General features: G+C 37.6%; 2 long non-coding RNA genes and 1 other non-coding gene across 20 annotated transcripts; all 3 read left to right on the plus strand.

Annotated features, from left to right (window-relative positions):
* Positions 1–2,815: 2,815 nt before the first annotated feature.
* Trnaa-agc lies at positions 2,816–2,888 on the plus strand. The gene has a single exon. It is a non-coding gene; the product is annotated as a tRNA-Ala (tRNA).
* A 30,251-nt stretch (positions 2,889–33,139) lies between these two features.
* On the plus strand, positions 33,140–56,031 carry LOC113503708. 18 transcript variants are annotated; one of them, XR_003401494.1, is made up of 19 exons: positions 38,398–38,412; positions 38,624–38,873; positions 43,166–43,298; positions 43,479–43,596; positions 43,876–44,324; positions 44,629–44,885; positions 45,404–46,166; positions 46,361–46,428; positions 46,523–46,573; positions 46,836–46,987; positions 47,786–47,885; positions 47,978–48,019; positions 48,846–48,884; positions 49,347–49,429; positions 50,093–50,176; positions 51,379–51,435; positions 52,104–54,263; positions 54,907–54,968; positions 55,369–56,031. It is a non-coding gene; the product is annotated as an uncharacterized LOC113503708 (long non-coding RNA). The 18 variants fall into 18 exon arrangements; XR_003401477.1 differs by having other exon boundaries at positions 43,166–43,264; positions 46,523–46,987; XR_003401479.1 differs by lacking the exons at positions 38,398–38,412; positions 38,624–38,873 and adding an exon at positions 33,140–33,258 and having other exon boundaries at positions 46,523–46,987.
* A 6,446-nt stretch (positions 56,032–62,477) lies between these two features.
* LOC113503786 lies at positions 62,478–69,144 on the plus strand. The gene is made up of 3 exons (XR_003401508.1): positions 62,478–62,760; positions 67,309–67,377; positions 67,896–69,144. It is a non-coding gene; the product is annotated as an uncharacterized LOC113503786 (long non-coding RNA).
* Positions 69,145–69,644: the final 500 nt, after the last annotated feature.

Below are 69,644 nucleotides of genomic sequence, written 5' to 3' on the forward strand. Positions count from 1 at the left end.
TCTTTTTAAAAGCGCAGAAATAAACAGTTTTTCCTAGCCGGAATTCATTTTGTTCATGATAATACCGAAATGACTGCGAAATGCTCCAACTGCAGAGGAAACGTTGCGACAACGCGACGCATACGTTCATCGAATGCCTGCGTTGGAAAAACGCTAGTGTGAAGGCAGCCTAATGTAACAAAAATCAAGACAAAACGAAACGTCACATTTCATTTTGACAGTTCGGAATAAGAAGGATTTTAGCGCCCAATCTCAAAATAAGATTTCATCGCTGTACTTCGTTAAATAGTATTTACAAATAAATAAAACAACATTTGCACAACAACAATTTGTTAATTCAACATAAAATAATTATTTTGTCTCGCAATGTAACCTCCTAGCATAAAATAAAATGGCAGATCCGGAAAAACAAAAATCAGTTAATGTAATTTAATTAATTTTAAAACTGGCCTTATTAAATACCTGATCTTATCACCAAAAAAAAACATAAAGAAATATTTTAAATTTTTTGAATGCTATGACATTATGGGTCACTTTTAAAACAATCGACCTAAAAATTGGCCATAGCTATTTGAATTGAGAGCCAAGTTCAATATTATGACAAGTTTAGGCTATATACCATCATGCTGCGACTAATGGGAGCGAAGGTACAATGGAAAATGTGGAAAAAATAGGGCATTTATAAGTCATAACTTATTCCTTCTAACCACGCGGACGAAGTCGCGGGCAACAGCTAGTTCACTAATAAACCAATAGGTACCTAACTTAACGGAAACTAAAGTAAATTAAGAATCTACTGCTAAAAAGTAAGGAACAAAAATTAAAAACAAAAAATTAAAACAAAACAGAAAGACTATATTATAATTTGTTACGTAAAATAGGAACCGCCTTCAAAAATCAAACTGAGAAGAATAAAATAAATTTTAGTATATAAAATAAAACCGCGATAAAATCCGTGAGTCTCACCCAGCTTAACCAGAACCGCTCCATTAACTACGTCTTATTTGATTTGATCTTGTTGTGTAGCTCGCCACTGCTGTGTAAGTAGCCCTAATTTTCATGAATAGACAAGTGGTTGAGGTCACCACGCCAAAACCACACAGCGCGACGTGTCTGATTCCCGTGCAAGAGAAGCGATGCTGCAACCTACAAATGCTTGTTCTGATTCTGGGTGTCTTTGTGTATGCGACTTGAATGCTTGTGAAAGCCCCCGTGTTTTATTAAATCAGTTTAGATATTCATGACTCTATATCTTCTGTGGAATACAACGGACTGTAGTAATTTAAGTCAAATTCTAGACAAGTTAAGTCCCAGATCTAGAACTAGTAAGCACCGTGTATGATCACACCACAAACCATTTGAAGTCAGTCTTTAACTCAAAAATTGGCTCAAATATTATTATTATTATGAGTTGCGAGATACATACGAAAAAGTGCATTTCTGAACACATCCCAGACGGTTGTTTAGAAATTAACGTACAAAAATAGTGTTTTTTTATGCCTATGGATCAAAACTAACCGGGTTCCAGATCACCTAGAAAGTTGAAGTTTAGTTTTCTAATTCAGTGTGGGACTTGGAAAAAAAACCGGCCAAGTGCGAGTCGGACTCGCGCACCGAGGGTTCCGTACAAACCTGCAAGGTTTACAAAGTTCGTTCATTACGACAATCGAGTCATATAAATATATATGACTCGATTGTAAAACGTTGCTTCATGCCAAATTTCAATATTCTAGGTCGACTGGAAGTACCCTTTAGGTTTTGATTCCCTTGCGAGTACTCGCGCGTTTCAAAATATGCAGCTTAAATTGCTGTTTCTTTTGATTGCGTTGACATAGAAGTTTGATTTTTACAGCTTAAAGGTATTATAGACCTGAGTATTTGGTATGAATTTCAATTTAATACCTCTACGCGTTTATGAGGAAATAGGTAGTAAGTTTAAAATTATTAAAAAAAAAATATTATGTGATGTAACTAAAAATTTATGGTTTTTGTAATTTTTCCTTTATCTATGGTATAAGACGTTGCTTCGTACCAAATTTCAAGATTCTGAGTTCACGGGAAGCACCCTGTAGGTTTTGATTCCCCTGCAAGTGTCGAAAATTTGCGGCATAAACGGCTGTATCTTTTGATTGCGTTGCCTTAGAAGTTTGATTTTTTCACAGCTTCAAGGGACAGTAGACCTGAGTAATTGATATAAATTTCAGCTTCATACCTCCACGCGTTCCCGAGAAAAAGGGTCTTGACGGACGGACGGACGGACGGACGGACGGACAGACGGACGGACAGACGGACAACAAAGTGATCCTATAAGGGTTCCGTTTTTTCCTTTTGAGGTACGGAACCCTAATTATCATTGTTTTTTTTTTGTTAATTATATTTCAATTCTTATTGCAACCTCGGGTTTGTCGAAACTATAGATTACCATAATTCAGCGTACAATAATACAGGTCAACTAGTAGAGTTACGAGTTAAGTACGCTGACTTGGCGGTCGCTACGCATTTCTATTTGAATATTACCGAATTTTATCTAAAAGAAATCTTCGTTGAAATTAATATTTTTTTGAGGAAATTTTGGCTCTCAAACAACAAACAACCCTCAAAATGTAATAAAAAATAGCCCTTGTAACGAAAAATCGCTGTTATCCAGGTCAGTGGTAAAAAAAATTAATATATTTTTAGCTCATCCTCTCGGCCATCTAAACCTCTACATAACCCCATTAAATATATTTTTTTAAATACACGCACAATTTAAATAAACGTAAAAACGTTAACTGACTGACTCGACAAGAAGGATAATTTGAAAACTTATATCACCGGGGGCGTAGCTCAGATGGTAGAGCGCTCGCTTAGCATGCGAGAGGTACCGGGATCGATACCCGGCGCCTCCATTTATCCTTCTTCTTCTTTTCGAGATTTTTGTAACATTTTTGGTATATATTATGCATATTTTGTATTATTATTTTTAGGGCCTGTTTCACCACCGCCAAAATAAGCTCCTGTTAAATTACTTGACGGATTGTTTCATAGAAAGAATGTCATTGTTTTTCAATTCAGATAGCAGCTAATAAGTGATTTTGGAATATGCGCTTCGTTATGTAAAAGGGACTAGCTGACCCAGCAAACGTTGTTTTGCCTAATAAATTATTTCTAATTGCCACATTATAAATATATAAATTATATCAAAAAATTTCATCCAAATACAAAAATATTATTATTTAGTGAGAGCGACCCTTAACACTAAGGAGTATGAAAAATGGATGTTAGCCGATTCTCAGACCTACTGAATACGCAGATAAAATTTGGTAAAAACACTTTATCTTTTACAGAAAACCTACTAGTGGATTTAATTTATCAATATACTGCTCATCAACTAATATTATTTTGTACTAGCGGCACGCAGTCCGAATATACGTCTAGCGGAAGATACTTGTTTGATTGCGATCACCTATCCCGGTATTAATGAGATCCCGGATATTTCAGATACCCTAAGTGTTAAGGGTTGCTCACACTAAAAAAAACATATTTTATTTTTTGGACGAAATTTTTTGTTTTTATTTTTTATAATGGGGCATTAAAAATACATACTACTAGAAAAACATTTATTTGGCAAAACAACGTTTGCTGGGTCAGCTAGTCTTCTAATATATAAAAGTCCCGTGTCACAATGTTAGTTACCGTACTCCTCCGAAACGGCTTTACCGATTTTTACCAAATTTTATATGCGTATTCAGTAGGACTGAGCATCGGCTAACATCTATTTTTCATTACCCTAAGTGATAAGGGTTGTCCACCCTCAATATTTTGTCTCCACTGTGATCATCGACTGTTAGGCGGTACATACCTAGTTTGCCGGGACAGCTAGTATGATATAAAATCCCGTATTAAGGAATTTAATCCTTGGGTCGCGGGGGTTTTACAAACATTCAAGTCACAGGCACAGAAATACACCAAGACTCAGAACAAGCATTCGTGAATCACACAAACGCTTGTCCTGCGCGGGGATCGAACCCGCGACAAGTCGCGCTCTGTGGTTTCGGCGTGGTGACCTCAACCTCTCGGCTAAAGGTGCAGTACATTTATTTTGAGCGTCTTAGTGTGGTGCGTTCATGGCGACTGCAGTTTTCAATCAAGAATATTGTAACAATCATTTTCTATTGGCCTTCTCTATCTAACTAAAAATATCTTTACTCATTTCTCAAAATCATATTATATGGTATCAAAAGTAAAGATTTTCCGTGTGTCGTTGTGTCGTTGCTTCTCTTTCGACTGGCCCGCTGGTCTAGAGGTTAGTGACGCTGACTGCTATACCGGAGAACGTGGGTTCGATTCCCAGGACAACTGTTTGTCTGATGAGCACGATTATTTGTTCCGTTTCTGGTTGTAATTTATCTACATTTTGTATGTACTTAGAAATACATAAGTATGTTTATCAGTTATCAAGTACTCTTAATACAAGTTTTGCTTAGTTTGAGACTTGCGGTGTTTGATGGACGCTATGGTATTAATCTTTAATTTGACGTCCAAAAATACTGCTTATTAGCCTTTAGCCTTGAATGAATAAATGTATTTTATTTCTTTTTGACTTGATGTGTATCAAAGAGTACATTCCTGGCATCGAAATGCCCTTGAGACTCTATCTCAAACTATACTAGACACAGTAGTGTACTCCTCATAAGTAACACACTTGATACATTAAGAATACTTGAGTTCGTAGCACACGAGATATTCGTAGCACTTATACCATTCGTAGCTGTAATTTTGCTACATCCGAATTAACACATTGCTCCCGAATATAACAATTTGTTCGGGAGCAGAGTCATCAATAACTACCGTGTTTTGGTATGCACTCGGTGAGCCGTTGCGGCCCTGTTCGTCATGAATTGTATAGCTACGTGTAGGTACGTAGGTAGTCGAGTCGCGGGCACACGAACAAATTCTTCTACTCGGGGGCCGGGTGGTTTGCACCGAATGTGATATATCCTCATTCGTGGACAAAAGTCTGCAACGTCATTCATGAACTATCTATATTTTTTTTATAACCTTATTGGTGAACTGGTGGTGAGAACGAGAACAAGTGGTGCATTGCAGATCACTCCAGCTTTCTGTGAGTCGTCCCAGCAACGGTCGCCGCGGCACCACCAGCACGCGCTCTTAGCTGTCAATCAAATCAAATCACGTTTGACAGATGTTGTTTACCTTGTTGTTTTGATTCGGAAATTATAATTACGAAACGAATTCCCTAAATCTTAAATCAATATAAAAATCACGCACAATTTTCTGGAAAATTGCTGAAAAAAGAGAAAAAGATAATCGCCTATCAACGGATCAACCGCATCAAGAACATTGATATTTTCTATCGCATAGCATCGTGTAACGAATCATCACAGGTATACTACTGGTGATCCTGGTATCAGGAACTGAGCGCCGAGCCTCGGACCAGCTCTCTGCGAGTCTCCCAGCAACGGTCGCTACGGCACCGCACGCTGACGTGTGCAGGTTCCGATGCCCCGGGCGGCTTGATATTTTTTGACTTGTTGTGTTGTATTTAAGTTTCCTTTTTGTTTCAAATGTCCTGGAGAGGTGTCGTCTTTGCTCTCAGGCACGGTTTTTTTAAAGGTTAGCGGGGTCAGAGTGTTCATATTGGAAAGGCACACAAAGCACACAGACCCGGTTGCGCAATTGCAAACCACGTCGACGTCTGGATCTAACCCATTATACAGTTCACGAAAGCAAGAGGCATGGCGGTAACCGTCAACACGTACACCGTACAACATACCGTCGTATGGCAGCCAAGATTTGTTATAACTTTTATGGTGAGATTATTTCGAGTAAATTTCAGCCCCTGCAACTTGGTTACGGTTCCAGACGGGGCTGCGAAGCTGCAGTACACGCGTTATCGACCTTCCTGAATTCTGGCAGAGAAGGTTCGTCTTAAAGGTTGACATCAAAAATGCTTTTAAATCAGTAAACAGGAATACCTTGCTGGCAGAAGCTAAAAATGAATTACCCCAAATTTATAGTTTCCTTTCGCAATGCTATAGACAACCTTCAAAATTATCGGGACAACCTGTTAGAATCCGCTGTTGGCTGTCAGTAAGGTGATCCTCTTGGGCCGGCGATATTTAGATTAACTTTCACCCAATAATTCAGCAGCTAAATTCTAAATTTATAGTTTGGTATCTCGCTGATGGGACTCTAGCAGGTGATGTAGATGTAGTTCTAGATAACTTCTTTTTTTTTTTCTTAAATAAGTTCAATTCCATAAGGTATGTGATGGTACAGACAGACAACAGACAGTTTCAAAATTTAATGCCACAGCTCCCTCAATTAAAATCGTTGAAAAAATTTGTATCCACCTCCTTGGGTCTCCAATCTATGAAATCTTCGTTTTTGCTGTTTCGGTCCTAAATTGACATACTACCTCCGTGCCCCCGGCCCCCGCTATGGACGCATTCTAATCTTTTAGACAAAATGGATGAAATTATTAAATACTATTAAGCCTCACCCTTCATTTTAAATGTATCGATGGATGACCGGGCTTGGTCCCGAGCCACACTTCCCATTCGGATGGGAGGGCTCGTCATCCGCAAAATTTCACGTATTAGTTTACCAGCATAAAATATCTATTCTCGGTCCACTTCACTGATATAAGACTAGGTGCATCTTCTTGTTCTCCGCATCGCTGCCACCGTGGTGAAGTAGTCAACAGCCTCGGACACCACGGTCTGTCATGCAGCCGTAGTGCAGGTTGCATGGCTCGTCACGCGAATATTAATGACATTATCCGTCGAGCTCTTGTTGCCTTCGGCGTACCTGCTGTATTAGGACCTAATGGTTTGGTACGCGATGATGGCAAGAGACCGGACGATATGTCTTTGTTCCCTTGGAAGATGGTAGGCCTTTAGTGTGGGACGCCACTTGTGTCGATACTCTTGCGCCATCTCACCTTCCCGGCTCTTCGAGCTGCGCTGGCTCTGCTGCCGCGGCTGCTGAAAACCTCAAACGGCGCAAATATGGTAATCCAGTTGGTAGTTAATTCTTTGAGCCGTTTGGGGTCGATACTTCTGGGCCGCTGGGACCGAGTGCCAAAACGCTTATAAGCTAAGCGTCTTGTTGACCCTTCTCCTGACCCAAAGGCTGGCTTTTACCTCGCTCAGAGAATTAGACCGCCAGACTTTTGGGTCCACTCCCAGCCGGCAGCGATGTCGATGAATTTTTTGATGCCTTATTTTAATTATTGTTGTTCTTGTTTTTAGTACTTATTTTAAGTGTATGTAGATTGTCAATGTTTGAGTAATAGTCGTAAATAAAATAACTGATTATTATATAAATAATCTGCCACCAAATCTTGGATGTAGTTATATAATATTGTCAGTACATACTGTCAAGTATTTGTATTTTTTATTTTTTTTAACGTTCTTAAGATAAAAAATCCAAAATTTAAAACATACATACTTACAAATAAATATGCAATCGGCCATTACACATTTTTTTTTGCTGTTTGATCCTTTTACCGTACTCCCTCGATTCTTCTCACCTATGGAAGCACTCTAATATGTTGTTTTGGATAAAATGGATCAAATCATTAAGCACACCCTTTCTTTGGTATAAAATGTAACCAAGGACGACCGGGCTTTTCTTCAACATGGCAATGTCGCCAAGCTTGTCGACATATTCCCAGCTGTCAGTAATGCCAATGAATTTTTTGATGCCTTATTTTAATTACTAGCTGTTGCCCGCGACTTCGTCGGCGTGGTTAGAAGATATAAGTTATAATTTATACCTGCCTTCTATCTATCTTGTAGGATTCAGTCAGCGTTTGCAATGTAAGCTCAAAAAATGAGTTTTTTTATCACCTCACATTAGAAACCTCAAAAATTGTAGCCTATGTGTTATTCTGATGTATAAGCTATATTGTGGTAAAGTTTTATTCAAATCCGTTCATTAGTTTTTACGTGAAAGAGTAACAAACATCCATACTTACAAACTTTCGCCTTTATAATAGTAGTAGGATTGCTGTTAAGTGTGCATATCATTAAACTAGTTTGTCAATATTTTACTTATAGTTTTGTCAAATATTGTTGCATGTAAATATTTTGATTTTTGTTAAGTGTAATGCCTAATGTAAGCAGTGATGTGCAGGCGAGTGCCAATAAGCCTTCATTGAACGTTGCGTAGAAGGTGTCCTTAGTGATATTAAACAAGGTTTCTTTAAAGGTAAACAGGTTTTAAGTGTACTAAATAGAGACACAACAAAGCTCACTCAGACCTGGTTACACATACAACAACACATTTGTCTCGCTTTACAATACATTGTCAAAATTCAAAAATAATGTCATATATAAATTCATTGAATTACAAAACGGTCATTTTAACATTACAATAATAAAGAAACCGCAGCAAGAAACCTTAGAGCTTACGCGACTTTCTCTAGATTCCAATACTTTACTAATACTAGCTGTTGCCCGCAACTTCGTCCGCGTAGTTAGAATAAATTGCGACTATAACTTGAGATTTAAACTATCCTACCTCTCAAGTTGGATCGAACTGCACATGGTGTGCGAATTTTATTATAATTGGTTAAGTGGTGTAGGAGTCCATTGAGGAGAAACATAGTGACATGAGATTTATACAGGGTGTCCTAAAACTCAACGATAATCCGAGACCGGATGAAAAGCCAAGTGATAACAGACCAGGGAAAAAATATAAAAAAAATACCATATCACTCAGTTCAGCGATAAGAGACATTTAAAAAGTTGAAATTCGACATCCCTCGTCGCATTTTTAAGTCCTGTGATCACCAATGTGACAATTTCGCTGTGAGTATTTTAATTCCGGGATCTTCATTAACGATTCTATTATTCGAAACTATAAATTAATGCAATGAAAAAAATTTTTTTTTTTTCACAAAATAGAAACAGATTTTTTTTCCCTGATCTGTTATCACTTGGCCTTTCATCCGGTCTCAGCTTATCGTTGAGTTTTGTGACACCCTGATATATTAAGATTATAAAGAGGAATGATTTGATTGTTTGTTTGACACGAATAGGCTTCGAAACTACGGGGCCGATTCGAAAAAATATTTCACTGTGAGAAACTACATTATCCCCGCTGAACAAAGGCTATAATTTATTTTGAAAAATATTAGGGTTCCGTTAGAAAATTGCGATAATGAAACCAAAGGTGTAAAATCGAAAACCTATTTCTGCATACGCTGCTAATACTATTGACAATAGAACAAAATGATGTACTACGGTTTGTTTACCACGCGGACGAAGTCGCGGGCAACTGCTAGTTAGAGATAAAGAAGTAGCTGTATCGAGACTCGCCTTGACTTGCAGAATGTTTTTGTTGGGAACTCTATTATCTCGGTATGTTTTAGTATAGTGTAGTTAACCATTAGTAGCACTATTATTTAGCAGCAATTTAGCTTATTCAACAGGACGAATGCCAGATTTAGAAAAATATATCAGTAGATATTTGAGTGCAAAAGTGGCTCCTCAATCTAATCGTCTGAATTGAGGAGCCATCTAGAACTCGTTAAGTAATCAATGAATATTTATGAAAATTTATCATCATTTAGCAGCAATTTTGCCTATCACCTTCAAAAAATTTAACTTCTGTAGGGCTAAAAAAAGAAGATACAATACTTTTAATGTGGCTCCTCAATCTAAACTCAAGAGGTGAATTTCTATTCGACGTGGGCGTGTATTATTATGTTCGACAAAATGATCATTTAGCAGGTCTTGTGTTTCTTTTTGAAGTATAGAAATAAAATAGTAAAACAGGGTAAATATTTTATAGGAATGCATTTTCTTTCACCTGAGATCTTAACGGAATCGAACCACAACCATGTTTTTGGCTAATAATTTTATTCCAAAACTAAACTTCTTTGCGAAGCTGTTTTTGTTGAGATGGTAATCCTTATCAAAATAAATACGTCAGTTATTCAATTTTTCAAAAGTTTATTTCAAAGTTTTTTCATTACGATGCAGCGACGATGGTGTGAATCCTAATCAAAATAAAGAACGTTAAGTAAAGAAACTCTGTGGCGTGTATTATTATTAGCACTGCCCTACTTATTAATATTATAAATGCGAAAGTAAGTCTGTCTGTCTGTCTGTTACGCTTTCACGTCTAAAGCACTGAACCTATTTCAATTAATTTTCTTACAGAGATAGAATTGACCTTGAGAAAGAACATAGGATAGTTTTTATCCCGGACTTTTGAAGAGTTCTCTTGGAATCGCGATATAACCGACATCGACGCGGGCGAAGCCGCGGTAAAAGCTAGTAGTATATAATATAGTATACTTATAAATTAGCTTAGCTCGGCCTATTACTAGGTGACAAATACTTGATAGGAACAAAAATTGGCTCCAAACTGATGCTAAATACTTGCGTGTGTATACAAAATGTTGAATTATTTTTATTGAATGAAGTACTAGATTAAAAGGCCCATCTTTCTAAAGGGGCACTTTTCAAGGTTAAAGGGGTGCCGAGAATGGGTACCAACGAGTATCTTTTGACAAACAATTATATGATATCGTATTGTATTGAGAATTATCTTAATTGGAAACAGTGTTAGACAGAATCACAGTTGCAATCCTTACGAATACGACTTAAGATTTCCTCTACCTAAAAGCTGTTGATGAACTTCTGATAAAGACATAAATGATTTCTTTTGCGATAATAACAGTTATAAATTTAAAATATCAGGTAAGATATAATTTAATGTTTATATTTATAGTAACATTCCCACAATATTGATTTATGTGGAATGGTATTAAAGGGGAGGAGAGGAGGAGAGACGGTGAGAGGGGGACTCAAATTGTATTATATTATACCTCGACGCAATGCAGAATAGGACAGGTGAAAAAGAAGTACAAATTAGTCAAAATAGGTTTCAAATTAAACTTTTTCAGCCATGAAAGTGTTCTAGTTTGAATTTATGATTTTTTAATGTACATATGAGATGATGAAAGGATGATTCCTTAGGTTTATCTGACTACCTTAAATCTCGATTTATAAAAGCCTTCAAGAATTCAACAAACATATTATATGCAACATAGCCGAGTGGTTGAGGTTATCCCCGCGTTTGTCAAGCATTTGTGTGATATAAAATTTGTAGCCCCTTTCTGATGCTTAATATTTGCGTTGTTTCACAAACATTCAAGTCACATGAAACTCAGACACAGTACAAGCTTTCAAGGATCAGACAAATGCTTGTCCTATGCAGGGATCGAACTCGAGATACTCGCGCTCATTGGATATCGCGAGATGACCTCAATCAGTTGACTATCTATGCAGTATGTAACCGATTATGAAGACTTAAAGTATTTCGAACTGTAAGTGATATGAGCTCGCTAAATTCCTATAATGCAGCCGTGAAACGTCTTGAACCAAGTGACAATGATAATAATACGCCACAACTTTCGCACAACACCATGTAGTCTCAAACTAAGTAAAGCTTGTATTACGAGTACTAAAGAACAGATACCTACTTAAATATTTCTACATAATAATGCTCATCACGCAAACATTTGCGTGAGAATCGAACCCACAACCGATATGGCAATCAGGGCCACAAACCACTAGACCAACAGCCCCATACGTACAACTGGCGTTGATTTGAAAACTTATTTTGGTCTCTGTGAACACATTACATCTATACTAATATATAAAGCTGAAGAGTTTGTTTGTTTGTTTGAACGCGCTTATCTCAGGAACTACTGGCTCAAATTGAAAAATTATTTTTGTCTTGAACAGACCATTCATCGAGAAAGGCTTTAGGCTATAAACCATCACGCTGTGACTAATAAGAGCGTAGATACAATGGAAAATTTGAAAAAAACTGGGCAGGTATAAATCATAACTTATATGTTATACCTACGGGGACGCAGTCGCGGGCAACAGCTAGTCAAAGATACGAAACGATATAGCTTCTCTACTAGTCAATTTATTATTCATCCAAATAAAAAGGTCTGTTTACGATATAGTACAGCTAGCATTTGTTTGAAACAAGGTCACTTATTGTATAAGGATTCTGGACTCTAAACACTGTGACTGCTAAGTTTGTTTCGAAATTTTTTGTTCCTATCAAATAGGAAACGTCAAGTCTAGTGGGTGTTGTAATGTTTTGTAGCCTAAACGTGTTTTGTTTTTTTGATTTCGGAATTCTCTTGGACCCTCTCCTCGTCGAGAGAGGAAGTGGAAGGTATGTCACTCTTACTGATTAATCCTGAACCGCCGTGCAACGGCTGACGCATTTCGCGCGGTGTATGACAATTCAGACATCATAGGTTAGTGAGGAAAAAAGGCGAGGAAAGTCTGCTTAGAGAGGATTCAGGTGACCTGAAGACTTAGAGACATAAAAGGCTTTATATCTTTAAATTTTAGCTTAGACACAAACTATTTCTGTTAGTCAAGGCATGGAATATCTAAGAAAGATGAAATACAAAAAAAAAACTTCACTCGTGTTCAAATTACACGGTCATACGATCATTTATCTGAAACTTGTTTCTTTTAATTTAAAGTTGAAATTATTGTAATTGAACGGGTTTGACCCTCTGTCTAGACTGTGATCTGGTACAGGGGTGGATGCTGCGCCGGCCATGCGCAATATGTTAAAGGGTCGTCTCAATACTTGTAACGAATAAAATTATTGTTCGGCATGATGTGGTTCGTTCGTTATGAACGTATCTTCTTACTAATACTAAAGTTTATATCATTGTTTTTCTGACTAAAAACACGTTTGTAACTTCAAATTTGTGATTAGAAGACACATTACAGAACCTTGAATGTTTTGTAATAAATCCGGATACCTGTTCATAAGACTTTCTTTCTCCTGTGAATTGCAATTCAATAGATTTAAAAAGGATAAACAGCTGAATAAGCTACTTTCTGGACGCAATGTCACTCGGTTTGTATGTACAAAGATGATATGGAAAGGTAATATGGTTAAGATTTCTTTTGAAAAATCAATTATCATTGATGCAACAGCATTGCAACAGACCCAGGACTATAATTGTGAATAATTCAGATACGGAGATTGTTGAACCTTGAGAACGCAGGAAAGGAAGCAAATGAGTAATTTAGATTTGAGGATTCCTACGTATAGGAGGAGGTCTTGGCAAGCAAAGCCCCGATAGTCGTGAATGACTGAATAGCCACAACCCCGTCCACAACATAAGGTCGCTCTTTTAACCCAATGCTTCATGCCAAAAGCGGTTTCTCAAGACATGACAAATCGTGAGGAGTTTCCGCTCTTTGGAGTCCTTGCCAACGTCAGCTTGGTTGTCGATACTGTTACTATTTTTTACGACACTATGTTTACCCGGTTTACAAGAGGAAAGGCAATTGTTTTCTAGCATACTTCATATACAAACTCTACAGCTGGACTGGTAGAAGTCGTGATAATGTAATATTTCGGCGTAATACTTACAATTGGAAAAACATTTCTTTTCAAATTGTGTCCAATATTAACTTAAAGGTAGGCTAATGGTTGGCGTTTTTTTAACTATAACTATAGTAAACTGAGTGAGTAACCATTTCATTTTTTTTTAATATTTTCTATTACTTATACAAATATTAGTTTGTTTTCGTTTCGTTTGTTTGATAACTACAATCGCAACGTAGTATTCGTTCCTCCTATTCAGTGAATTCGGTGTTTTTTAATATAATTCAATATTTTAATTGAAAATAAGGGTAAACAAAACCATAATCTCAGTGGAACCAGTCCTTAAAAACGGGAGGCGAAAGGGGATGGGTTACCCCAACCCCGCTGCAGCTACGGCAGATGCAGTTTGCCAACGTCCCCCCAGAAAGTTCTAGAAGCAATTCATCATTGGTTTTTGAACATAAATCACGCAGTTATAGAGTCGAATTTTGATTGCAGAAAATTTGTTCTAGAACATTCGAATCTGTTCCGGCTTCGCCAAACTTAATGTGGGATGCTAGTATCGATGCAATCAACGCGCATGTCCTAGCCCGGAGCCTGGATTTATGGGGCTCTTCGATTAACATTCGGTCACCGGTCGTATTGAGATGCACACGTGCCGCGGTGCGTCCTGCTTTTAGAATTTATTTTTGGTTTTTAATTTATTTTAAAGTTATGGTTAGGCCGAAGTTTTAGTGGTTCGAGAGAAGCTGTTGGCGGTTCTGGTATAAGGTAAGATTTTCTAGCGATGCTGAGATGGGTGTGGTCTTGGCGTGGGGCTCACGCCGGCGTGCCTGCCTTTGTTTTTAGTTTAGTTTAGCTACAGAAGCAGATTTGGTAAGCTGAGGAGCTCGTGTTTGCAGACCTGGGACTGTTGCCAGATTCTGCAACTTAAAAGGTTTGTTGGGTCATTGCCATGAGAATGAAAGGGGATGAGATCTGCCCGGTTTTGCGCTTCTCAAAACCCTTTTTACGTAGACAAAGACTTAATGAGGCGCTAAAAGCCAAAAAAAAAAACATAATTTTTTTCACAAGATGGCGGATGCCGCATTGCGTCATTGTATCGCACATGAAAAGTGAGACAGGTATATCTTGTCTTCTCTTTCACACTCATGGCTTTTAAGGGAACAAAGACATCATGGCGGCTACCGCATTGCGTCGGTAGACATGCGCAGTTCGTGCTGACAGGGATGGAGCAATATATCCGGTTATGCTCTCTCTTTCGCACTTAGGGCTCTTACGGGACAAAGGAAGTCATGTTGCCTGCCGCATTGCGACGTGGCACATGCGCAGTTCGTACTGACAGAGATAGAGCAACATAATCCGGTTACGCCCTCTCTTTCGCACTTACGGCTTTTACGAGACAACATGGCGGATACTGCATTGCGTCATCACGTTGCTGTCAGTTTCTGAGACAGAAGAGTCATGCGTTCTCTTTTACACCTATACATCCAACGGTCATAATGGACTTGCGCGGTTTATACCTACTTATAAATCTTTGAAAAAGATACTTCAATTATTTAAAGGTCATTATTTAAACTTAATGGCTTATTTTCTGCCTAATGCAAAGAGTTTATACCTAGTCTAATTAAATTAAGATTAGAGAAATCTTTTCTTAACTTTTCAAATTAGTGTCACCATGTGACAGCGCATGCGCGGGGGAGTGACGCGACGCGTCATGCGACGCCATTTTGTAATGCGGTTACTTGCGTTTATGCGTATTTGAAATAAAAGGAAATAGTTCAATAATCATTCATTAACTTAATTTAAAGACTTTCGGTTTACGTTTGATAACTTAAACTTAACGGAAATTAATTCAATTCATGTTTATCCGTGCGTGTTCAAATCAGTGTCGGTGTTCGTGTGTGTGTTCTTATTCAATTATCCGTGTCAGTGTGTTACGTCATGTCAGTGTCAGTGTCCGTGTGTTTTTTTTATTTGTGTCAGCGTGTCAGTGTGACGTCACGTCAGTGTCAGTGACCGTGTGTAATCTTATGTCAGTGTCAGTGTCCGTGTGTATTCTCATGTGTGTTTGTTTATATCAGTGACAGTGCCCGTGTTTTTATGTCAGTGTCAGTGACCGAGTGTTTACGTTTCGTGTTTGTTCTTATTTGTGTCAGTGTCAGTGTATTTATGTTTTTATATCAGTGACAGTGTCAGTGTCAGTGTTCGTGTTTTCATATCAGTGACGTGTGTATTGGTTTCCGTGATCGTGTGTTTTCTTGTTTTAGTGTCTGTATCCGTGTGTGCTCATATGAGTGTCAGAGTCCGTGTGTTGACGTGTTCTAGTGTTTTTTATATCAGTGACAGTGTCAGTGTCGTGTGAAATCGTTTCCGTTTTCGTGTGTGTCTTCTTTTTTAAGTGTCTGTGTCCGTGTGTGCTCCTATGAGTGTCAGTGTCCGTATGTATTCATGTCCGTATTCGCGTGTGTGTTATAATTTTCGTGTCAGTGTCAGTGTATGACCTCACGTCAGTGTCAGCGTCCGGTTGTGATCTCATAACAGTGTCCGTTTGTGACTTCATAACAGTGAAGTACAAGTACGTCGTACTATTTTCGTGTCAGTGTCAGTATGTGACCTTACATCTGTGTCAGTGTTAGCGTGTGTTCTTATTTAAGTGTCCGTTTTCGTGTGTCTTTTCTTAATTTAGTGACCGTGTCAGTGAGTGAAATCACGTCAGTGTTTGGTGTGCTCATATCAGTGCCAGTGTCCATGCGTGATCTCAGTTTCGTACCTTGTCCGTGTGTATTCGTTTCCATGTTCGTGCGTGTGTTTTTAATTCCATGCCGGTGTCAGTGTGTGACCTTATATCAGTGTAAGTGTCAGTGTCCGTGTTTTATATTAGTGTACGAATGCTTCTTTCCGTGTTTTTGTGTGTGTTCTTATTTAGTCTCGGTGGCGATATGTGTCTTTTCATTTAATATCAGTGGAAGTGTGTGTCAGTGTTAGTGTCCGTGTCTCATATCCGTGCCCATGTTAGCGTGTGTTTATTTGTTTGTCTCTGTCAGTGTCCGTGTGTATTCGTTTACGTGTTCGTGTGTTTGTTCTTATTTTACTTTTGGTGTTCGTTTGTAATATCACGTCAGTGTCAGTGTCAGTGCCATGTGTCTCTAAGTGGTAGTGTATGTGTGTGTATTGTCACTCGACCGAGCATGCGCTGTCATATGAGCGTTCACGTACCTACTTATTTCAACAATAATAATAACTAATTAAAATAGTGTTGATTACTTGTAAAATTAAAAAATAGAATACTCCAGGTTAGGACAGCTAGTAGTGCGGAAGACTACACAAGAAATACTTTTTGTTTATTCGTTTTATTTGTTTCTTTGAGTCCGTTTGTGACTTCATGTTAGTGTCAGTGCCAGTGTGTGTATGTGTTCTCATGTCAGTGTAAATGTCTGTGTGTGTTCTCATATCAGTATCCGTGTCGGTGTCCGTGTTTTATATTAGTGTCGGAGTGTTTTTTTCCATGTTCATGATTGTGTGTGTTTTTATTTTAGTCTCGGTAGCCGAGTGTGTTTCTTAATTTAATATCCGTGTCAGTGTATGACCTTATGTCAGTGTCTCATATCCGTGTCCGCGTTAGTGAGTGTGTTTATATGAGTGTCCCTGCCAGTGTCCGTGTGTATTCGTTTACGTGTTTGTGTGTTTATTCTTGTTTTAGTTGGACCTCACATCAGTGTCAGTGCTTGTGTGTGCCCTCATAACAGTGTACGTGTTCGTGTTGCTGTGCTTAATTTAGTGTTGTGTCCGTTTGTGATATTATAATGTCAGTGTCAGTGCCATGTGTCTATTTTAGTGTCAGTGTAAGTGCGTGTTTTCATGTCAAAGTTAGTGTGTGTTGTAATATCAGTGTTGGTGTTCGTGTGTGTGTTCTTATTTTATTATCCGTGTCGGTGTGTGACGTCACATCAGCGTCAGTGTAAGTGCTTATGTCAGTGTCCATTCGTGTATTGTTATCAAACAGACAGACAGACAGAACCAGAGTAATATGATTGTTTACTATTACCATTTTTAAATAATAAATAAAGGCTGATGATATATTTAAATACTTTTATTTACTTGTTAAATTAATAAATAGAATTCTGCAAGTTTAGATAGCTAGAATCCTATACAGGTAATACTATTTACATTTTCTATATTCGTGTAAGTAATCAAGTTCGAACTGCGCATGCGGCAAATGTCGGCAGTGGTAGCCATGTTGTTTTTGTGTCCCATTAGTATTGAAGGAGATCGAGACGATTAAACATGTTTGTCTGAAACAAACCGTTTGAGGACGATCTAAAGATATTGCAAAACAAGTGCCAATCTTTTTTAATATGTACCATATTGTATCAAAGGAGCTAAATCCACTCAATTCAGCTGCAAATTCGACCCTACTTGTTAAATAAAACAGGTTTCGTCGTCTCGGGGGAATCTCTGCACGTCCAAGCGGGAGTCTGGCGAAGCTGAAGGTAAGTTTATAATAATATGTGTATCTTATTTCTCATAGTCACTTTTGTGAGGATAATACGTACTTATATAATACAACGGTGTACTCACGCGTATTTTTCGAAATTGACAGGCGAGTTTCGGATCCAACCGGAGTCCTTAATAATGCGGTTCCGTTGTTGTCATTTAAGTATGTATTCCGATATTTTTTCGGAAATAAAATGCAAAGTTTTAAACTGAAACCTCTGTTTTGCATTGAATTTTACCACATTATTGAGCTTGACAGAGGCTTGAAAACGATACGTCGCGCGTCGTTTCTGGAAGCTTGACAGAGGCCTAAAACCTTCGCGCGTTGATGTCGGTTTTGTTGTAAAACTTTAAAGAAATCACAATATTATTTTTCATTGTCTTTAATTCGATATTTTAGTTTGAGAATAAACGTTATTTTATTATTACCGGGCTGTTTTATAACGAGGGCGATGTTTTACTAACATATTATTATTATATTTCCCTTTCTGAAACCCTTAATACGTCCGCGGTAGTGTTCGATGGTCAATAATTAAGTTTTTGAAGGTGAGTACAATTTTGAATTAATTTCTTAAGATATTTTATCATTATTGCATTTCGCTTTGTAAATTATGTTTATTTTAATGTCGATATTAAGTTTAATATAGTTCAAAAAATGCTAATATTAAATTGAGTAATGTTGTAAATAAAATAATTATACTGAGCTGTTGAATTTGAAGTTGTGTTTGCTTTTTAAAAATTTTGTAGTTGTCACTAATTGTAGTTAATTATTTGTTGTTACAGAATCTCAAAGAACAAATTACCACGGCAGGTTCTTGTCAGATAAGCCGCCGATAAGCAGTTACCAAGAAACCAATTACTTAAATTCAATATTTTAAGAATTTTTATGCTTTTACTTATTGGCTTATACATAAATTAAGTATTATTTATAAGAATTTCTGTCATTACAATTTACTGTAATATTTTAAATAAATAAACGATCTAACCAATAAAATCTGTTTTATTTACGAAACTAATTAATAAAAATCAATAAATACGTCTTTGTTTTATTCTTCATTATCAAACTTTTGATGTTTTGACTTGATTATGACTTGTATGTGTGTGTGCATGCTTTAAATGTTTTTCCTGTGTTCAATTTTCAGGATAGTAAAATAATGTAGGGATCGGGAATAGGATAAATTGGATAGGATTAATAATTTTGATAGAATGATCCAGAAAATGTTTAATGATTATTTCTCTGCATAATTGAGAATAGAATGCAAAAATGGCCAAAGTTATTTGTTATCTCTAGGTTTTATTGTTGCCAAAGTATTGAAGCCTATTATATTCATAAGATAAAATAAAAAAGTATTTTAAATTCATGTATTTTTTATACATAATTTAAAATGCCTATAGTGATTTTAGCAGAACATCTCACAAAAAAGCCTTTTTCTTATAAGAAGCCACATCCAAATCGGTTCACCGGTTTCTAACGAAATCAGAATCAAAATCAAGTTTTTATTTCAAGTAGGTCGTTTTCCAGGCACTTTCAAAACGTTAAGGTGATGGCTCTAGTTGCGCGGTTCCAAAGTGTCACTCTTATGGAGAAGAACCGGCAAGAAACTCCACTCCAAACGTACTTACATAGCTGTCAAAATTATAATAACGGACCCACTTTTGCTTTGCCAAATCGACAATCTATTAACGTAAACTAGGGTTTTGATATTATTATCAAATAAGATGTATTTACTAGTGTATTTATTTTTTATAACATTTAATTAAAAATACATAGAATAATTTATCTTCACGCGGAAAAGAGAACCTAAAACCTTGCTTAAAGTTAATCTATCTTCAAAACTAAAATCCATCAAAATCGGTAAAGCTGTTTAGCCTCTTACACGGCGCATGTAGTCTGTCCAATAAATTTTAGCTGCGCAGATCGCGCATGCGCCGTATGCTCGGGGGAGGGGGGGCTTAGAGTGCCGATTAATTGCCAGTGGGTGCGCCCATCCCGTGCAGTTCAGACGTGTCCGTGGTTTTCAAAAGAATAATCAGTTTAAATCAATCAAATTGAATTAAATTATTAATTCCAGTGCTGTGATTCGTGTACTCGGGGTATGATTTTCGTTTATAACGTTTTACAATCGTATATTTATTAATTATAAAACAATAAGGCACGTATAGCCTATCTAATCAATAAAAGACGCGCACCGCGCATGCGTCGTACGCGCGGGTCACGAGGGAGGGGGGGCTGAGGTGTGGCAGTGTGGCTTGCAGGCGTCAGTTGCCGCGCTCATCCCGTGCTGTTGAGACGTGTTGTAGTTTTAAAAGAAAGAGTTGCCTTAATCAGTTTCATTATTAAATAAAAATATAGTTTATTTCATATTTCATCCAGTGCCAGTGAGGACTTAAAATAATAACACGGCGCGCATAGCTTTTCTTAGCTATACTAATATATAAAGTTGAAGAGTTTGTTTGTTTAAACGCGCTAATCTCAGGACTGGTTCAAATTAAAACATTGTTTTTGTGTTGAATAGACCATTCATCGAGGAAGGTTTTAGTTTTTATAAATCATAAGTTATATCTTCTGACCACGCGGACGAAGTCGCGGGCAGCAGCTAGTCAATACCTATATTTCGCATCGCGCATGCGCCGTACGTGCGCGGGTAGAGGGTGAAAGGAAAGCCAAGATGGTGGCAGTGGGCGCGCCTATCCTGTGCTGTTACCGAAATTCATTAAAGCTTAATCAAGTAATTATTAATGTTAAATTCAGTACAAAAAATAGTTAAAATCGGTATAGCTGTTAAGCTGCTTACACTGCGCGTATAGTCGTTCTAATCAATACATGACGAGCACTGCGCATGCTCCACGCGGGGGTAGAAGGGCGGGGGGGGCACGTGTGGTGTTGAGGGGAGGAAACCGGGACGCTGCAGTGTGCGCGCTCATCTCGGGATGTTAAGTCGTGTCGTTGTAGATTATGAAAGATATTTTTTTTATTCTCAATTAAACTAATAATCTTATATGAAGTGCGGAAAATCGTGTTCAGTTGAAGTATTTAAATTTTAAATAAAGTAGATTCAATTAACATTTTCTCATCAGTAAATGAACAAAGGGCTTCACCCACACGGCGCGTATAAACGATCAATATCTAACACTAGTACCGCGCATGCGTCGTACGCGCGGGGGTAGAGGGGGGGGGGCCGCATGGGTGTGGTATGCAGGCGTCAGTAGGCGCGCCCAGCCCGCGCTGTCAAGACGTTTAATTGTAGTTTTAGAAAGATTAATAGAGTAATTAATATTAAATTCAGTGCAATTTCTTCGAGTAATCAGGTATGACGTTATTATTACGGATTTAATAAGATGCAAAATCTTAGGGTTTAACAAATTAACTGGGACTTTGATATATTGAACTGCTCTACCGATTCTGATCTTTTTTCTTAACCTTGTTGGTTGTAAGAGCTTCTTCTTCCTTGTCGTTACACTCTTGCCAGAGTGGTCGTGGTCTTCCACGCTCGTCACGTCAGGGGTGGTGGCAAGCTTTACAATCCGCCGCCATTCCTCCCGCACTGCAGTTCGCCTTGTGCATTCATGTAGAGGGCCATTGAGAGCATCCTTTCTTAAATTTCGAATTTTTATATTTTGTTTTTTTCAAAGTCATTACACGTAGTACTTCACGGAGCCTATAGGTATTCAAATCAATACTTGTTGCGCACATGCACTTGTTGTTATTATTAAATCAGTGCAGACTTCATTCAAATCCTTATCATGCACTATTATTTTTATGATACACTAGCAGTTGCATGCGACTTCGTTTGCGCAGTTGGAAGATATAAGTTGTGACACCTTGGGCTACAATATCGCAATTTTCTTACGGAACCCTAATATTTTTGAAATAAATTATAGCCTATGTTCAGAGGGGATAATGTAGCTTCTCAACAGCGAAAGAATTTTTCAAATCGGACCAGTTTCGAAGCTTATTCGTGTCAAACAAACAAACATACAATCAAATATTTTCTCTTTATAATATTAGTATAGAAAATGTAACTTAAATCCATTCTTAAAGTTCAATCCATTCCCAAAACCAAATTACATCAAAATCGGTAGAGCCATTTAGTCGCCTACACGGCGCGTAAAGCTGATCGAATCAATAGATGACGCGCACCGCGCATGCTCCCCGCGGGGATAGAAGGCGGGGGGAGGGGGGGGGTTTGCGGCATGCAGACTGCAGTGTACTCGCTCAACCCGGGCTGTTAACACGTGTCGTGGTAGATTTTTAATCGTTTTCTCAACTTAAGTAATAATTTCGTATACAGTGAAGTGATACTAATTAAAGAATCATAAAACGCAGTGCGTATAGCCGATCAATATCTGACACTCGTACCGCGCATGCGTCTTACGCGCGGGGCTAGAGGGGGGGGCAGGGGTGAGGCTTGTATGCGTCAGTGACCGCGCCCATCCCGTGCTGTTAAGGTGTGTCACTGTAATTTTTATAAATACAAACCATACTTAGACAGTTTTGAAATTAACAGTAAATTCAGTGCAAGTTGTTCGAGTGATCAGGTACGGTTTCATAATTACGAATTTTTAGAATCTGTTAAAGGTTTAAGTGTTCTTTTCTGGTCTTCTCTGCCCATTAGTTTGAAAACTTGGCTATAAGCATTGCCATTCTCGGAGTTTTTTTTCCGGTAGAAACAGCTTTTTTTCCAATATTAGTTGAGTTGTTCTAATCAATAATTTTTGCTAGACCCTCGCATGCGCCGTAAGCGCTATTGTAGGGGGGGGGGCAGTGGGCGCTCATAGCGGGTTTAATCAATACCTGTGTGTGGGAAGTTCATCAGTGGGGGGTGAGAACTGAGGGGGGAGAGGGGACTGAGGCGGGAGTAAGGGGGGGGGGGGGGAGGAGTTGCGCGCTGCCTGCACCGCGCATTTCGCAGTTCGCGAGCCCGTCCCACTCCGATAGGACGTATTTACATTTTTTTTTTACTAATTCGGTGCTTCTCAGTTATTTTAAAATGTTAGTTAATATTAAATTCAGTTTTGTTAGTGTGTTGCTTCGAGTATTCAGGTATGTTTTAATTAATTAATGAGATAAACATAGGGGTAGGTTATTCCTGGATAGTAAATAATTATGCATTTCTCCTTATAATTATTTAAATCACAAAATAAACTAACCGATAACTAATAATATTAATAAATTCATAGCCAAAATTCCTTATAAAGTTAACGAAATATGTATTACCTAATTAATAGTGGTTATAGAACAACGAAAAATATATAAGATGGCGGACCACACCCAATACACGGCGCGTATAGCCGATCAATACTCAACGCGCGCATCGCGCATGCGTGGTTCTCGGGGTTAGGGGAGGGGGTAGGTTAACAGCTTGCAGTGACCGCGCCCGTCTTGTGCTTTGTAGACGTGTGCTATTAATAGATAATCTTGTTTTAAGTAGATTAAATATTGCACAGTTTAAAAGTGGTAGTTAGAATTAAACTAAGTGCAGTGGTGCGTGTGATCAGGTATTGTTTTAAATCTTAGTAACCGGTCTTTTAAAAATATTATTAACCACGATTATTTCAAAGCAAATGTTTTGGCAAAATTATTTTTTTTGAACTTGTCCTTCGGTTTTGATCTGATAGTTAATATTCATTATGAAAATTTATTTTGTTGGAACAAAATGGCTGCGTATAGCCAATGTGATCGATACCTGCCGCCCACACTACCCGCTACGCTTGCGCGGTGCACGCGGGGTCGAAGGAAGGTGGGAGTACATGGGGCGCGCCCACCCAATATAGATTTGTACTTACATTTATAATTGAAGTTACCTATTTATTCTCTATTCTAATGCAGCATAACATTGTTTCCGATTGTAAGTTTTTTCAAAAGTCATTTGGTCCCGATCTTCATTCTCTCTTTCTACTGAAAAGTCTGCCAAAAAGTTGCCTTCTTATTACCATTCATGGCATCCAGCTAAATCTGATCCAATCAATACTTGTCCCACACTTTATCACTCAAGTTTAACAATCACGTTACTGAATTTTAGAAGGAGGGGAGGGGGGCAGCTTTCAGTGACCGCGCCCGTAAGGCATGCTGTACCGCGCATGGCGGGGGCAGAGGGGCGAGGGACAGCCACGAGGCTTTCAGTGAACTTTGACTTCCGTTCTTGTGTCTCTTTATTTACTGCCTCTTGTAATATTACTGAAAATGTCTGGAAAACTTGCCTGTAAATTTCATACAATCACAGGCAACAGTTCTCAAGTTAAGAAATAATAATATGCCTTCTTCAATCAGAATTATAGAACATTTGATAAACATGATGTCTACTTTCCTATTAGTGAATAAACCACGAGAATTATATAAAATGGCGACTCTTGCTCTAATAGATAAACGGCGCGTGTAGTCGATCAATACGCGCGCACCGCGCATGCGCCAAACGGGGTTAGAGGGGGGAGTAGCGAGCGGGCTGCAGTGACCGCGCCCAGCTCGTGCCGGTAACACGTGGTTGTGGAGACCTTACTCCTAAATCATATAAGTGAAGTAGTAGTAATATTAAATTCAGTGCAAGTGGTTAGTGCGTTCAGGTATGATGTTATCAAATTAATGCGATACAGTCACAGGTTTAGACCCTATATCGTAAAACTAGTTACATTTCATCATTATTTGAGCACCGGTTTGTTCTTGTTAATGTATTATTAACGTAACTACATAATTGTAAACCTCTGAGCCAAAACCTCTGAATATTCTCAAAGAAATTATCTCTCAGATGGAAAAAGAAACAGTATTTAAAATAGCCTGTCATACACACAAAATGACAGCTAATCCAATCAATACCGCCTCGGACCTTAGAAGGAGGGAGGGGGGAGGTCGAGTGGGGGGGTGCTTACAGTGACCGCGCCCATAACGCATGTAGTACCGCGCATGCTCCTCGCGGGGGTTGAGTGACGAGGGACAGTCGCGCAGGTTGCAGTGACCGCACCCGCCCCGTGTCGATAAGACGTACTCATAGTTTTGATTTTTGATATAAAGATTAAAGTTTAAGATAAATTCAGTGCAAGTGGTTTCGTGTGCTCAGGTATGACATGTATTATTATTACTAATTGAACACAACTCGAATTGTCAATGTCTCATTAATCGTTATTTCGATTCTGGCTTTGGTCTGGTCGAACATGCGGCACGTTTACATAACTATACAGAAGTGGTTTGCGTACGGCACTCAGATAACCGGTTTGCAGGGTATAGGCCTTATCCAAATATCTTAAATCAGTATAAAATTCTGGCCCCATAACTTGTTAAATTATCGAAAAGCATTCAGGGGCAGAGTTTCAAAATGGCGTCCACTAACACCTACACGGCGCGTGTAGTCGATCAATAACTGACGCGCATCGCGCATGCGCCGCGCGGGGCTAGAGGGTGGAGTAGCAAGCGGGCTGCAGTGACCGCGCCCAGCCTGTACCGGTAACGCGTAGTTGTCATTAAGAAAGTCTAATCATTGTCACATACAGAAATTTATAATTTTAAATTCAGTGCGTGCAGTACAGTACAGTGGTTAGTATGTTCAGATATGATTTTATGAAGATAATATTATTTGTTACGGTAAAATATACCTAATGATTTAGGACTAGACTAAAATTAATCACTATCTTAATTCATTAAAAACCTTTGGGGCAATTACCTTGTAATATCATGCATTTTTTCTGGGGTGTAACTATTTACACTTTAACGCGCATCCAGACACGCGTTTCTACAAGGAACTAATGGACTATTGTTCTGAAGAGTTGTTAACTTGTATAGACTCTAAGCTACTAGATATAAGCACGTATACATATGTAAGTGATGGGTCGGGTTCACGTCGATGGCTCGATCACTGCCTTGTCTCTGCAGCGGCAGAAACATCGGTAAGTGACGTGTATGTTTTGTATGATGCGTTTCTATCAGATCATCTTCCATTAGTTATACAGGTAAAATTTAATAGTATTATTTGTAAAAGACTGATAGTAGATAGTGGGCCTGATTGCAATATTAAATATAAATGGGGTATTAGGAATAAGGAACAATGTGATAAATACTGTGAGATCTGTACTAAAAATTTAGAATTACTATATAGATGTGAGGAGTATAAGTTATCATGCCAGAGTAATACATTAACATGTAAAAATATAGACCATATAAGTATAATTGACAAGCTTTATTGTAGTATAATTAAGGTTTTACAAAACGCTGCGAAACGTACGTTCACATGTAAAGATAAAAGGAAACGTCATATAACTGGTTGGAATTACCACATTAGACAGTATCACGTTCAGGCTAGGAAAATGTTCTTGCAGTGGAATGCATATGGTAGGCCTCGTTCAGGATATTATTATGATCTAATGCGTAAAGCACGAAGAGAATTTAAATCCGTTCTAAAACATGTCCAAAATAATCAGGAGAAGATTAAAATGAATATATTAGCACAACATGCCTCATCTAAAAATTTTGCTGGGTTTTGGAAGGAAGTTAAAAAGCTTAACCCTAAAACCAGCGTACCGGTCAGTGTAGACGGTGAATCTGATTCGAGATCTATTGCTAATAACTTTAGTACGCATTTTAATATAAAACAGACTATATCTTATCCGGTATTATCTGTTACACAGTCAAGTTCCTGTACAAGTGAGGAGGAAGCCTTTCAGGTAACAGCTGAAGAAGTTGTTGAAGTTCTTAGGGCGATGAAACGAGGGAAATCCCCAGGGCACGATGGTTTAAGTATCGAACATTTATTACACGCGGGTAGATATACTGCTGACATCTTAGCTTTATTATTCAATCTTTGCTCTCAGCACCAGTACTTACCGGAAGAACTAATTCGTACTTTGGTTGTGCCTATAATTAAGAATAAAACTGGTGATGCTACCAACATGTCAAATTATAGGCCAATATCGCTGGCAACGGTTGTGGCCAAGGTGCTTGAACGTCTGCTGCACAAAAAGTTAAGTCCTGCACTTAACTTAAATCATGGGCAATTCGGCTTTCGTCAGGAAGTGTCAACGGACATGGCTATTTTCTCCCTGAAACAAGTTGTATCACAATACGTGGAACAGGATACAAGTGTCTACGCATGTTTTCTTGATTTAAGCCGTGCTTTTGATACAATTAGTCATAACCTGCTATGGGAGAAACTAGCTAAGTCTAATATCGATCCTGGTGTTGTTGGACTGATTGAATATTGGTATTGTAATCAGTCGAACAACGTCAGGTGGGGCTCTGCTAGGTCAGATAGCTATAAACTATCCTGTGGAGTTAGACAGGGTGGTTTGACCTCTCCGGACCTGTTTAATATCTATATGAACGATTTGATTGAGGAGCTGAGTGGGACGGCGGTGGGGCTCAGGCTTGGGAACAGATATGTCAACAACTTGAGCTACGCTGATGATATGGTCCTACTCAGCCCCTCAATTAAGGGCTTAAGGAAACTTATGGCGATTTGTGAGAACTATGCTAAAGATCATAACCTGGTGTATAACGCAAAGAAGACAGAATTGTTGATATTTAGGTCCGGAAGAGGTCCGGATACTGTCCCGCCAGTCTGGATAGGAGGCCAGCCAGTCAAGGTAGTAGAGAGTTTCAGGTACCTTGGACATATACTAACGTCTGACTTAAAAGATGATGCGGATATAGATAGACAACGCCGAGCATTATCAGTTGTGGGTAATATGATAGCAAGGAGATTTTTTAAAGCCAATACTGAGACAAAGGTGCATCTCTTCAGAACCTATTGTCAGAGCTTCTACACGTGCCAACTCTGGACGCGTTACACGAAGAGGTCTCTGGATGGTATTCGTGTCCAGTATAATAACATCTTTAGGCAGTTAATGGGCTTTACGCCGCATTGTAGCGCGTCGGGCATGTTTGCAGAAGCCAGACTGGACACTTTTAACGCCATCCAGAGAAAACGAATCGCTGGATTCATGTCGAGGGTTGGTTCGTGTAAGAATAGTATTATTAAAGAACTGTCTGAAAGACTGTTTACGACTGCAATGTACAACAAATGGTTACAGATTGCAGCGTAACAATACATGTAAAGATTAATAGTAAGAAAGTTCTTCTTTTTTATTTGTTTAGTTATTTTTGATTTTTTTGTTTTTTCTAGTTAGTTTGTAATATCTGTTTATTGGTTCTCTTTCTTTTTGTGTTCAATTTATGTCAAATATGGAATGTAAAATTCTGAAATAAAGATTTATTATTATTATTATTATTATTATATATGAAACTTAATGTTTCTCGGCGAACCGGTTTAACTGATGGCACGGGCCAAAGCCAAGTGGTCATCAGTACTATTCTCTATTAAATATATTAAGTTATGCCTACAGCTACAGTAGGCGTTGCAGTGACTCTAGGAAGAAGTGAGGTATCAGACTCACATTGAAGAAATTTTCTAACTAATCTACATGTATTTAGAATTGCTGCTTTCTGCAGTAAGTAGTAGGTGTTCGGAGGCAAATTGAGAGTATTAAGAGACTGATGTAGTTGTTTGGGTATTACGCCCGTTGTGGATAAAACTATGGGTACTATTGTTACCTTTTGCAGATGCCAAATTCGGGAGATCTCGTCTCTCAACTCAGTATACTTAGCTAATTTTTCCGCTATGGTAGTCTGCAAATTGTGTGTGTTTGGTACTGCGATGTCTATTAGGTATCCTGTTTTGGTAGTTTTATTAATAAGTGTAATGTCAGGTCTGTTGTAATGTACTGTTCGGTCAGTTAGAATGGCTCGGTCAAAATAAAGTTTAGTAGTAGAATTTTCTAAAACAATCTCAGGGCTATATTTATAATAAGGTGTGACGGAATCTATAAGATGATACTGGTGGGCAAGTCTCTGATGAATGATGTTAGCGACTTGGTCATGTCTATGTTTATAGTCAGTCTGGGCTAAGGACTTGCAGGCACCAGTTATGTGTTGTATAGTTTCTGGGCAACTATTGCATTTTCGGCAGGTATCAGTGTTCAAGTTCTTAATAATAAACTTTCTATAGTTTCTAGTCTCAATAACCTGGTCTTGTATAGCTAACATAAAGCCTTCAGTCTCCGGGAATAACTCACCCCGACTCAGCCATGCGTTCGACGCTTCTTTGTCGACATTTCCGTGGCAAAGGTCGTGGTGATGTCTTCCATGCAAGGACTTCCTGCTCCACTCAACAATTTTATCCCGGTTCTCAGTTTGCTTTTCATTATTCTGTTCCGCCGAGTCTTTTAGGTTAAGTGGTGTTAGCTTTAGGTCGTTGTTTACTATTAATTTGTGTAGTGTAGATGATTCTGACTTTGTAAAGAAATACTGTCTAAGTGTTGATATTTGTTTATTGTGTAAGTTGGTGATGTCTATGATTCCTCTGCCTCCCTCTTTTCGCGGCAGTGTCAATCTCTGTAAGCAAGATCTAGGGTGGTGTTTACGGAATTTAGTCATAGTAGTATTTATTTTACGTTGAAGATTTTTTAGGTCAGACTTAGACCAGTTAATAATTCCGAATGAATATGTGAGGATTGGTACAGCAAAGGTGTTAATTGCTTTTATCGTATTTCTAGAATAAAGATTTGTTTTCAAAATTATATTTAATCTATGTTGAAATTGCTGTCTAAGTTTTAATTTAGTTTCTTTATAGCGGATCTGCGACGATTGGTTGTAACCTAAATATTTATAAGTGTCATGTTCATTTAAGGATTCTATTTGTTCTGACGTTGCTAAGGTGTAATGATGCTGATAATTCTGTCCTTCTCTAATTGAATTTATTTTGCATTTATCTATACCAAATTCCATTTTGATATCGTTAGTGAACTGCTCTGTTAAATCTGCAAGTTCATGAAGTTCATTCTCACTATTCGCGTATAATTTTATGTCGTCCATGTAAAGCAAATGATTTAATTTAATTTCTTCTGTTAGTCTGTTATTATTACAAGTCAAAGGAGTTCCTAGTGAAGTAGAATTTAAAATTTTGGAAAGAGGGTTTAGAGCTAGGCAGAACCACAGTGGGCTAAGGGCATCTCCTTGGAAGATGCCCCTTTGTATTTTTATTGGGTTTGTAACTACCGTTGCTGCCTCATTGCTTAGTTTAAGCACGGTAGTCCAATTTTCCATAACATTTCTTAGAAAGCATACTAATTTTGGGTGTATTTTATAAATATCTAAAACTTTTATAAGCCACGAATGGGGGACAGAGTCATAAGCTTTTTTATAGTCTACATACATACTGTATAGGTCAGTTTTCGTTTTGTGTGTTCTATTTAGTATTACTGAATCTATTATAAGTTGTTCTTTACAGCCCTGGCTAAACCTGCGACATCCCTTCTGTTGTTCAGCTAAGATATTATTAGCGTCTAAATGTTGGTATATCAATTCAGACAGACAGGATGTTACAATTTTATACAGAGTCTGCAAGCATGTGATTGGCCTGTATTTCGCAGGATTAGCAAGATCTTTCGGGTCTTTTGGAATCATAAAAGTTGTACCTAGTGTCAAGTATGTCGGTAATGAATCAGGTTCTTGAATAAAATTATTAATAAACTTAAATAAATAACCATGAACTGCTGTAAACTTTTTGTACCAGTAGCAATGAATAAAATCGGAACCAGGGGCCTTCCAGTTATGTAACTGAGAGAGGACTTTTTGAAATATTTGCGGTGTTATACTTTCAAATACCATAGCTTGGACATTTTCGCTGGTGTTCGCGACTTCTGCTTTTATCCAATCAGCCTGATCGTTATGCTGTATTGGAGTCTCCCAAATGTTTGCCCAGAAATTCTGCAAAGTCTCTGGTTCCAGGTTGGTATGTTCACTGTTATTTATTATAGTTTCCTGTACATTGGTTGCTGTTGTTCTAATATTACGGTAGAACAGTTTTTCATTATGAGTGAATTGAAAATTTTGTTGTTTTCTAAGGGTGCATGCTTTGTATCTTTGGAGCCGGCCCGATACAACCGATAATTTTTGTTTTAAGGTGTCTAGTGTGTGTATAGCTTGTGAATTTGGTTCTTCGTGTAGCGTGTGGGTTTTATACTGACTAATAACACTTTGGACATAATTCCTTATTTTCCTACTAGCATTACCATTAATAAATTGCGTAACTCTACCTATCTTAAATCTAAGGTCCTGTAATTTGCGCTCCAAGCGTCTTTGCCAATTTGGCTTATTTTCTCTTTTAGTTACCCTAAGGTTTTCAGATGGCTGAAGTGCTATTTTTGTTCCGTTCATTTTAGCTGCAGTCCAAGCTGCGCTATATATTACGGTTTGAAAAGTGTGAAAGTCGGTGTCTGGACTAATATTCTCTGGAATAACAATTTCATTTAAATAATTAATAATACGGGCTAGTCTTTTGGATGGGTTTTGTTTGGGAATATACACTCTTTCACACGGACTAGTATTTTTGTAAAAAAGGAAAGCCTCTTGGAAAGCTTTATCTATTTCAGTCTGCCTGCCCTGAATCAAAATTGAAGCAGGTTCAGTACGCAGAATGCTTACCTCAGCATTACTTGAAGGTTGTACCTCAAGAGGAGAAGCCGTTTCGTCTATGAAATTATCATTTATCTGAATATTATCGTTTAAAGTCAAGGGAAAATCTTCATTAGGAAAACTATTGTCGCTATTAATTTGACCCAATTCGATGGATACTTCTAATTTAAGAGAATTTAATCTGTCTTCACTAATATATCTATTATTTAAAATTGCCCTCCTCTGGTCAGCTACTCGCTGCTCGCTTAAGTGAGCAAGTGCGGGGTACCTACTTACAAACTCCTGATGCATAGATTTTCGGTATGCCGTTTCATTGATGCCTAGTGATGTTACTTTATAGTACGCCCGCATTATAGCTTCGTTATATTCATTAGTCCATTTCATACGACCCTGTGATGTATTACTTGTTTCTGAAAGATGTAATTGAGATATATGTGTAGGTGTGGTGTTTATATTGGTTTGTATTTGGTTAAGTTCTTCTCTAACTTCGCTGTGAATCTGATCTATTGTTTCTTTAGACAAAAGTTTATTCCTTATAATAGCTCTACGCTGGTCTCCTATTCTTTGCCTACTAATCTGCATATTAGGGAAATTTTCTAAAAATTTAAGGTGTAGGGGCTCGAGATAAGTTTTCGTATCTGTATCCATTAAAGTCAGTTGAAGATATGTACGCAGTATGAACTTATTCATCTCAGTTGTCCATCGTTTGCGCGTTTTTGAAGAGCTCGTAGTGGGCACAATATCTTGGTCAAAAGTGACCTCTTGCACAACACTATCGGGCGTACTGGTAGTAGATAAACTCCTAGTCATATAGGAAGGGCGAGTGGAAGGGATGGAAGAAAACAAAGAAATCGTATCATCGCCCGAGATTTCAGCTGTAGCTTCTACGTCGTGAGCCCGCTTGCTCAGATCACGACGACCGGCTGTAATATTTTTGTCGGGAGAAGCCCGCCTGCTCAGCCCCTCACCGCCGATGGTCCGCATGCTGTGACATCCAGCATCGGCTCCAGATGTGCCCCGGCGACCCCCGGGAAGCGACCGCAAATCATAAACTCTTTTACTACTCATCTCCATAAAGGGTTACCTTTCCTGTTTAGCCGCGTAAGTTTTTAGTACATGAGTACTGTACACGTGTCCGCCCCCCACGTGAGCTCGATGTTCAGCTCGGACGTTAGGAAAGGGTTTTGGGGGGCTTATTATTATTATTATTAAGGAAAATGAACAATTTAAGTTTCCCCGATAATTAAAAATAATCACAAGATTTACACAACATGGCGGTCCAGGCACTCCAATTCAATCAATACCTGTCACGCACCACGCATGCTCCACGCGGGGGTAGAGGAAGGGGGAGGGGGGGATCGCGCCCCGCTTTCAGTGACCGCGCCTATCTTATATGTCGATTGAACGTTGCTGTTCTGAAATCTGTTTGAGTGTTACATTTTGAAATATATTCTAATCATTAATTTAAGTGCAGTGGTGTGATTGTGCAGTGAAATGTTACTTATTATATGTGTTAAATCACTGAAAATATCTGGAACATAACACTTGCCTGTACAATTCATACATTCACAGGCAACAGTCCCATTTTTATATGTCAATTGTCAATTTAAAATATTAATATTCCTTAGTATGTCAGTATAATTATCGTTATATCCATATTAGTTGGTTAATCATGAAAAATACATAAAATGGCGCCCCTTGCACTAACACCTACACGGCGCGTGTAGCCGATCAATAATTGACTCGCACCGCGCATGCGCCACACGGGGGTAGAGAGGGGGGAGTAGCAAGCTTGCTGCAGTGACCGCGCCCAGCTCGTGCCGGTAACACGTAGTTCTGGAGCGATTATGGAGTGAAATAAATAAAATATTAACATTAAATTCAGTGCAAGTGGTTCGAGTGTTCAGGTATGATTTGATTATTATGAATTATCAATATACAGACATAGGTTTAGGCCCTTGAAAGTTCAGGCACTCCAAACCCAATCAATACTTGTTGTGCTCCGGGCTTGTTCCACTCAGTGTAGAAGAAAGAGGATCAGTGATAGGGTATGTGTTCGTAACGATTATTACAATATTAGTAGTAAATTATTGAAAATATCTGGAATATAACCTAAACAATACACTGTTAGGAAACCACTTCATTTTCACACGCCAACTGAGAATGAAATTTCCATTTGCCTAGTTCTCAACCACGAAATGTACATAAAATGGCGTCCCTGGCACTGAGAGCAATAAGGCGCGTGTAGTCGATCAATACTTGACGCGCTCCGCGCATGCGCGTAACGGTAGTACAGGGGCGTGGCACGATCGCGCAGCGTGCAGTGTGCGCGAAGACCCCGTGCCGTAAAGACGTAGTTGTGATTATTGATAACTGTTCTATCCTTATTAAATAAAATAATGGTGTTAAATTCAGTGCGAGTGGTTCGTTTGTTCAGGTATGACTTTATCATAATGAATTGATGTTTTCAAAATTTCATTAATTGTTCCTTCGATCTTGGCTTTCCTCTTATCTAAAAGAGGCAAGTTTACCTATCAATGCATCCTTGCTTAGATTATTCCCGGCACCCAGACCACCTATTTTGTGGTTAATCTTATTTAAAGTGCAATTATCTCAATACCATGATTAAAAATTTCAAAAGTACATAAAATGGCGCCCCTTGCACTAACACCTATACGGCGAGTATAGCCGATCAATATCTGACGCGCACCGCGCATGCGCCGCGAAGGGGTAGAGGGGTGACGCGACGTGTGGCCCGCAGTGACCGCCCGGGGTAGAGGGAGGGGGGGGGTTGACCGCGCCCAGCTCGTGCCGATAACACGTAGCTACTCAGAAATCTCAGTTAACTTTTTAAAGCATTTGTATTCACCACATACCTATTAAATTAAGTGCAGTGTTTCAAAGTCTTTCAGGGTAAGATTCAATTATGAGACAGTTATAGACTTTTTGTTTTTGTATGTTAAAGATTTTTTCTTATAATGTCTCAATTCATTGAAAATATCTGGAACATAACACTTGCCTGTACAATTCATACATTCACAGGCAACAGTTTCATTTTTAAAAGTCTGTTCAGCATTTCCCTATGGGTTAGTTAACCACGAAAAGTACATAAAATATTGTCAGATACACAAACGGCGGGTACCTACACGGCGCGTGTAGTCGATCAATAACAGACGCGCACCGCGCATGCGCATCGCGGGGGTAGCGGGGCGTGGGACAGTCGCGCAACTCGCAGTGACCGCGCCCATCCCGTGTCAATAAGACGTAGTTGTGGTGTGTCAGAGATAATTCAGTCCATAGTCTTAAATAGAGTGTAATATAATATTAAAATCAGTGTAAGTGGTTCGCATGTCTTCCTTCGATGCCGGTCTTCGTCTTGTAATTATGCTAATGTGGAGATGTTAAACGCAACCAAAAACCCCGTGTTTTATACATCATCTTATATAAATTACGCTTCAGAAGGTAATGCTGTTTATATATCCTGCTGGGCACCTCCCCCAATTTTTACTTTAACACGAAGACTCTTCCCTTAATCGGTAAAAACCTCCGGACAAATGACTTGCCATTGTAAAGCATTCAAATCATAAAGATACCACTATTAATAGCATCAGAAAATGTTCATTTCAAAACAAAATGGCGGTCTAGGCATACACTGCGCGTGTACTAGATGTAATCAATACGTGTCATGCACCGCGCATGCGCCGCGCAGGGTAGAAAGAGGTGGGCCGCTGGCTGTGACCGCGCCCGACCGTGCCAATAAAGCTTAAGTAGTAACTGATCTAAAACACTATAATTAATCTATACTAATATTAGAAAGATGAAGGATTTGCTTGTTTGTTTGGTTGACAGGAATAGGCTTTGAAACCACTGGACCGATTAGAAAAATTCTTTCTCTTCTGAGAAGCTACATTATCCCCGCTGGACATAGGCTATAATAATTTTTGAAAAATATTTGGTTTCCGTAAGAAAATTGCGATATTGTAACCAAGGATGCAAAATCGGGAATCTATTTTGCCGTACGCTGCTAAAACTATTGACAATAAATAAATAAATAAATAAATAAAAAATGATGGACTACGGTAAATTCTCTTTAATTCGTACATGACTAACTATTATAGTTTAGTTAATTAATAAAGTTGTAACTAGTTTGAAATTCAGTGATTATAAATAAATTAAGTGCTCGTAGGTTTAGGTCCGTCTCAACAGTTGGTATCAACTGGTTTTCAATTTTCTTTGTCTGCACGAAAAGCTGATGTCACTGCCCCAAACCCAATTTGCCTTGAACCCCCGATTTTCATAGTAGTTACCTTTTTTGAACCGGTTTTAAGATCGTGACCAGAATCCTTTAACATATACTGCCTTATAGACAGTCGGTAGGATTATGTAACATGATATATGCGGATGGTTTCTGGCACCCATCCCGTGTGAAATGCTTCCCCTTTTAAATTACTGATTTGATATCAATCCACTGCCTTTTGTAGTCCATCTAGACATAAGCCTTCCCTAGGTTGCTGTCCAATTAATAAGTCAAACATTTTTGCCATTGTTGTATGACTCTCAAAAAGATTTTGATGATGAATAACAAAAAAGAGAAATTTAATAATCCTCCATAAAAAAAACCGCACCCGAAACGGTTTAACCGTTTGGGAGCGACGGTGCCACAGACATAAAAAATCAAAAAGGTCAAGCTAACCCTCCTTCTCTTTTTGCTACGGGGGTTCGAAATCTCTTGGAAACCAAGCTTACAGTAATAGAACATTCAGAGGCAAAGGTTTCACTTGCCAGTACCTAAGTGGCATTGAAAATTGACAATTTCTTCATAAATAAACAAAGAGTGCGTGTAACCGTCACTCACCACTTCGATCGTTTTGATTATTAACTGACATGAGTACTGACAAAATAAAAAAAAATCTTAAATTTTTAAAAGCCGGCTGGTACGGAAACAAGACGCCATATTGCCGGTTTGTCGTCCAGTGTCCTAGTCGCGCCTAAAAAAGTTTTACTTCAAAAAACTTAATGTGCTACATAAAATAGCAAGCTGGCTGCAGTGACCACGCCCATCCCGTAAGGATAAAACATAGTTGTAAAGTCGATACTCCTAAATCAGAGTTCAAAAAATAAAGTGGTAATATTAAATTCAGTGTAAGTGGTTCGTGCGTCTGAGTAATACCTTTAATTTTTTCATACTAGCTGTTGCCCGCGACTTCGTCCGCGTGGTTAGAAGATATAAGTTATAATTTATACCTGCCTTCTATCTATCTTGTAGGATTCAGTCAGAGTTTGCAATGTAAGCGCAAAAAATGTGTTTTTTTACGACCTCACATTAGAAATCTCAAAAATTGTAGCCTATGTGTTATTCTGATGTATAAGCTATATTGTGGTAAAGTTTCATTCAAATCCATTCAGTAGTTTTTACGTGAAAGAGTAACAAACATCCATACATCCATACTTACAAACTTTCGCCTTTATAATAGTAGTAGGATGATTTCGGCTCTCTAAATTCTCTTCAATTTGTCTTTAATGCTTTTCTTCTCGCATTGTTTTCTCGATCCTTATCTTCTTTATCTAAGCAAACTGGATCTCAGCTCAAGACTCAGACATAGCTATCGGTAATGATGAATCATTCCAAAAAAAATACATTTGGAACTAGCCTGGATAATAAATTCTCTAGAAACAGTTCCATTTTTACTTGCTAATAACTTATCAAAGAGATACTCCTACTAGATTAACAAATGACAAGTGTCAAAATGTCTTAGTCCCAAATCGCAATAAGTAGGTATGTACATGAAAACGCATCCCTTACCCAAACGGCTACACGGCGTGTGTACCTGCTCCAAGATATGTCATACTGTTTAACCGTCTAAATTAAAAAGAAGTGCTTGATGTTAAATTCAGTGTAGTGGAGTCAAGTGTTCAGGTATGATTTATTAATTACATAACTCAGTGTTCGGGGAGTCATTGATCATTTAAATAAAGTGAGCACAAAACGACTTGTTTTAGAGCAGTACAAATTGGCTAAAGAAAAACCATTTTTCTTGGTTTTAATCGTTGGATTCTCCTCAATTTTGATTAACTTTATCTTGCATAAACACATACACGGCGCGTGTAGTCGATCGATTAATGACGCGCACCGCGCATGCGCCGCGCGGAGTAGAGGGTTTGGCCCCGACGCAAAGCCGCCAGTGACCGCGCCCAGCTCGTGCCGATAACACGTAGTTACTGTTGCTGCTATTGTGTTTCACAGTTAAATTAAAAAGCAGAAGAGTGCTTGATAATAAATTCAGTGTATTGATTCGAGTGCTCAGTAACAGAGTTTAATATTAACAAAATTATATGTTTAGGGCAAATGTATCTGATAAAGATCGTTCAAGTGAGAGTCTGACTCGCGGCGTAATACAGCTTGTTTAAAGGTTGAATACAAATCGGTTATTAATCGTGGGTAGTACAGTAATACAGTCTCCTCAACTATGATTTACATGATCGGTAAAAATTTACCCATAAAACGGGTAAAATCGATCAATAACCGAAGCCCACAGCGCATGCTCTACGCGGAATTAGGAGGGGGGGGGGTTAAAGCGAGCTGCAGTGACCGCGCCCAGGTCGTGGCTATAAAAGGTAGTTGCTATGAAATATGAATATATTACGAATACATTGAAAAGAATTAATTTATATTAAATTCAATGTAGTGAGTATAGTGTTAGGGTAGGGTTTAATAATGACTTAATCATAGCTTTAGTAATAGAATTCTTTTTTTACCCTCGGGATATGGGACATGAAACTATAAAAGCTTACAAAAATACAAGTTTCTAATATCACATCACAAAAGGTGTACAAAATGGCGACAAATGCACAAACACCTACACGGCGCGTATAGCCGATCAATATCTGACGCACACCGCGCATGCGCCGCGCGGGGGTAGAGGGTTAGGCCGCAACACGAAGGCGCCAGTGACCGCGCCCAGCTCGTGCCGATAGCACGTAGCTGTTCTGAAATATATTTCACAGTTTAATTTAAAATAAGTAATTAATATTAAATTCAGTGTAGTTGTTCGAGTGTTCAGGTATGTTTAAATCATTATATGTTTGGTTATGTCCTGATAAAAATTGATCAAGTGTGCTTCAGACTTGCCAAAAAAGGTGAGCACAGATCGGTTAAAGAATAACCATTTATCATAATATCAATCAAAACACATATTTTTTACGAATACTCGGTATATCAATCGTTGGATCTCCCCGATTTTGATTTACATGATCTGCTGTAATTACATCTAGAAATTTTCACCCGTTGCACAAACGCCTCGTGTAAACGATCAATAAACGGCGCGTACCGCGCATGCGCCACGCGGGGGTCGAGGGGGAGGGGGCGAGGGTAAGAGCGGTACGCCGGAGACCGGCTGCAGTGACCGCGCCCAACCCGTGTTGTTAAGACGTGTGGTTAGATGATAAGATATTTTCTCAGTTTAATAAAGTGGTCATATAAATTCAGTGCTGTGGTTTTCGGCAATGTAATTCGAGTATTCAGGTATGATCTTCCAATTACTAATTTTCTCTCTTTATTATAAACTCGACACTTTCTGAAAACCTATATAGTTGGCTGTGCCCAAGATTAGATTTTGTGATTCTGGACTGGTCTTTCGATCAAGTTTTTCCTGTCTTTTCACCTTTTTTTAAAGCTATCCACAAGCATCAGCTACATTTTCATATGTTAATAACGTAAGAAGAAACAATTTCTGATCTAAATATATATTCCCTTATCGATTGGCATATCACGGAAAGCATATAAAATGGCGGCCCGTGCACAAACGCCTACACGGCCCGTGTAACCGATCAATACACGACGCGTACCGCGCATGCGCGTCGCGGGGGTAGAGAGGGGTGGGCGAGAGCGGTACAAAGGGCGCCGGTTGCAGTGGCCGCGCCCATCCCGTCTTGTTAAGACGTGTTGGTTGTTTTAAGATAATTTCTCAGTTAAATAAAGTGTTCATTTAAATTCAGTGCTGTGGTTTTCAAGATTGTACTTCGAGTATTCAGGTATGATCTTATAATTAGAAATTGTCTATAAATTAATCTCGAACCTTTCTGAAAACCTATATGGTTGTCTGTGTCCAAGATTGATTTTTAGTTTCTTTCCGAACTGGTGCTTCGATCCAAATTTTCTTTGTTCCTATTTGCATTTTGACAAGCAACAGTTCCATTTTCCCATGTCAATAAAGTGAAAAGACACATTTACTGAACCAACAAATGTCCATTTCCTTACTAGTTAGTAAACCACGAAAGGCATATAAAATGGCGACCCTTGCACAAACGCCTACAAGGCCCGTGTAACCGATCAATACACGATGCACAACGCGCATGCTCCGCGCGGGTGTAGGCGGAGGGGGGGTGAAAGCGGTACAAAGGCCGCCGGTTGCAGTGGGCGCACCCATCCCGTGTTGCTAAGACGTGTCGGGTCGAATTTTCTCAGTTTAATTCAAGTGGTAATGTAAATTCAGTGCTGTGGTTTTCGGGATTTTACATTATTCGAGTATTCAGGTATGATCTTATACTAATAAGTTACCTAAAGAACTCGAACAATAAAACATAGAAGGAAATAATTAAATGGCAGTGATTATCATTGGTTATTAGATTTTTCCGATCTGGTCCTTTGCTCCAGAATGCCTTAGTCTCTTGAGTCTGAAAACTCATATAAAAATTCGTGGCTTAAATAACTCCTTCCTCTCATCATTAAAATCGCTAATGTGGTTTACCTGATTACAAGTCAGAATACGGTATATTCTTCTTTATACTAACTGTAATACCCACCTACACGGCGCGTATATTATACAATCAATACTTGTTGCGCGCACCGCGCATGCTTCGTACGCCCGGGCTCAGGGCATGAGGGGGGGCGGGGCTGCGCAGGTTAAAGCGACCGCGCCCAACGCTTGTTGCTGCCTCGGATCTGTGCTCTCTATACGAGATTCTAAGATTCATTGCTAAAATTAGAATCTATGAATATTGAAAAACAAAACATTCTCTATTTTTCAGTTTTCCGTACACTTGTATGTGTGTTCGTCCTATATTCAATGTGAATTATTTCTGAATTACTTTTTTCCTTGCGATTTTAAACAATGGTGTTTGTGTGTGTATCTCTCTGTGGGATCCTAGCTCTCGAAGGAATATCTAATTTTGTTTCTTAATTTTTTATTTGAAAGGTGGATCGGTACGATTCTTAGATACTTACGTTTGATAAACGCCGCGACAAATATTTTTTCCTTTACTTTCACAACTTTCTTATAGGTATTCAATGAAAGGGATGGATTAGTAAATTTTTTTACGCTGTCCACGATCGGCCTAGCCTTTTCCCAACTATGTTGGGGTCGGCTTCCAGTTCGGATTCAGCCCACATCAATTTTTAATTCGACTGTGTGTGTTTCAATATTTGATATTTGTACTTTTATATTTAAAACACACTATATAACATACTTTTCAGCTCCACCGCCTCTTCCGTCAAATAACTCTAAAAGTTCCTTCATGACACATGAACAATGCTTAAGATCATCGGTAAATTTCCTCGTGATAGTGCCACTAGTGGTTAGCTTGTGAAGCTCCCTCAAAAATGGTTGAGCTTCATGAGCTGGTCGCTTGCTTTCACAGGCTTGCTCAGACCGATCTGGAACCTTCCTCAAAAGGCCAGTCCAAAGAAAAAAAAGTTACGGTTTGCACTCCGGGAGTGCCGGCAGAAGTGAAAACTTGAATATTAACGTTGTGCATTTTTGATATTCTGGAATTGTTAGGGTATAATTTTGCACGAATTGTTTTAATTATCACTTAAATAAATAAAATAAATGCGGACAACATCACATACATTGTTCTGAACCCAAAGTAAGTTGCTAAAGCACTTGTGTTATGGAATTCAGATACAACGAAGGTACCAAAAACACCCAGACCGGAGACAATGTAGAAATGTGATTTTTTACATTGACTCGACCGGGGATCGAACCCGGGACCTCAGAGCTAGCGACACCTTGAAACCGGTGCGTACGCCACTCGACCACGGAGGTCGTTAAATTCAATCACTATAAAATTACTACAATTTATGTGATAGAATATAATACTTATTTATTTCGCTATCGATGCAGTATTGTGCTAAAGAAGTTTTCGTCTTACGATTTTTCGATCCGGTCACGTGTCCTGACGCGAGTTTAACAGTTTTTACTCATTACGCAAAAAGTATACAACGCCGCTAAAGAAGTTTTCACTTCAAAAATTGTTAGGAGTGTTAAATTGTCTGGACTTTAAAATAGACTGTGACCCCTGAATTTGTTTCGATATTTCTTCTCAGGGTAGTCAGATACAAAATGTCGAGTTCATCGTTCTAAAACAAAAGACTTGCAAAAGTGATGATATGTCCTACTTGCAGAATGAAGGTTTTCATTTCATTTCCTGAGATTAGAGATACCGATGCACTCTTCCTGCTACTATGACAGATTCGGGCAGTACGGCTATAGAACGATCTGCCGGTTTTTGTAAGACGTGCTTTATTTAAAAGCATGGTAATCATTTATTAGGACATATGTTTTATTACTACCATTATCTATCCTCTTAGAAGGTCTTTTGGTAACTTTATCCTACCATTTATCTTATATGTATATATTTATTTATATATTAACTGTTTTTATACTTATGCACACTTTACCAACTAACTTATCACTAATTAAATGAATTAGTGATAAGTTGAAGTATTAAGATTATTAAAATAGGTTTAAAAATAAAAAACATTGCATTATAATAATTATTAAGTATTTTTTTTATTTTTAATCTGTGCACTATCTGCCAAACCTGTTGCTTCAGAATCTAGTTCATCCAAAGGTAGTCGCTATTAGCAATAAGACCGCCCAATGTGGCACCATGGAAATATTTATTAGTATCCAATCCTGTGTTTACGTCTATGTGGTGTGTAATAAAGAATATTCTATTATATTTAAATAATCGAGTAACGTTGATAGCTAGCTAGGGGGGGGGGGCGGAGGAGTGGTCGGCCCCTGGCGACACTAAAAGGCGGAAAATTATCATTAAAAAAATTTCGATGTTCCGCGCGTGAACGAAACAAAAATAAACAGGTGTAACTTTACTTAGTGACAAAAGAGATTCCTACTTTGGGGGCCAAGGTGATAAACCCCCCCGGGCGACGGTGACCCCGGCAACGTCACTGAACGTTGAACAGGCGTCTATTATTAAACAGCGGGTATAGTTGATCGATACTTGCTGTGTGCACTGCGCAGTGTAATTGAAGAAGTGGGCTTCTCCCACAACCTCTATATTTCGATCTTTCCTGCCTATCAAAAGGTTGTCTGGAAGATATCGCTATTAGCTATAAGACCGCCATTGTACCATTACACTTTATGCCGTTAATTTCACTGATTTTATTCTGTGGTGTACAATCATCATATTCTTAGGACTTGACAAAATATTGTCAAGTGCTAAAAAGGTTATCCAATATTAAAAAAGCTAAGTACACTTATTCAAATTAGGCTTTTGAATGTCAAATAACAATAGACAGTATATCAGGTTCGCCCTCCAGTAACCAAATATATTGATAGTTTTTTTAGTTCGTGAATTGGTCTAGGTGTTTTGGTCTCTTCAGATATAATCATGTTTTGACGCGATAGAGTAATCTAACAGCTTTTGCAAGGCGCTTGATAACGGTAGACAAATGGTCATGAGTGGGACCTTATGCCATTTCGAAAAAATTTAACATTTCTCTACGTATTCTCCAAAAAACCAAGATTTTGTTACCTAATAATTTAAAAAATTTCTTCTCTTTTGGAAAAGGTGGGCGAATCCCCATGGAAACCCACCTGCATGGAGAAGCAAGAGGGAACTGTCAGACTTACTGACTAATACTCAATCACAGAGCAACTCCCACGTATGGTCAGTGCGTGGCAATTCATAACGAAAGCAGCACGTAAACCGGACATTATCAATAGAGTATAATAGATCTGTAAGCGAGCGTTGCGAAGTATGCCTTGCAAGAGTATTATGTAGCCATGAGCGAATATAAGCTAATAATTATAGGCGTTTTCTAATTCCACGACAGTGTTTACTTTATAGACCATTTGAATGATATTTTCGTTTCTTTTTACAGGTTTGTATACTTTCCTGTTGTTTAAGCTGATAGCGACATCGATACAATGGCCTCTGGTTGTTTTCGAAAAATTTCGTCACACTCTGTGACGACACCCATTCTGTCCTGTTTCCTTGATGTAAGTATTTATTCTATTTAGAAAGTCTGTAACGTACTATAAACTAAAATCGTAGCCGTAACCAAATATGAGTCAAATTTGACAAGTAGACGCGACACAACGCGGGTTCGAACCCCGCGTAGAGCAAGCATTTTTGTCATCCACGAATGCTTGCTCTCAGTGTAGGTGTCTTTGTGCATAAATTCCTTGGTGCTGGAATCATTTTTAGGAACGATAAAGTATTTATTGCTAAAGTTATATTGGCATGTTACTCTAAAATTTTCCTTACATTGTTTTCAGATTTGCTCCCGCCTCCTCATCCTGATGAAAATCCTCCTCCATCCTGCTCAACGTCTATGTATGAATCGAAGCAAATGCAAGCAAGCAAAAACAAATTCAATTCAAATGAAGAAGAAGAAAGAAGGAGAAGAGAAAAATAAGACATACCACCAGCCAGATGATAAAATCTCTGGCCACCTGTGCACCAGGAAAACTCTCAACGAATGCTTTAGAGAAGATAGTCAATGTTGGATGAAATAATGATTTTGAAGAAGAATAATTTTGTGAACATTCAACTCCTGGTGCATATACCGTATTACTGGATGGTGGTAAATGATAAGACTTGGAAGACATGGCTAAGGGTATTGGAAATACTTGTTCGATAAACGCGTTGAAGAGAAAAATCTAGCAGAAAAGACGAGAGCCTGAAGAATAAGCTGAGATTGAAGAGCCAGTTGGTGAACAAAGTAGTGAGTATTAAAAAATCAGTTGTGACGTCACTCAGTCCTCCTAGCTTGGTTGTAAGTATGGTGCTCTTAGCCAAAGATGTTATATTGTAATTATTAACCATTTTGCAAGCGAGCACAGCGAAGTAAATTTTGCAAAAGTATGTTTTATTTAGCTAGCCATGAGCGAATCTGTCGTTTTTCTTTTTCTGAATGTGCCTTTGCGACTAACGAAGCACTCAGCTCTGCAAAACCAATCATATCCCTTGCGGGGTCAGATAGTTTTGCAGTTCTGACATAAATCATTTTTTCCTTTCTTTGTTCTCAGGCTTGGTCCTCTTACTATGGCAACCGAGCAATATCAATCACCAAAAACCAAAAACAAGTAGCCTCATGCTCCGTCCCGCAGGCTCCGTCGAAATAAGTCGATTTGGCTAGCTTCTACACAGCCAGATCTAACATCTTAGCCATCAATACGAAAAAAAAAAATGAAATCATGATGAAAACCAAAATTTTGTAAGTGAAAAATCATGAAATCTTCACTTAAAGCATTTAAAGGTATTGAGTTGGAGGTAATTTTTCAGGGTAAGTTATATTATGACTTTTTATTATTATTAATATGTTAATATGTTTATACACCGTGATTTTTAGTCGTCTTACAAAAGCAGCCCAGTTCCTGTATCCAATGACAGGAACACGTTCATGATAAAAAAATTGGTATTTATGAGATTTGAATAAATTTAAAATGCAATTTTTATTCAATATTATGATGCAGTTCGTAGTTTTTTAGAAACACAGCTCTGTTGCGAGTGCGGTCCGAGCCTTGTAACAATGGTGAGGGGCGCGAGCGGCGGGGTTTTTATCATTTTTATGAGTATATTTTAGATATCTCTTGTTTAATTTTTCTTCGTACTTATTATCTTAGTTGATGATAAAAAAATAATAATCGCGCCTAGGGGTATTTTACATCGGATACATGAACTGGGCTTCTTTTGTAAGACGAATAAAAAATCACCGTGTATATTATGCAATATAATCTTCTTAGAATTCGTTCCTTAAGTATTGTTTCGGTGTTCAACGGTGTCTTGATAAGCAATGTTTAGTTTCAGAATGTAATATATAAAAAACTTCACAAGGAAGTAATAGTCCGTGTATGAGTAAGAAGAACTAAGTATAACAAAATTGCGATGAAGAAATATAAAAAAAGGGAAAATTAAAAAAAAGAACTGAATAGTTCTGATCGCAAGAAACGGTTATCAAGACCTGGTTAGGGAAAACCAGTTAAAGAGTATTGAGGCAACAGGAGTTGTCTTGATGCTATCATAAAGGATCTGTATGCTCATTTGTGCATGCGTTGGGGCAAGCCCTTAACGCGTTGCTCAAAAAATAACCACAGGTATTTATGTTTTTTTAATTACGTACGCGGTTAAGGCGATTGCATTCTTCTTCGGGATCTCACAGTCTTTTCTTAGCTATCACAATAAGGAATGATTCGTACGTATGGTTACAATATTTTTATGTAACATTCTAAATTTATTTTAGGGACTCTAATAGTTAGATTTTAAGACTATTTGTTAATAAGGTTTTACCAAATTTGAAGGAGTAATGTGGACGCACTGTACTTCACAGTCGTGTTCTAATAGGAATCCAAATTTGGTTTTAAATGAGTGGCATGTCCCAAGTGAAAAGGGTAAAAATTCTTTAAAATTTCAAGTCTAAAATAGGAGAATAGAATTAAGAACTTTTCGTTGTTTACAAAACAATTTTCCCGGTGGTCGAATTGTTATGCTTACAGCTTGCTCTCCACCTAGTGGAAAGGACTTCGTGCTTCGGGATACGAAAACGTCTGAAAAATAAATGTAGCAGGTATTAACATCACGTAAATTATTTCCAATGGGTTTTCATATACGAATAATGTCATTGGGATGTAACTTTGTCAACTGTATCTTAAATCGGAAAAGAAATACACTTACTTACCCATACATTCAATTCCATTCTATTCATTAATGTGACTATTTTGGTGATCGTGTTCAAATTTTTAAATATTTTGTTCTTTTCAGTACCTCTGTACTCTACATCTGAAATATCTGAATCGCAATAAGAAAATGTGGCAAATATAAAAAAAAAAGTAAGTAAAAATGAATCTTTCGTTGCCTTCTTAAGATTTTGTGAATTTTTAATAAATTTCTCCGGTTTTTAATGTTTCCTTATTTTTCTTTCAGTAAAAATGACAGAATGAAACTTGCCACCGGATAAGTATAACATTTATAAAGGTAGGTATTTAAACTAGCTTTAGAAGAGAGCTTTTAAAAGAGGTAAAGAAAACTCATTGAAATACACTCAAGAAATGCATCACTCTATGGACTCTAACCAAAAAGATTGGAGTAGACTAGAAGTTCCAAAAAAAAACATTAACTACTACGAAGGAGTAGGGTTAACGAATCCAGACAAATATTAAATAATATAGAAGAAAAGCAGAAGAAAATGATGGGTCTCTTTATTCGACATGACTCAATAATACTAATGTCATAACAGGGCAGACAGAGGCGTGAAGAGGAAGAGAACGATCAAGAAGAAAGTACATAATAGCCGAAGGAAAAGGCAAATATATTATTAAAGAAGAAATACGGGAAAATATAGTAAATAATGACAATGGAAAATGACAAGTGCCAAGCATCTAAATAAAGGTAAGCATAAGTTAAACACTTGCACTAGTCTAATAAGCGTCGGCATCCTTAGCTTCATATTAGCACCACATTCAAAGTCTAGAGATAGAAACCCCCTTACCGTTGACCAATTATCTAGTTTGGGTGCGCTCATGCGCGACTCTTCGCTACCCCACTCGACATTGGCCTGAGGCCCCGATCGTACTCGTATGGAGTCTCCGACAGATTCGAGGATGAGTTTTCCCGTCTTCCAGATGGCAAGGCATCTGCCCAGATTCATACAGCATTGAACAATCCCCGTAGGCGGTCTTCCAGTGCGCTGGGAACCACCGGGCCGCGCCATCTTGGTGAAAATCAATCGGTGATGATCGCCGCTTTGATAAATAGCTCCCGGTCCAATTTGTTTAGAACCAGAGATTGTTGCATGCCGAACCGTCGCTCCACCAGGAGATACCTGTGATCGGAGTGTGCCTCACCTCTTCGTCACACCATTCTGTGACTCGCTCCGCTATAGAAGGAGCGCAGAATGTCGACAGACCCCTTCCCCAATTGGGCATTATAAGGTCCAGACCCAGGGCCCACTCCTCCAATATCTCCCCGTGTTGGGTTATATCCCCCTTCCCAAGCCGTACTTCTGGCGATAAGGTCGCCTAGCATAGAGAACGGGCGGGATGACAGCGTCCGAACAGGGGCATCCAGTTAGGCCTTATACGATTCGAATTTACATACAAAAGTATATGACATTTCTAATTGCTGTTTTAAGTTCGATTGCAGTTTTCTTTGGGTTTTCAAGTTTTAACAAATATTTTTTAATTTTAGTTGATTAATACAAATGGTATGCTGTGCTCCAGAAAAACTTAATAATATGACTTATGAAATCTTCAAAGCAATTTAAAAAAAAAACGGGGAACCTATCAAAGTAAGTAAGACTGCAATAGTAAGTCATCTAAGTTTCTATTAAATTTTTAATTCTGAACTTTTGTGCTGATGTTGGATTTTTTATAATTTCAGTTAGAAACAAAAGACTCTAAAACAAATTGAGCAACTAGAGAGGTAGGTAAAACTCCAAAAATAAGACATACTTCATATAAACCCACATCTCTCATAGCGCTATTGAACACCAGATTGGGTTTTCGAAGCATGTTTTTTTTTGAAAATTGGAATGATTGTTATGTAAGTTTTGTAGTGAAAAATTTTTATTTTCGTAATTTTTAAATAGGTAAGTATATGAAAATAAGAATTCACTCTTGAACCTAGTAACGTATACACGCCGAAAACCGAGCGCGTGTGACGTCACAATGTTTTATTCATCTATAGTTCAATAGTAATCATTTATTCATAATATATTATTATGGGAATACTTCCATACTAATATTATAAATAAATGCGAAAGTATCTCTGTCTGCCTGTCTGTCTTGCTTTCACTCCAAACTACTGAACCGATTGTGTTGCACGATTATGTATAATGACAACTTCTAAAAAAATGTTCCATAACACGAGAAACGTCGAAAAAAATATTGCTCTCAAACAGTGCTTCGAAATAATCCTAATGAAAAACGAACGTTTATTGTTGTGATAATCACTTCAAAGTAAGTATTTCATAATCATTTTATTATTCGTTTTTATGAAAGTGTTTAAAACGTAAATCACCAAAATTCAGTCAATTAGGTTTTTTGACAGCACAGCTTTAAAAAAAAATCTACTGATTATCTTATCTGCTCAAATAATAAATTCATTATTAAGTTCTATATTTTTATAATTTCGTAAAATTTAAGGTGTTTTGCATTGAAATATATTAATATTTGTAAAGTTAATTTTAAAGTTTCGAATCCCTTTTACAAGAACATTTCAATAATTTTTACAATTTGTTGTTTTTCAGCTAAAGGATAATATGGAAAATTAGAAACAAATATTCAAGGTAAAGCCAAAATAACCATAATTTTTCAAAAAAATAGTTTTCATGAATATATCAATATCAGGAATTCAGAATTAGCTTTTATAAATCCCGTATCACACATAGCTGAACAAAATTAACTTAAACAAATCGTTTTTAATAGTAAATTTTCATTTTGTCCGTTTATGAAATTGCTTTAACATTATGACGTCACAAGTGTGGTGGCAACTCGTGGTGCGATCACAGTCACGTGATGTACCATACAATTTTATGAATTTTTAATCGCTTTTAATCCAATGAAAATATTTTTCACGTTACATATCCATAAAATTAAATTAAGTTTTAAAATAAGGAAAAAAATGTTTTTTTCTTTTTTAACAAAATCTCAATTGTCGAAAATATCATGCTCATATATTTTTTTTCATTTCATTATTTTGTTCCCTGAAAATGTTTCGAGTGATCAATTTCGACTTGTTTTTATTTCAGTAGTCTCCGACGTGCTTCGAGGTATAATTGTGGCTAATGTGATCCACAGAGCGGCGTGAAAAATATATGTTGCGGTAATGAAGGTAAGTCAAAACAAAACAGGAAGACCAAGAAGTCTACCACCAGTTCTTAAAGTACTTAATATTATTATGGTTGTGGAAGCAGGGGTATGAAGTATTGGCCAGAGTCACGCTGAGCATGCGCGAGCAATCCCGTGGCACTGGCTCAGGCAGTTGAAGGGGCCCGGGGTGTTTTTACTCGGTGGGAGTCCGACATATCCTCTCACCGTGCCCTCGGCGTGGGTTGAAGTCATTAGAGATTCATCCCGGACAAAAAAAAATGGTATGAAGTATTGCAACGCATTGCCATAAACGCAAAAACGCACATGACGTAGCACGGCGGTTCAGGTTTAGTCAGTAAGAGTCTGTCCATGAGAGAGAGTGGGTGTCCATGAGGATAACTCTGTCTAACTGTAAAAAAATCGTTACGAAAACTTCCACTCCCGTAATTACTTTAGGAAATGGCAGTAGGCTTCCATGGCCTAGATAGTAGCATCGAGCGTTAACTCTGATTGTTTTTCTCAAATTCTATGTCATTTGGCGAATAAGAATATCATTCCCATACATTTCAAGTCTTCTGTATTCAAGCAATGTAACAATCTCAAGTCTATGTGATTTTCTTTAAAATTGAATATTTTTTTTAGTCCCAAATTCCCATTGTTCAATTCCCTCTTGTTGTATTTCCAGTGCAACATGTTCTGCGGTCAACGGGTTCGACGCGTCTGGTGAATCTACAGAGCGGTTTAAAGGAGATATGGATCAAATTAAAAGGTTGGTAGAAGTTTACTGGACCCCTTTAAGTTATTGGCCGGAGAAAGCGCCCTAGTGGTCCCACCCCGGAGAGTTTCTGCGTCGTTTTTTCTCTCACAGCAGAAGCTCATAAGAAGTGGTGAATGGTGGACGAAACTAGGTGCCGTCCAATGTAATTTGACCTCCAAATAGAGCTACTTAGTAGCCTAATTTGGAAAAAACGAATTTTGAACTTGCAGAGCTTCTATTTTTTTGATTATTAGTGTTCTGTTTGACGCACTATTATGATGCGACTGCAGCTCTTCCTCCGGCCAGTAATTTGAGTATTTAAAGCTAGCGTTAAGCCTTTTATAAAGCTGTTTACCAGCTCCGCGAGAAAAGCTTTGCGATTTTATTTCTAATGTGTCCATGAGCGAACTTATTCAATATAGCTACTTTCCTAAATATGCTGTTCAATAAATGACAAATAAAACGATGAAACAATGAATGAAACGACTTCTGACATAAACTTACCATCAGCCTGTACACGTCCCATTGCTGGGCAAAATATCTTCCCGGTTGGCAATTTCAGCTCCCTTTGCGTTATCATATTTGGACCTTACGATGTTTTCCTTCACCGTTAGAATAATGAAGAAATTTCACTAGACATTCTTAGGCAAAACATAATGAACGCTGCAGGAATGGGCAAGAGATCGCGCTATCAAAGTGTATTGTTCCAAAATCTACAACCATATTTAATATAATAATAAATATTCCACAACTTTCACACAACGCCATCTAGTCTCAAACTAAGCAGAGCTTGTATTATGAGTACTAGACAACTGATAAATATACTTATATATTTCTAAATACATACATAATGTAGATAAATTACACCCAGACACAGAACAAATGATCGTGCTCATCACACAAACAATTGTCCTGGGTGGGAATCGAACCCACAACCTTCGGTATCAGTGTGGCTAGCAGTCAGGGCCACTAACCACTAGGCCAACAGCCCAGTCAAAAATTTAAGACCTCTTAACAAAGAGGCCACAACTCTCTTCTAGAACCGCAATCATATTGATTCTTAAGTCTTAGCGATAGGTCCTAAGGTAGTTTCTGTGTACCTATTGTGTGACACTGCAATACTATGGTGCTAACCTAACCTGGTGTTAAAGTTTGGAATAGTTAGATATCGAAACAAGGAAACTGGCTAAAACAGCTTTTTTCTTTATTTCCAGATTTCTTCGCAACGGATAAAGAAGATTAGGTCAGAATAAAGTGTGTTAAATTAAAAGGTAAGACATATTTTTAAAGATCTATTTTTTCTATTTTGAGGGCGCGGATAGCCAAACGGTAACGTTGACGTGCCGCGGTTCCTATCCCTGAATCCAAGAGATCTAATCCAAATTTTTTCACCCGTTTAGAAGCTTCAATGCTAAAATCAAACTTAAAAATCACAAACAATTAGTCAAAGCTTCAAATTTAAAACAGTTTGGCGAAGTCAAGTCGTCGTTTATTTGAGACCCGAATTTAGACATTCGTGAAAAAGTATAAAATGGTTAATTATGCGACGGTAGCCACCCTGGACTGATTTCCATTATCAAATACTGATCTTTAAAAAAATAAAAACAAATTTAGATAATCCGTAGTTTTTGTCAAAGATTAAAAATATTGTCATAAAATCAGCAAACACTACACGAGCTATAAAATACCATAATGATTGCTGGAACTACAGCCAAACAGCAGCCTGTTATGTGCAATCAGAAACTAGAAAGTCTGACAACCAGTCCTTTTAAGGGGTATCGTGTTGTCTATAACTGGGTTGAGGAGGTCAGATAGGCAGTCGCTCCTTGTAACACACTGGTACTTAGCTGAATCCGGTTTGACTGGAAGCCGACCCCAACATAGTTGGGAAAAGATGTATGTTGTTAAGGTATTTAATAGCGTGTTTTCTTAATTTCAGTGGTACCTGTAGTACGTGTACAAGAGTAAGTCTTCAGGCAGGGGTAAGTTTTCAGTTTTTACCGCGTCCAGTCACATGGCCAAAGAATAAATAATCACAATTAATATTGAAGGTAAAGTAATTTTTTTATAAATTATTTAAAACAGCATGGCAAGAAGTGGCGATACGAAAATACCAACGACACTTTCATAACTGACCTAGTTGTAATGACTGACATTTTGCTGGTTGCCATTTTAAACTTTTTCCTTGAATATTTAAAGTTGAATTTTGCATTGATAGTTTACACTTTGGCGGCTTGAAAGCTAATAAAATACTTTTATGAAAAGACTTCACGTCGTATGTCGTACAACGGTGTAAAATTTACACATGACAGAAGACTGTCATTGGTAAATTGTGTATCCATGTCGTGTGTTGTTAAACCTTTATTTTCGTTCATTGTATATGAAAAATCAATGATCGCTCATGACTTCTATTATTTAAATACATTTTGCGTTACATAAAATCTTTAAATTTTTAATAAAAAAAAATAATTTCAATAAATTGATAAAAAATAAAAAGACGCTAAAAAATGCAAATATAAACATATTTTAAAAATACAAGCGGTTTATTTATTGGTAATCTTTTTCCAATAAAGTACTTTATTGGATGTCTATCTATAAAATAAAACCTAAAAAAAATGATTTTCTTTAAAACTTTTTTAACGGCTTTTATATAAATTATCGACTTCAACAAAAGGAGAATGGTTAGTACCGGCGTGCTATTCGCACGAAATTAAAAAGCGGTCAAGTGTTACGTGGAGTTAAACTGCGCAGAACGATCCCAATTTTACACCAGTCTTGACTGACGTGTAACGCATGATAGGCGCCTTTTGCGTCTAAATACAGGTGAATATAATTCAATTTAACCAATTCACCTAAAAAAACATTTGACTGAAAAAAAAATAAAACAAAAATACGTTTTTTTTTAATAAAATTACTGCGGCTTGCGGTGTTTTCCGCAGAACGGTCCCAATTTTACGCCAGTCTTGACTGACGTGTAACGTATGACAGGCGCCTTTTGCGTCTAAATACAGGTGAACATAATTCAATTCAACCAATTCACCTAAAAAAAACATTTGGCTGAAAAACAATTCAAACAACAATACGTTTTTTTATAAAATTACTGCGGCTTGCGGTGTTTTCCGCAGAACGATCCCAATTTTACACCAGTCTTGACTGGCGTGTAACGCATGACAGGCGCCTTTTGCGTCTAAATACAGGTAAATATACCTAATTAAATTCAACCAATTCGCCAAAAAAACATTTGAAAAAACAAAAATTCAAAGAACAATACGTTTTTTTATAAAATTACTGCGGCTTGCGGTGTTTTCCGCAGAACGATCCCAATTTTACACCAGTCTTGACTGTCGTGTAACGCATGACAGGCGCCTTTTGCGTCTAAATACAGGTGAATATAATTCAATTTAACCAATTCACCGAAAAAAACATTTGACTAAAAAAAAATTCAAACAAAAATACGTTTTTTTATAAAATTACTGCGGCTGGCGGTGTTTTCCGCTTGTTAAAAAAAAAAACAAACTAAACAATTGGTATTTAAATTACTGATATATATTTTTGCTTTTCAAGCTGCCTCTGTGGTACCCATGTGACTGCTCGCAAAAGATTTATCGCGGAACTGCCACTGATTATCGCTTAACGAGCAAAGGTATCGAGATTCGATTAACAAAGTAATAAGAAATGTACTTAATGTCATTATTTTCATACTTCATTTGTGTGGGTTCATGGACGCAAAATCAGTATATCACATTGTCCAGACCCTCAAGTATTTCATGTCTCATTAAATCTATAACCAAGTGATCTATGTAGATTAATGTAGATGTAAATTCAAACTCATTCATAACCTCATTATTTTTTGTCTCGACATCACTTTTGACAAAATTCTCAGTGTGCTTATATTGCGAAGATTTATGTGTTCGCTTCGCAAAGCTTAAAATTTTCGAGTAGTTTTTTTCTCATTATTGCACCTTAACATCGAAACAATGTAAAAATCGTATTCAATGTGGCAGAGTTAATAAATTTATAGATTTTCTATTAATGTACATTTCTATTATTTTGACGTACCTTGGATGTCCGGATGGGGATGCCCGTACAATCGGGAAAGGTGAGAATAAAAACTATATTATTTTTTGAGAAAATGTACCTTTTATTGCGACTCATAAAAAAATAGAGCTTGTAGAGGTAGCCGTAGACTGCCACGATGTAAGCGACAGAACGTGGCATTCTACTGCTGGTCAAAGATGTTATTCGCGTTGAAATAATTATGATGACATTTTTTTGTTTTAATTTTTCTTCTGATCTATTGCTTAATATTGCCAATACGTATTTTTTCTTACATAAATTGATCAAGTTACAAAAAACGTCACAATTGTGTTTAAATTGTTACGTCACAAGCCCCCTCTAATAAACTTTATAGCAGTTTACCTTTTTCTGACAATTATCAGAAATAAGCAAAAATACGTGTCTTTACATTCTTTTATCTAACTGATTTACATATAGCTTTATACTTTTCATATCCAGTCATCATCCTAATTAACGATATTTTGTTTAATTTGTAATTATATATATATATCAAAAATGTGCTAATGTATTATTATGCCCAGCCAATGTTTGATAAATTGCTAAATAACAAGTGCGAAAAATAATTGACATAAAGCCATGAGCGAAAACTGTAAAAAAAAATTTAATAAAAAAAAAGATTTTATTATCGAAGCATTTGTATAAAAATCTCTTTTCTTTGTTGACAGGTCTGTTACTATGGCAACCCCGTGTGTCCCCTCCGGCGGCGCTTAGGGATCCGTGACTAAACGTAAGTTGCAATTTTCTATGATTCTTTACTTTGGTTGTATAAGAATGACGACATGTTTTATAGTCCCTCATTTCGTTCAATTCTAGACGATCTTGTCTTCTCTCTAAATTAATCAAAATAAATTGAATGGATCTTACGCGTGACGTCAAGTCCCCATCCCCCCCAAGTGTCCTTAACTTTTATTGTTCATATTAAAATAAAAACGCGTCAAAAGTTTATAATTATCAATCTGACGCATAAAATAGATTTTTACTTTTTGTCTCAGATCAACTCATAGTACATGAAGGGTCAATTAAACTAGTTTTAACTTAAATATTTTTTTTCATATTTTTTAAATTGATTATTATATCCTATGTCCCCGTGAATTATTTGGAATAACCATATTTTTTCTTATTTCCAGTTACTGACCACCAAAGTCTTCTAACGGCTGAAGACCCGAAGACTTGGAGTTTCTTAGAACTCTTGTTTTGTACTCAAGATAGTACCTAATACTAATATATGTTCAAGGCGGCGCAAATTGAATTTTAAACTATAATTCTAATACTTCTTGACATTTTAAAAGGTTCCCGCTGAAAATTACAAGGGATACCTAGCAAATTAACAAAATAAACATACTCGACTTGATTTGAATATTTTTAGAATATTATTGGAGTAGGTACCGTAAAAAAACGGTGAATATGTCAACTCCAGACCATGGCCCATAAAGTAAGGCGAATATTATATAGAGTCAAATACGACACAAACGACGAATAAATATACAATAGTTCACCAAAACGCGCCAAGCCTTTATATTAATAACAATTAAATGCTAATATTATTTTTGGGCCAATTATTTGTAAAATATTGATTTCAAAAGTCGTTGTGTCGTTGAGTATACGATCCTAATCCAGGTTTTCCCCTTCAGGGCAACCGTGTTTCGATAAGCTTAAACTCATAAACTTCTAAATTTAATTGTCAAAGTGTGTTTTTCATTTGTCAAAATTTTTGAGGATCGTGTACTATCAAACGGGGTGATTTAAATCGGTTGAGAACCCGATGGCTTCCAAAGCTCTGCACCCCGATAGCAAATATAAATTTTGTAACGTAATTAAATAGATTTATATTAATACAATTAAAAGAGTAACTTATGGAGTTTCTTGCCGGTTCTTCTCCATAAGAATGACACTTTGGAACCGTGCAACTAGAGTCAATATTGTAACGTTTCAAAAGTGCCGGGAAAACGGCCTATTTGAAATGAAAATTTTGTATTTTGATGATTAATTGTAAATATTGAATTAATAATGAATTAATAATGAAATTGTTTTTTATGTATTTAAGATTGCTATATTCAATAATAAAGGCAATCTGACAGCATGCTAGCTGGGGAGTTTGTTGCGCCGTTTGTTCTCTTCAGCGAAGGCATTTAGCAAGCGGTGATGGGTGGGCGCCTTGGGGAGCTGTCATATTAAAAAAAAACCGTTTGTCTTTTATTGATAACCTAATTAATCCTTACCATCCTTATATCCCTACACTTGGACAGTTGCTTTGTAAATGGAACGTGTTAAAACTTTAGGGCTTTTTTACACATTTAAAATATTTATCTATTAAATACACACACACTTGATAATATACTATATAAAGGTCTTACCTGAAACATGATTTGAAATTTAACTAACTGGACATTATATTTGATAAAATTGAGGGAATTTTCAATTCAATAAATGTTACTAAATTTAAATCAGTGAACTCATTCAATTAGTTCATTTGATTTTTTTAAAGCACTGGCTATGTTCTATCTAGCCATAAGTTTTAATTGACGATATAAAATTTTGATTCTGACTTTCGACTTTAAATCAGTTAAACATTTGGATAGAAAGGAACCAATTCTGGAACTGACTTTTTCTCTACAAAAAGTCAATGGGTTTTACTAATCACTTTCATCAACTTCCATTGAAATAGAAACTGTTCAATTCCATTTATAAATTAAAATTACAATATTATATTCCATTTTGGAGATACAATACAACTGATCGATGCACAGATTTAACATAAATACTTACACATAGTGTTACGGTAAATACCAATTATGAATGTGAAAATAAAAACTCTTTTTGTGAAAGTCATAAGCGCATGTGACACGTCAGAGGTACAAGGAGGCAGACTGATCTGTTCGCTATCTAGGGCGGGTCGAGCTTTCAAAGGCGTACTGCCGATAACCGCGAGCGAACCTTCCTTGTATCTTGATGTATGAGATGTCGTTAAGAAACTCCCGGATAACCTATGATACTAACCAGATTAAAAGTCCGACTTTCTGCAGGTTCAATCCCTGCAGGAAACAAGTTTCGGTGTACCACAAAATATTGTTCTTTGGAAAAAAGCATATTGTAAATAGTATTCACCTTGGTTTACGATTACACTTTCATTCATATGAATAAAACTAGAAATAATTGGAGGACAAGCTGACGGAGATAAGCTGATGCTGAATAGGAGAGAAAGACGTAAGTATACACATATTACACATAAGTATAGTAAGTGTATACAGACCAAGAACATCAATTGTCTCATATATGTCGCTGGTATCTGCTAACAAAACTATGGTATTTGCGCGACATGGAACGGGTTCGATCCCCCCACAGATCAAGCATAATTATGGGCTAATTTAAAACAAACTTAGGTGTTCTAAGAGATTCCCTGCAGCAAAAGAATTTAAAATAAACACTGCAAACTAGACCCAAAAAAAAGATCCCATATTCAAACATTAGTTCTGAATTTGGCAATTTCAAGGCAAGAACAAGGCTTATAAAGAGAGAATTGACAAGACAAAGAATTTAGACTTAGCTAGTGGTGAAACTAAAGAGAGTTCTATTCCTCCTTCCTATAGCTTTAATTAAAATATATATCTAGTAGTCCATAATGTTTAAAGCATGACTTGAAATGGCAAACCTAGGCTTACCTTATGTAAGCCATGATGATTAGGAACATCAAATAAACTTTAATATCACTCGTAAAAATAGTTAACAAGCCACTATAGATAAACAACCTTCGACAATTTGAATCTTTCCTTTGAGATCAAAGCATTCCTCACCACAAATCAAAAGAGGGCAAACTCAAGGGGGTTTTCAACTCCAGTAGCTCATCAGAACCTTGTCCTTAAAATATTGCATTCTCAAGCAACATAGGTCACTAATTTGTTAAATAACTTCATAGGTATTATTTGTATAGACAGTTATAACGATAAATGGTTCAATTAGTTACTCAGTTAGGGTCTTTAACTTGCAAGATTTGATAATAGAGGATCATTTGATATTAAATATAAGCTTGTCAAATGGAAATAGAGTTATCCTTAAATCAAGAACCACTTTTGGCTTAGAATAACGGCATTAGAAGTCTAAAACTTGACTCAAGTTAAAATCACTTGTATGCCATGAAAATATGTTAATAATTATTATTTGCAACAGTACTATTTATTACAAAAACGTATCATAAAACAAGAGAGCTTATTCAGATTGAGGAGAAAAATTGCACGTCTTTGCTAAACAGTATTATTTTTCTAAAGCACCGATACTATCGGAATAATATTTTATAATTTGTAAAAGATTGTGTGAAACATCTTACACTCAATACAGAGCCATAATATCACCATATTATGGTGATATGATAAATAATCTCAAAACAAAAAGTATTTGATTGCTGAGATCTAATATTGAGATTTACTAAGGTGGGCAAGACACTTTGAAATATTACGGATTGCGAAGACAACTGTGAGTTGAGGTAACAAGAAATAATTGAAAACTTCTCGTTGGACTTTTCAATCTATTCTCAAAATATGTTTTGAAAGTTTAAGAATTATTGTTGTTGAGATATACCTTATTTTTAAATATGGACGAATAAAAATAAAGAATATCAGTCTAAACTTACTAACGTTCTAGTCCAGAAAAAAATCAAATATAATACATTGTACATGCTGGGAAATTAATAAATTATTAATTAATGATAATTATACTTATTTAATAAACGATGCTTCTATGCCTGGAACATAGCATTAAACAACATTCTGCTAAGGCAACAAATAAGAACAATCCCCAGAAACAATAGACGAAAAAGTAAACAAACGGGGAAAATAATATCTAGAGGAAATTAATAGATGCCCTTTGACCTATACATGTAGGCTATAGCTGATGGCCTGAATAAACAACAAGCGTTGCACATGCGCGAGTACACTGCAGAGGTACTGGGGTGTGAGGTGTTACCGCAGACCCCCCGGGTCGCACCAATCAGCTCCGACCACGGCATTGCTGCAGCATCACCGCGCATGTGCAACGCGCAGAGGTGCAAAGTGCATCGATCGGCACTTCCGCCTACGGATAACCGGGCCGCGTCCTCCGACCGGCAGACACTCCGCAGCCGTGCCAGGGAGCGGACGTGGCACCTTCTCTTCTTAAATATCAGTTTGATTTAGTCACTTTGTTGAACTATACAATTAATATCAGTGAATCAAGACGCAGAGACGCAGCTTGCGGCCGGGGGCAGGGTCGAGACTGGCGATGGTAAGATTTTTCAAGTTTTTTATGATATCGGCTGCTGTGCGGGTGTGGCGAATGCGGACTTTGGGCTTCCTAGCATTTCTCCTGTGCTGGGGATCAGGTAAAACCACGTTTCTAGATGTCTGCGGTGTTCGAGAAGGCGCGTTGTCGGGAGCCAAGACTTTGTCTGGGGGGGTGAGGGCGGGGCAGAGGGGTGATGTTAGGGCGTCGCTGCGTTATCTCTAGTTATGCTGAGCTGCTGAGCGAGTTTCTACAACATAGCGAAGGCATCATCTTAGGCAACATCCTGCGGGTCGCGACTATGCAATTTCTTAGGGCTCGTGCGTGGGTAGAGGGGGAGGGGGGGTAGGTTGATGCTAGGGCTCCGCTAGTGTACCTGATGTTCTGCTGATCGAGTGTCCGCAACGAGGCGAGAGTTCTTCTAATACAACAGCAGTAGCTTCGGTAGTGAATTCGTAGACACTTTTTTGCGTTTCGGTAGGTCTCGGTGATCGGGGGGGTGGGAGGCGTGTTCGGAGGGGGTGTTGTTAGGGCTCCGCTGTTCTACCTAATGTTATGCTGATCGAGTATCTACGAACTTCGGCAGCGTGGTTTTCTTACGCCGCTGTATAGGCAAGAAGACACTGGCGGCATCCCGCATGTCCTCGAAAACTTAGGTATTTGTTCGGTAATTGCGATGTAGATAGGGCGTGGAGGGAGATGTACGCGGACGCTCAGGGTGTACGCGGGGGGATGCAGAAGCGCGGTGCTGGGGGGGGGGGTTATGCGGACTCTTGCGGGCGCGGGGGGATGCAGGCGCGCGGTGCGGGGGGCGGCTGGTATGTGGACTCGTGTGGGCGCGGGGGTTATGCGGACGCTTGGGGTGTATAAGGCGTGGGCGAGGGGGGGGGGCAATGCGGCGTCTGTCCCTCACCTTCCCGCGTCATCGCCCCGCAACCATCCGGCGTTAGGGCGCGGCGGTAGAGCCGCCTTATATGTATAGCTGCAACGTTGCATGTGGCTCGGTACTCGTGTTTGCTGTCAAGACTAAGTAGAAACTTTTGATACGGCTCAAAGAAGATTACCAAGCGGCATTAAGCAGAGGATCTGACGCGGTGAACGAGACAAATGAGCGCTTCAACAAAGTAAGTCAATAGTTAATCAAGGCCTTAATCACATCTTGGCGAAGACTCGTGAGGGGACTGCCCGAGTTTGTGGTAAGCCTGGTAAACACCGTTAGACAGGGCCGTAATCATATCCAATATTTTCCGGTAACGGTCCAAATACCGACTCTTGTAAGAACCGTATATAAGGTTAAGTCCAAAATCGCGCCTCGTAACCTCGCGTAACCAATTATTTTTCCAAATAATTCCCGTCACATAAAAAAGAACAATATCATGTAATTAACGTAACAACCCCAGTAATGTACCATGAGGGACCCCTCAGTACATTTACCGTGATCTAAGTCCAAGGTTGTCTCAAACATTATCATAACAAGTAAAATTCTCTTTAAAACAACCCCTGAATCACAAATCAAAGGCGATCTAAAAATAGAATTTCCAGAGCGTTCTCGCAATAATCCCGGTGGGGTGGCTTCACCCCAACCCTTTGCCCCGCCCATAAATCGATAATACTGCGCAGTACGCGGGGCGCTGGCGAGGGGAGAGCTTTCGCGTCTGGGGGAGACCTACATTAGTGCTTGCCGAAGTCTGGACTAGATCGCGCGCGTCGCTGTCCGCGCACCGTGAATATTTTAAATCAGTGAAATAGTATTCAGTATATGATTAATTACAAATAATACAATCAGTAGTAATACAGTGGAGATATATTACAATTAAATCGAATTAAATCGCGGTTTGGAACTTAGAAGCTTCCGAATTCGGGCGCGCGTGTGCACAAGATGGCCGCCGTCTGGCATCAGGTAAAGCTTTAGTTATTGATTTGTTTGCATATAATATTCGTTTACGAGGCTTATTCTTCTTCGTTTTAACACAATTTTATTAAATTAAAAAAAGTAATGAGAGACTTTATGCGATTGCGATTGTATACGTCGGGCCACGCCTTTGTCTATAAATAATTTGACGTAAATATTTTTCTTTGTTTTCCGTTGAAAAATAATTTGAGAATCTTTATTAAATACTGAAGCCAGATTTAATCTTGAGTTTCCTCTGCGAACCTTTAAAACATACAAAAAAAATCTTAGCAATGCAAAATAGGTGCAAAAATAAATCGCTTATCATGCGTGTAACAAAGGATGTAAAAACAATACCAGCCAATTAATGTCCCACTGTTGGGCAAACGCCGCTCCCAAAATATTCCTTCTCGATAGTGCATAGTTACAAATATATTCCCATAAGTAATGCACCAAACCACTTTTAAATCCCGAAAATGAACCGCGGGCCAGCAAAATTCTGAATCCTTTGTTTGATATTCTGGAATATTCCCGTCGAAGCTCAAGCCACGCCCCTGTCTCCACGCATGCGCGCACCAAGTGCTAGCTCGCCGCTCGGGCCTCGGCGGCCTCGGGGTAGCAAACAAAATGGCGGATAGGGTTGTTGCGATGCGAGACGCCATCATGGTATCGATAGTTTTAAGCGATTGGAGTCTATAGATATTATCGATATAGGAATTCAATTAAGCTTATTCAATTTTATTCGGGCGCTTCTAAAACAAAACTTTTATTAGGGGTTTTAATTTATATTATAATATATTGAATGAAAAAAGAATTTGTTATAAAAATATTCGATGACCATCATGGGTTTTTACGCTTTCTATTTAAGAATAATAAGAAAGAATATTATAAAAATACAAAATAACATCAAAGCATTTAAAATGTTTCCGAACACACTAAAGTTGTTCATTAAAATAATTCTAAACTATTATTTTTTAATGCGATTTGGACATAATTTTAACATCACAAACCAGGTTTTTTTTTAATATTATATTACGACATAGATTTTATTAAGTAAAGCGGCTATTAACGTATAATGAAAGTTAGTCACTGGGTTTTCGTCTAAAAAAAAACCTTATACTTTCACCTTTCGCAGTTTGGCTTAAAAACCCAGTATTTAAATAAAATTATAGAACATCACACAATTGAAATGTTTCCGAACGCCCTATTAATGTCAAATCAACTTATTGATTTTTCGAACTAGACTCTAACCGCGCCGCCTTTGTTAAGGCATAGAAAGCTTATTGATTCTCAATTAGGTGCGCGGTAACTTTGCAGTGATAAGTGATAGTGATAGTGTACCTCGTTATTCTTTTGAATTATTGCCTATCGGACTTGAGTAAGTAATTTATTAATTAAACTCTAAAGAAATTCTCGGAGGTACTAATTCGAATAGCATCGAACAATTTTGTAGTCCGGTAAAGGAATCAAAGTCTGCGTTTAATCTAGTAATGTATCAAGAATATCGCTTTCTCAGAACTCGAAATAAGACGCCATTTATATCGCCCAAAAAATTGGTTTGAAAGTAAATAAAATGTGACTAAAAGCTAATATTAAACATCATCATCATTATCAGTTAATTATTAGATGTTTGTAAAACAGACACACCAACATATTTTCTTTTAAGAAATTATTCGAATGGTACTCTTTTCTTAAACTAGTAGTTTTTTTGTAAGACCATTATCTATACTTACCACTAATGTACATGTCAAGAATGTTCATTAACGGTGCCGGCGTTAGGGGGCGATGGCCCATTGCGACAAATTCTGGGGGGCGCTAAGGTCTGAAGTTGGAGTCTCTTGCCTCTCCTGGCGTAAAACCTCAGAACTGTGCTCTACGCTAGAGGTGGAATACTTCCACCGCCAAATGTAACGCAAAGGAAAGATGAAATTCTTAATATAATTTTACTTGGGATCAGCAAAAAACTAACACTTGATATTGCTTCCCTCAAGTGGGCGCCACAAAATTTTCGCCCGGGGTGTCAGTGGCCCTTACGCCGGCACTGTTCATTAAGACATTTTACATTCTTTTTCAAAGGCTTTAAATTTATAGGCAGTTTTTAAATTCAAGCATCTGCATATTAAAAAGACATTATTGTGATGCCACAATGAGGCATAAGCCTTTCCAATTATCCATTTTAGAACATTTATCACTACACCAGTCAATTCTTGTACATAAATAAAGTCTCTTAGGTTTACGCGAATGTTAGACATTGAAATGAAACTACTTTTACGGATTTTATCGCGGCAAATTTAGATTTTAGTTCCCGACTTTTCGAACCCTTTGCAGGTATCATGGTCACGGGCAGTCTGCCAGGTTCCATGATACCTTAATAAATAGCATAAATTACATAAATATATTATGCATATATTTATGTAATTTATGCTATTTACATATAATCACATAAATTAATAAATCTAAAATTAAACTGCAATAAAATCCATATAAGTAGTTCCATTTCAATAAATAAAGTCAACAATCTTGGTGTGTCTATAGATACATACACATACTAAATTATGGAGCTGGCATGTTCTAAGAATAAAAGCCCCTAAAATAAAAGAAAAAACTAGGGGTTGCACTCCGGGAGTGCCGGCAGAAGTGAAAACTTGAAAATTAATGTTATGCATTTTTTATAGTCTGGAATTTTGAATGAATTGTTTTAATAGGGTTGATGACTGGGTATAAAAAGAAAAAATCTCAGTAGTCCCTCAGTTAGATAATTGAAAAGTATGAGACTCATATTTTTTCCTTTTTCAGAAAAACTAGAATTGACAAAGATTTAAAGTTTAGGAGAGCTTGTGACGTAACAATAGAGTAAAATTTATACTCAATTGTGACGTCACGCGTAGAATAGAATAGAATAGAATAGAATATTCTTTATTGTACACCATGGAATTACAGCAGTGATTCTTAATACATACAATGTTAGGGTACAATGGCGGTCTTAAATTCATTCACTGTAATTTGGTCAATTTATGTTTACGGGACAAATTAAAATATATGTATCCATTATTATACACAAGACGGACACTATTAAAAAAAAATTGTCATCATCCCTATTATCACTATCATTTAAGTATGTGGTACAATACAATTCTTATTTATTTGGCTATCAATGTAGTATTGTTCTAAAGTGGTTTTCGTCTTACGAATTTTCGATCTGGTCACGTGTCCTGATGCGAGTTTGACAGTTTTTGCAATAAAAGTAAACAATGCCGCGAAAGAAGTTTTCACTTCAAAAACATACTAAATTAATTTAGAACTGATTTATTCGTTGTTTTACATTGGACTTTAGTCACATTTTATTTTTTAACAAAATTTTTAGTTTTCTTTTGGTACTTGGACCAATGAAGTATAGCTAAGTGCTGGTTGGCTGGAACAGAGAATAAAAGAAAACTAAATTTTCAAATGGTGCAATGGTTACGCTTATTTATTTATTGAGTTCACCTAACTGGTTTTTCACCTGGCCGGAATCCTTAAACACAAGCTGAGTCGGCGAGGTAGCAGATCAAACTGTATACAAAACACAGTTAACATTTAATTTTCTTTAATACTCACTCTAAATTAAAACCTGGTACAGCATGACGGGAACATCTATTCTAGCAAAAATTTAACCAATCTTAGTAACTGGTTGACTTAGATCAGGGGCGCCCAACCTTTTCTTATTCATGGACCACTTTTATATTTTACTTATTAGTAGGATTTACACTGCCCATATTATCTTGATGTAATATGTACATCACTACAAAAGCTTCTGTGACTGATCTTCTGTCTTTCTATGGCCGGTAGTTAGATACCTTGCTAACCACTGTGTATCACACCTACTTACCACCCTAGTCCTTTACGGACCAAATTTTGGATTAATCTCACTTCTACTGGTCAATCGATCACTAGTTGGGAACCCCTGGCTTAGATGTAGGCATCTCACGGCTAGAGATAAAGACTGCTCTTGCAATAAACCACTGTGAATATACACATGTGTGTGTATATGTTAAGGACCAAGTGAGAAATTGAGTAGTATACATAATGCCCTGTCATTATGAGAAATTCCCAATATGAGAGTGCAATTTGATAATAATTATTCCAAATGGACTGGGCACTATACATATTGACCATCACCTTTTGGGCAGAGTAGTACAAACATATTTAATAACAATTGTCATTTAACTCAAAATAAACTAAATATTGAACCACTTAAATAATCACACTCATTATTTGGAATAATTACAAAGAACTTCTACCTTAAAATGCCACTAGTTGTTGCATTTAAAAATTAGGGAAAGTCATATTAAAAATATAACAAAATATATCGAATTTAAAACAAAAATTTCACAACATATCTTTATTCATAGAAATGCATTATTATTATGAAATATACTACAGCTTAAGCAATCACACCCATTACTACCTACATACTGTGATTAACATCTTCTCTTAAAGTGTCTAATCATCTTTGAAAGTCAAAAAAAAATTTAAGTAAAACATTAGCATCAAATTGCCCAACTATCTATATAAATAGTGATAAATACTGAGGTTAAGATAGTAATTCATCACTTAGCCAGATAAAGCTAGACATCTAGACTAATACTAGCCGGCCCAGCAAACGTTGTTTTGCCTAATAAATTATTTCTAGTTGTATATATTTTTTATTGCCCCATTATAAAAAAGAAAAAACAAAAATTTTTGTCATTAAAACAAAATATTGTTTTCTAGTGTGAGCAACCCTTAACACTTAGGGGTATGAAAAATAGATGTTAGCTGATTCTCAGACCTACTGAATACGCATATAAAATTTGGTAATAATCGGTTAAGCCGTTTCGGAGGAGTACGGTAACTAACATCGTGACACGGGAATTTTATATATTAGATTATAAAAAGGAAAGATTTGATTGTTTGTTTGTTTGTTTGAAACAAATAAGCTTCGAACCTACTGGGCCGATTCGAAAAATTCTTTCACTGTTGAGAAGCTACATTATCCCCGCTGAACATAGGCTATAATTTATTTTAAATAATATTAGGGTTCCGTAAGAAAATTGCGATAATGAAACCAAAGGTATAAAATCGAAAACCTATTTCTGCGTACGCTGCTAATACTATTGACAATAGAACAAAATGGTGTACTACGGGTTTGTTTACCACGCGGACGAAGTCGCGGGCAACTGCTAGTTATTTATAATTATGCATTGTAAATAATGCCCTTATTAATATAACAATGGAGGACCAATGCTTATTATAAAGTACCATTTCAACTTATTTTTTCTATTAAGTAACACACAACTGGGAGTATATATACATTCTAAGGAAATCTTGGGGATTTTAGTGATAAGGGCGTTCAATATTATTCCTCGCTTAGCAATATTTATTTGGCAATCCGGACTCTTTATGAGATTTACTAACCTCGGTTCTTACTCCAAGTTTCTATTGTTTTTTATTTTAAATATCTTTGAAATGAAACTACTTTTACGGATTTTATCGCGGTTTAATTTTAGATTTTAGTTCCCGACGTTTCGAAACCTTTGCAGGTATCATGGTCACGGGCAGACTGCAATGATACCTTAACCGATAACCGCGATAAAATCCGTAAAAGTAGTTTCATTTCAATGTCTAACATTCGCGTAAACCTAAGAAACCACAATTTAAATATCTTTCTTCCAATAAGACCCTTAGCCCATATTCCTTTATGTTTTGTTGTATGAGAGTCATGAGCATCATATTGGGGTCACACACACACAGGATACACAGTTCTGATGGCATAAACCTGCACAGTATAATCTGTATACACAGGCTACAGGTTAAACCACTCATGAACTTAGAATCATGTGTTTAATATAATAATAAAATATGGATGGATTAGAACATAATTTTAAAGTCAATATTTTGTTCACAGGGGCTGATTTGGGCCGCAAACCCAAATACCACCATGGAAACACCACACTAGGCTGACCCATCTGTGAAAGTAAGTGAATATTTTACTATTATTTGATTAAGCACTTGCGATTTCTTTGCTTCTTGTGTCTTTGCGATTGCGAAATGCGATTATAAACAAATGCTTAGCAACAATAAGTCATTTATTTAATATGTCATCATCGGCCTAGCCTTTTCCCAACTATGTTGGGGTCGGCTACCAGTCCAACCGGTTTCAGCTAAGTACCAGTGTTTTACAAGGAGCGACTGCCTATCTGACCTCCTTAACCCAGTTACCTCGGCAACACGATACCCCTTGGTTAGACTGGCTGTCAGACATTTTCAAGCTTCTGACTCCCTGTAACGACTGTCAAAGATGTAGGAATAACAGCCGGGACCCACAATTTAACGTGCCTTCCGAAACACGGAGGAACTCGTTATGACAAAGATGGTCACCCATCTACGGACCAACCGCGTCAAGCATAGCTTAACCTGTGATCGAATCACTTATGCGGTTATAGCTTAGCCACGAGTGAGCTTAAGTGATTAAACATTTTTCTATTGTTACAGTGGATCCCGACGACAGCGGCATGGAGTGGACGTTGGCTTGGCTGGAGGAGGTGGGCTACCATCTGCATCAACCACCCTAACCTTTGGACCTTTCGTGAAATACAAAACCTCAAGACATAGGATTAAGGTGTTAAATGGGTTGATATGTTTATTTTACGGCCAGTTACCACGCAGGCTTCACTTGCAGTAGTTAGAACTTTATTTTCAAGCGAGTAAAGTCGTTCTTCGATCTGATTTTTCGCCGGTCAGCTGTTTCGACGTTGACTTGTCGAATTTTCATAACAGAAGAATGTCGCCGACGTTTTCTCTTATCTTTCATTTTAAGAGCTACGTACGCCCAATGCTTTATAGACGGGCGCCTATTTGTGAACATCTTTGGACTGGTTTGGACAGCGGTGGCGAACACCTCACCAATTGTCGGACTTTCGGATGGAGGGCCTCCTGGGGATTCAGTACAGCGTTATCGACTAGATACCTGGTCGATAGTCCAGTAAGGAAATCTAGTTATAAGTAATAGTATAAACTTCTCTTTAAGCTGTAGTTTTAACTTAACTCTGTGGTTATTTTTTCAATAGGTTCTTTACCGCACAAATTATTTTGCATTTACTATTTTTTTTTTTATATTCGCCTATCTACTATTTAGGATACGAAATGATTTCGCTATCTTTTTTAAGTTTGATTGCACCGTAGGCTTAGATATAATTAGGCTAGCATAAGGGCGGTTTTCACGGTTGCATATAAACTCGATAGTTTAAACTGATCTCGGTTCTTGCGTTTATCGAGTTCATTCGAACTTGCTACGGCATAAACTTATGCAATTTACGTCAGATATTATTCGGCGTTTAAATTACCAACCATTTAATCTCGATATATCCGAACTTGTAGAGGTCACAGTTTTAATGTGACTAGTAAAATCGTCCTTCCAAGCGTTGAGCACTCGTTGACCATATTCCGCTGGTTGCCGAACTGTTGGTTGACGCACCCCGCGCGGTTGCGGGCAACCAATACTACGGACTTTGCAGTTCGGAGGTCTCCGCAGTGTCAGCGCTCAAAGGTCGCACGCATGCGACGAGGACTTTTCGGAAAAGTGTACAACCGTTATATTGTAAGGTTATTTGTAAGAGGATCGCTCACAATTGGGGTTACAGAATATTTTTGCCAATTGGCACCGGTGTTGTTTAGGGTCGTATAACAACTAAAAACATCTTTCAAGTCCAAATCTCTGACTCTCTGGCTAGTTGGAAAATACAAAAAAAACGTGTCAAAAATAGCAAGCTATCACATAATTTGACGTTTCGATGACCTGACGCTTCGCTAGCGCCTCTAGCGGCGAAATAGAAAACTATAGCCCCAATTGAAGTGTAAAATATTAGGATAAGTATTTTCGGCCTCTCAATATGGGACTGTCGTTAGGAGTTTAGTATTAGTTTAAGGAAACGCCTCCTTATGAGGCTGGATGTTAAAGAAGTACATGCGCGAAAAAGTAGTTGATATTTTTTCGAAGAAGTCGAAACTGACTCTATATTTGTAGTTTGTCATATAATCGTATATTAACCATATTTAATAAGAATAGGTAGGAAGGTAGTGATTTAATTAATTAAATATTTTTCTTACTTCTTTTTCGAGGCGTTTGAGATCTATTCCTGTAAGTGACATTTTTACAAGCGTTAAATATTATAGAAATCTCGATAGTACGGAAAAGAGTTACACATAACATCGTTGAGACTAAAAAGCTAAATTAGAACATTG

Source organism: Trichoplusia ni, chromosome 20 (assembly GCF_003590095.1).
Source record: "Trichoplusia ni isolate ovarian cell line Hi5 chromosome 20, tn1, whole genome shotgun sequence".
Classification (NCBI taxonomy): Eukaryota; Metazoa; Arthropoda; class Insecta; order Lepidoptera; family Noctuidae; genus Trichoplusia; species Trichoplusia ni.